A 70,814-nucleotide genomic window follows, 5' to 3' on the forward strand; every position below is an offset into this window, starting at 1 on the left:
ATCACATATTTATCACCACAGGTATGTATGCAATTTGACCAAATATTAACTTTCCTTTGGGCCAGTCAATACCCGCATGAATCACATACACACGAATATCTAACACCCTGAACAGACTAATCTACACGAAAGATGTCACTTTGGTGATTTTCCGCTTTAATTAACCTATTTAAAATGCTAGATCAATAACTTAAATATTAATATCATAAAATGCTATTAAATAATAATAATAATAATAATAATAATAGTAAAAAAAAAAACAAATTTATTTAATACAAAAAAAAATAAATTAAAACTTAATATATTATTATAAGAATATGATAAATACTGCAGCAGCAAGGGATAAAGGCCTTTTATACTCATATATACATATATATATATATATATATATATATATATATATATATTTGAAACTTTAACAGAATCATCACCTACTATTCCCAAAGAAATTTCTAAGATATATCATTGGAAATGTAATACTTTTGACTTCAAATACAAATTTTTTTTGCACCTCTTTTCTTAACCAATGAATGTATCTATGTATACTCTTATATTAATACAATCGATTTCTATTGACTTTATCAAAACGATCCACTGGTTTGTCAAACGATTTATGAAACGATTTATTGGTTTATCAAACGATTGTATTTATTCTGCCGATAAATCGCTTGATAAACCAATAGAAACCGATTGCGGAATAAAAAAATAAAAAATATCAACTCAATATTTCATAAATCTTAATCCATTGACATATATACATATATATATATATATATATATTAAAATAATAACTCAAAGAATTAATCAAGGAGTAGGCTCTGATACCACTTGTTATAATCAAACAAGATGAATACCCTAATTTCATATATACTGGAATCTCCTGATTAAAAAACAATGAGTAGAAAAATAATAGCGGAAGCATACCTGAATCTATTGAGGGAGAAACCTTATAGGAAGAAAACCCTTTGAGATGGTCTTCCAATTCTAGCCACTAGATTCTGTGTCAATTTCTCTCTGAGAGGATTTTTCAGAAATTAGAATGCGTAGTCGTAGAATGGGGACCATAACCCTATTTATAAACCGCTAGGGCAGTTTTAATTTTATCACAATTATATTTCTGCCCCTCATAGAAATAATAATTATCTAATGGTATCTACACAATAATCTCATGACAATTATACCCTTAAGCCAATTAATCAATTATTAATTAGATCACTATATTTAGGCTTAATTAAATGATAGCACACACATTTTAATTATTTACATGTGTGGTCCAAATTATAGATTAATTACAAAAATTAATCTAACATCTTCCTCAAAATGGGCCTCTTCAAAAGCCTCTCCATTTCCTCCTTGCTTCTCATCACCCTCTTCTTCACCTCCGCCCATGCAGCCATTTTCAATATCCAAAACCGTTGTTCCTACACAGTTTGGGCAGCAGCTGTGCCGGGTGGGGGTAGGCGCCTCGACCCGCGTCAGTCCTGGAGCTCGACTGTGAACCCTGGGACAACTGGAGCCCGTATTTGGGCCCGGACCGGCTGCAGCTTCGATGGGGCTGGGCGTGGGCGTTGTCAGACCGGGGACTGCGGTGGCGTCCTCGAATGCACAGCCTATGGTGCACCCCCCAACACCTTGGCTGAATTCGCACTTAACCAGTTCAACAACCTGGACTTCTTTGATATATCCTTGGTCGATGGGTTTAATGTGCCTATGGCTTTTAGCCCCACCTCCAATGGGTGCTCCCGTGGAATACGGTGCACGGCCAACATCGTGGGACAGTGCCCCAGTCAGCTTCGAGCTCAGGGTGGCTGCAATAACCCATGCACCGTTTTCAAGACCGATCAGTACTGTTGCAATTCCGGGAGCTGTGGCCCTACAGATTACTCAAGGTATTTCAAGACTAGGTGCCCTGATGCTTACAGCTACCCTAAGGATGATCAAACCAGCACCTTTACATGCCCTGGTGGTACCAACTATGATGTTATCTTCTGCCCATAAAGCCTCTATTAACTATAGTATGCATGTACTCGCTAGTCTAAACTACTAGGGTGCTTTTGAGTCCATGTTGAGATGCAAAAGCCTAGAGGAATAAATTTGAGCACATGTATGTGTACTACATGTGATCATGTAACAAAATTTCTAAGCTAGTTAAAGAAATGGATGTTTTTACGAGGGATTTTATCGATATTATTAAGAATGTGTTTTATAGTGATTTTATGAAATGTTTTTAATTTTTTTTTATATTTGAAAGATAAAAAGTTTTAAATGTTAAAAAAAACAAAAATATTTTCTAAAATTATTATTAAATACATTCTAAAAGTGGATTTAATAATGATTCTAAAAAAATTTTATAATTAAATATGAAAATTTTGAAGTATTAAAAAAAACTAAAAATATTTTCTAAAATTATTATCAAATATATTCTAAATAATGTAGGACCTAATAGAGAAACACTTTTGCATAAGAATTTTAAACAAATAAAAAAATAAAAATCATTCCATCAAAATAATTCTAACTTTCTTTTTGTCTAATTGGATTCCAAGTAAGCTCGGTTTTTGTCCGCAAGACCAATTGTTAATTTAGTCTTTAGACCACTAGAATGGAGGTTTCAAGGAAAAAAAAAAAAAAGGGTTTGACTGTGAGCAGTGCTTTGCTGACTGACCTCACTCCCAAATCAATTTTCCATGTGGTGGAAGACGCCTTCCTTAATGGGTAGGAGGCTGTTAATGGAGAGTTTGGACTTTGGGGAGAAATTGATTGTTTCCCCACTCACTTTCAATTATATCCATGTACATGTAAAAATATATAGGAAAAGAAAAAAATTTAAAATTTTTCGTCAAAAGCATCTCCTTCCAATTGTTATATTAAATATTTTATGATTTCAAATCTTTTCTGGTTTAAGTTTTGAATTTACCCTAATAAGTTTGCCCTTTTTTTTTCTGTCCCTATTTAATATATATAATTATGTAGATTTTCCATTTTGTCTTTCATAGTACATAATTTTGATAATATTTAATGTCTTTTGCTTGGTTCCCTGCATAGCATGTGCGTAGGATTATTTTTGGCTTTTAAATCTGCTTGCAGCCTTCATTGAACCGAAGTGGATAGGAAGGGCTTGACTTGTTCGTATACTCAGAGGGCACTCAACTCACTAGCAATGCCCCACCAAAGTCGCGTGCATTGAATTGTAAAATCGATTGACTTTTCACTTTTACCTCTTAAACAAAAGGACACCTTCTCACTCCTTCCAAATTTTTGAAAAAGATATATATATATATATATATATATATCTAAAAACTGAATTTAATTAGATTATTTATTAGAAAGGTTGGGTCATCATTCATAACACTTCTCAATACTCGTATATGTACTGTTTTTACTAAATGAATGAAAAGAAGTATGATGATTAATTAATTAATCATGAATATTAAGATTAAGAAGATAAATCAATATATAAAAAAAAATAATCAAATCAAAATAATGCACAAAATAAATGACAAGAAAATTTTACAAAATAATTTATTAAACAAATTTAAAATATATATATTTCAAAAAATTATTTTTTTAAGAATTTCAAAAAAAAATTATTAAAAACAATTTCGAATAAATAATTTCAATTTATTTTTTATTTTTAAAAAATTTCAATTTATTTCCAACAAGTGATTTGATTTAATTTTATTTATATTCAATTTTTATTTTTAAGAAAAATAATTACACTTATTTTATCAAATGATTTTTTTAAAAAAAAGGAAAATTCAATTCCACAATAAAAATGATTTTTACATGCTTTTATTAGAAAAAAAAAAAAGAATTTTTACAACTTTATTTTCAAAAATATTTTAATTTAATTTTATTTACAAAGAATTAATTTCTTTACAATAAAATATTTTCAATCCAATTTTATCAAGAAAATTATTTTTACAACTTCAATTTGCAAAAAAAACTTTCATTTTATTTTTATTAAAATATTATTCAAGACATTTATTTATGAAAATTAGTTTTAATGTCATTCTAATTAAGGAAAGATAACTTATTTAAATTTTTTGGATAATTTTATTAAAAAAACCTTTTGGACAATTTCATTTAAAAATCAATTTTTTTGAACAATTTTAATTAAACAAAATAAATTTTAGACAATTATTAAAAACAATTTTTAAAAATTTTAATTAAAAACAATTTTAGAATTCCTTTAAAAACATTTTTTGAATTTTTTTATTAAGCAAGCTTTCTTTTATTTAAAAGAATCATTTTAGAACTATTATTTTATTAAAAAATATTTATTAAATGGTTCCTCTTATTTAAACAAAAATTTTGGGTTTGAATCAATACAAATAAAATCAGATAAAAGTGAAAATAAAATGTATATCCAACAAGCCTACAACTCTTTTTTCTTCATGAAATTCAACCTTTCATGTGTCGCGAATCCATACTTAGACAGAATACCAATGCAAGTAGTGGAATGGGCCATGAAAAACGAAAATTAGTCCAAAAGTAAGTATTTGAAAATATGCAAAATCCAAAATAAATATTCAAACCCAAATTCTATAAGCCCAATAGGAAAATTCAAATTGGTCCAATGAATTTCACCAATGAAAATAAATCAAATTAACAAGTATAACCCAACAAAAATATCTCATTTGTTATAAGCATTAGTTCAAAATTTTCAAATTAATAACCAAAATCTAATATCCATCAACAAGCCACAAATCAAAATAATCTCAATTAAGCCTAAGCCCAATTTAATACGCAAACTCAAATTCATAACCAAAATCAAACCCAATTTAATATACATACCTAAATAATATCTAAAATATATCACAATATTATCTCATACCCGAATTAAATAATTCATGAGCAAAACCTATATCAAATGTCAATCAATCCAATAAATTTTACCAATAATAAAATAGCTTAAATTTCATATTAATTAATAAACTCAGAACATGATAAATCAAAATAAATTGAATCAAACATAAATTCAATATCTTATAATTCAAGCCTAATTGAATATTCAAATCCAAAATCCAATAATCACCAAATCCAAATACAACATAAACTAACAAACCCGAATTTATATGAATACAAATCAAAATATAAGGTCCAAAATGATCCAGATTATCTAAGCTTACAAATAATGTCTAAATGCACACATGAAAATAATAAAAATTAGCCCAAACCAATAATCTCAATAATCAAGAACAAATTATTGTAGTGATTAAACAGAAATAATAAAAATATAAGGATATAAACTTACCCATGAAGAACCCATTATAGTAATTAAACATAAATAACAAAAATAAAAGAAAATAAATTTGCCCAAATTTGAAGTATGTTGTTGAAGGGTTGATATAGGCTAATGAAAATAAAAATAAAAATAAAATGAAAGAAGATAGAGAGGGAAAGAAAGAGAAAATGGTGAGATGAAAGACAGGTGGAAAGGGAGAACGAAAGAGGAAAGGGGGTCGCCGGCCGGCAGCAGATCACCGATGGAGACGGACCAACTGTGTTGTCGATAGTGAGGGTTGAGTGAGTGTGGTGAGGGAAAAATGAAGAAGAAAAATGAAGAGAAGAAAAAAAAAAAAAGAAGAAAGGTGGGGCATGTTCTCTGGAAGTGGGCCAAGAGGGGAGAAAAAGCGGGGAAAAAAAGGGAAAAAAAGAAGATGAAAGAAAATGAAAGAAAAGAGAGGAAAATGGAAATGGAAGAGATGAGAGCGGGGGATATGGGGTCTCTGACGTGGGAATGGGCAGGAGAGAGAGAGTTGAGGGAGTGGGTGGAGTAGGTGAGAGAAAAAGAAAGAAAAGAAAATAAAAGAGGGAGGGAAGGAAGGAAATGAGAAAAAAAGAAGAAGTAAAATAAAATTAGACAAAATAATAAAAAATAAAAAAATAAAAATTAACATTTAAAATATATAAATAGGTTAAAAAAAATAAAACTAAGATTTAAAAAATATAAATGGACCAAAAAATTTAAATTTCGATTTAAAAGGTATATATGGATAAAAAAAAAATTCAAATGTAATCCATTTGAAATATAATAATAAAATTAAACATAAAATTAATGTAAAAAAAAAAATAGAACAAATTTTAAGATTACAAAAAGTATAGGGCATGGTACAAATTTATTTTTATTATTTAAATAAAAAAAGATTATCTAAAAACATTACTTTATTTTTTAAAATAAGAAATAATTTTTAAGAATTTATTCTTGAAATGAGGAGAGTGTTTAGAATATTTTTTTCACTTACTTTCTAAAAAAATATTATAAAAATTAAATTAATAAATATGCAGAATAATTAAAAGTAAAATGTTATATACAAAAGTTATTTTAAAAAATATATTAACAAAAATCAATTTTCTAAACGGACTTCTTCTATTAAAAAAATATTAAAAATGGTTTGAAGCATATATTCAAAAGTCATCTTTTGAGAGTAGATTTCAAAAATATTTCCAAATAGATTTTAACATATCATTTCAAAGTGATTCTAATTAAAATATTTTGATTTATACTTTTTTATTCAAAATATTTTGATCAACTTTTAAATATAAAACCAATTCAAAAATATCCTCAACACATTATTTAATCATAAAAATTCTCATAAATTTTTTATTCTTCAAATACTTTCCAACAAATAGTCAAAGTCACATGCAAACTCTTCCAACAAATTTCAAATGCAAGCCACATACATATGCAACACTCCTTAACATGATTCGTAAGAATAATTTCTCAATGACACAAATTTCAATTTCTACTAAATATCTATATCAAAATAAATAGAAAAAAAAATTCAAGATATCCAAAGATGATCACACCTATTTCAGTTAATTGTTCTTCCATTCAATTTATATCCACAAGTAATAAATGAAAACTAAAACTGGAAATAAATCAAAGAATATAATAAGAATAAATAAATAAATAATGATATCAGAATTTACATAAAAAACTTTCAAAAAGATTAAAAAAACACGGACTTACCATCAATAAAAAATTCCACTATAAAAAATAAATAATGTGTACAACGATTTACCTAACTCAAATCTTTTAATCTTTCATAGACTTAACCAACACTTTCTCACTTCAATAGCATATCCTCATCTTTCATAATATACTTGGCCTTTTCGTTATACTTGATCTTAACCTCTTCTTAAAGCTTGTTTAAGAAGAAAAATAGGTTTTTACCCAAACCCAAATAGATCAAAAATTGAGAGAATGAATGAATAAATAGATTAACCTTTTTTTTTTCTCAAGAAAATTTATTGAAAGCGACTTTAAAATCAATAAGAAAATGAGATTTTCTTGACCACCAAACACTGTAAATTTGGTAAGAAAAAAAAAGTACAAGGGCAAAATAACTATATATATATTTTATTTTGTTAGAAAAAAAATTTGATATAAAAAGTAGTTTTAGTGCTACAAATATATCTCTATATATATATATATACTCTTAATTGATATCTTCTTCAAAATGGTCCCCATACTGTGTTCTAGCCACGACAGATAATACGATTGAGATTAACGAGACGGCGCTTAGATAATTCTTGTGTACGTGGAATGAATGGATGGGAATTCTTGAATACTTAAATACTTGACTAGTTCAATGTTCACATTTATCCATCCAGAAACAGTGGGCTTCAAGGTGCTTTCCTTAGCCCATTGGGCCCTGCCATCTACCCTGTGCAGCCCCGTTAGCTGACTTGCTTGCGTCTATGGAATGAAGTCAAGCACGAGGGCACAAAGATATATGACGCCATTCTTTGGAATTTAATAAAAGCTGTTTCCCATTTCTCCGCCGCCCCCACCCTATATAAACCCCTACCCATTTACTCGTAAACCACCATCACCACTACAAAGCCTGTCTTCCTCAAAATGGGCCTTTTCAAAAGCCTCTCCATTTCCTCCTTCCTTCTCGCCACCCTCTTCTTCACCTCCGCCCATGCAGCCATTTTTAATATCCAAAACCATTGCTCCTACACAGTTTGGGCAGCAGCTGTGCCGGGTGGGGGTAGGCGCCTCGACCGGGGACAGTCCTGGAGCCTGACTGTGAACCCTGGCACAACTGGAGCCCGTATTTGGGCCCGGACCGGCTGCAGCTTCGATGGGGCTGGGCGTGGGAGGTGCCAGACCGGGGACTGCGGTGGCGTCCTCCAATGCACAGCCTATGGTGCACCCCCCAACACCTTGGCTGAATTCGCACTTAACCAGTTCAACAACCTGGACTTCTTTGATATATCCTTGGTCGATGGGTTTAATGTGCCTATGGCCTTTAACCCTACCTCCAATGGGTGCACCCGTGGGATACGGTGCACGGCCGACATCGTGGGACAGTGCCCCAGTCAGCTCCGAACTCAGGGTGGCTGCAATAACCCATGCACCGTTTTCAAGACCAATGAGTACTGTTGCAATTCCGGGAGCTGTGGCCCGACAGATTACTCAAGGTATTTCAAGACTAGGTGCCCTGATGCTTACAGCTACCCTAAGGATGATCAAACCAGCACCTTTACATGCCCTGGTGGTACCAACTATGATGTTATCTTCTGCCCATAAAGCCTCTATTAACTATAGTATGCATGTACTCGCCAGTCTAAACTACTAGGGTGCTTTTGAGTCCATGTTGAGATGCAAAAGTCTTTGTAAGGAATAAATTTGAGCACATGTATGTGTACTGAATGTGCTCATGCAACAACTTTTCTACGCTAGTAGAATAAATGGATGTTTTTATGAATCTTCGGGACTTTACACATATTATTAAATCATGTAGGACCTGGTATAGAAGCACTTTGCGTGCAAATATAAGAATTTTTAAAAAATAAAAAATAAAAACCATTCTATCAAAATAATTCTAAACTTTTTTTGTCTGGTGGGATTGCACATGAAACATCACTTTGAAAAAGATGGAAAATATTTATAAAAAAAAACTAACTCATTTTTCCAACGGTTGAATTCAATTTAAATAACAAATCCATCATTATAAAGTAAAAAATAAAATTGTTTTTTCAAAAATCAAGTTTAATATTAAAACAAAACAGATAAGAGATTAAAAACAAAAGTTATAAAACCGACAAGAGAGAAGAATGGAATGTGGTAAAAAAAAAACATATTTTGTATTTATTTTTAAATAACAGTTTTTAATGTTTTAGTAATGGTTTTAAGATGCGTTTTTAATATTTTTTAAAAAATTTAAATATAAAATAATTAAAAATACTTTTTAAAATCGATGTGAAACGCGTTATTAGACTTTTTAGACCATACAGGTTTTAGGGAAAAAAACAAAATAAAGAAGATTTGATTGTGAGCAAAGCTTTCAATTTTCCATGTAGTGGAAGAAGCCTTCTATATGGGTATTTTATTTTGTCCTCATAACATGATATTTATCATATTTGGTATCTGCATAGTATATATACAAAATTCTTTTTGATTTTTCTACTCTTTGCACTTCTTAGTGGTCTGTCTATTACTTTTATATATAATAAAAGTCAATAACTAAATGTAGAGAATTTTTTGCGGGTCCAAACATCACATGGTTAGTTCATGGAGTTGCTTTCGGAGAGGCCTGAACCACCCACCAGAGTTGAGCTTATCTCTTCGCTTTTACATCTTAAATGACACTAGAAAAAGGTATATGGCATAGTAGAAAACTATTTTTAAAAATATTTTTTATTATTTAAATAAATAAAAATTTACCTGAAAATTTTTATTATTATTTTAAATAAGAAAGTGTTTAGAATATTTTTTCACTTATTTTCTAAGAATCATTTAAAAAATTTAATTATATAAATATTGAGAAGAGTTGAAAATAAAACATTACATATAATTTTTAAAAATATAAAAATTTATTAAAAATATTTCAAGTTTCTAAACATGCTTCTAGTAAAAAAAAAAATTAAAAATTGTTTGAAACATATTTTCAAAAATTAATTTTGGACAACAGTTTTAAAAAATATTTCCAAATAGACCATGAAATATCATTTCAAAATGATTTTAATTAAAGTTGTGCAGAGTATTTTAACAATGATATGGACCTTATCTGGAAAATATTTTAAATAAAAAATATATTTTTATTTAAATTTGTGCCAGTGTATTTGCTTACAAGTTTATTTATTATCACGTTTCAGAAAAAACATCAGCTTCAGTTGATAAGTTTTGAAAGATACTTCGTAGTGGACCCACATGGATCACGAATCCATCTAAAACCCAACATTTATGGGCTTTCCATGACATTGGGCCCAGTCACGTCACGTGTCTTTTAAGTGGAAAATAAACTTTGAAGCGGTTGCTTCTCAGTATTTTAAATGATAAATGATGATATTATCGAAAATAGTCCCAGTCTCAGAATAATTGAAGCGGCCAATCATATTGGAATAATTCAACAGGCTGTCTCATTGAATTTTGAAATAAATTTTTCCAACGTCATCCACCGACGTTTTTCTCATTCAGCATTCGGTATTTATGAATTTACATAAAAGTTAAGGCAAATTTCTGAAATTATAAAAAATAAAAATAAAAATGATAATGACGTGGGGCCTCGTCTCTGCAAAATATTTTAAATAAAATTATTTATTTTCTAAAAACAAACCTTTTTCATTTAAAAAAAAAAAATTATTGGCTTTTGATGATAAGGTTTGAGGAAAAAAAAGGCCACCCCGCATTGACTCTTTCTTTCATGCCTACGAGCCACAACGAAGTGGACCACAAAGATGATGCCATCATTTGGAATTTTTACAAGCACGCGGTTTTTCCACATTCACACCAACCCAAGCCCTCCTTCACACTATACAAACCCCTACCCTTTTCCTGGATAGACCACCCTACTCCAACCATCAAGCCTATCTTCCTCAACAATGGGCCTCTGCAAAATCCTCTCCATTTCCTCATTCCTTCTCACCACCCTATTCTTCACCTCCAGCTATGCAGCAACCTTCAACATCCAAAACCGTTGCTCCTACACAGTTTGGGCGGCGGCAATCCCAGGCGGGGGCATGCGGCTTGGCTCAGGCCAATCCTGGAGCCTCGATGTGAAGGCCGCCACCACCGGAAGCCGTGTTTGGGGCCGTACCGACTGCAGCTTCGATGCGTCAGGGAATGGGAAGTGTGAGACCGGGGACTGTGGTGGCCGCCTCCAATGCAAGGCCTATGGTACACCCCCTAACACCTTAGCCGAATTCGCACTTAACCAATACAGCAACTTGGACTTCTTTGATATATCTTTGGTTGATGGATTTAATGTGCCTATAGCCTTTAATCCTACTTCCAATGGGTGCACCCGTGGCATCAGTTGCACCGCCGACATCGTGGGAGAGTGCCCCGCTGCGCTAAAGACTACCGGTGGTTGCAACAACCCATGCACCGTTTTCAAGACCGATGAATATTGTTGCAATTCTGGGAGCTGTAATGCTACAGATTTCTCAAGGTTTTTCAAGACTAGGTGCCCTGATGCTTATAGCTACCCTAAGGACGATCAGACAAGCACCTTCACATGCCCTGGCGGTACCAATTATGAAGTTATCTTCTGCCCATCAGCAGTGCCACAAACATGTGTTTTTATTATAAATTAATTTGTGGTAAAAAAAACATTTTGTGTTACAAGATTTTTTTTCCACAAAAAAATATTTCCGACCAGTTTGTTGCTACAAATTCGTAAACAATTATTTTTAATCACAAAATTTAATTTTATAATAAAATAAATAATTTTTTCATAAAATAAATTTTATAACAAAATATCAATATTCACCATTAAATAAAATTTATGATAAAATGTCATTTTTCACCGTAAAATAAAATTTGTGACAACACATCGTTTTTCATGAAAATAATTACGATAATATGCGACTTTTTTGTTATAAAAAAATTCATGATAAAAAATTACCCTTCTACCAAAAAACATTAATTGTAACGGTCCAAACCACTGGTCTTGACAAGGAAATATGACATACAGTCAAGGAGGGTTTGCTTAAAAGTCATTATCCTACTTGGAAACTACCTCCCTTATTGGGGTACATGGCATTTTTTTAATAATATTTGACTCACTTTTCCGGGAAACCTAGTTGTAGAAGTCCAAACAGGTTGCTTTTCAGGGGAATTCACGGCATAAATAGAAAAGAAAGTTGCCAGAAATGCCCTAACTGATTAAAATCATTACCTTTAATTGCAGAGAATTATGTCTATCAATTAAATAAATTATAAATATATGTTTGAATTGATTTTTAAGAAATTGAATGGTTTTTTAAGTTCAATAAGAATTTTAATATTGATTTAACTAATTTTATTTAAAAAGCTTATGATTTAAAAAATAGTTTTATATGATTTAGATAAGAAATTATTTAATATTTAATATAAGTTTTATAATACTAATATTATGTATTAAAAATTATGATTTTGGTTGGACTCTCAACATTTAGTTAAATCTAAAAGTAGAAAACTATTTCAAACAAAGTCATGTTTTCTATTTCATTATTAATTAATATATATTTTTTTTAATTCGGATGTGAAAAGGTGTTTCAAAGTTTAAGATTGTCTAATATTTTAAATCAAAATCTCAATACTTAAATTAAAGAAAAATTTAGATCGTATTTATTTGTTTAATTGAATAGAAAAAATTAAAATATTTAATTTTTTTAATTTTAATTAAAAGTAATCTATTTATATTAATCAATATAACGAAATCGAATATATTGATAATAAATTTACTTTAAATATCTTAATTGATATTAATATATTACTTGAACTGAAAAAACTAAAAAGCAAAAAATAAACTCCACACTTAAAAAGATTCTGGGCCATGGATACAGAAGCCCAAAAGATTTATTGATGGGGGCAGTGGGCCTGGCCTGCCGTGTGCAGCTGCATTTGTTTGACTTGTCCTCAAGCCTAGTCAACGTCTCCGTTCAATGAAGCTGATGTATCGAAAAATCCCAAAAAGCCTCATTTTTCCCGCCAAACGCGTAAACCCCAAAATGAGTTTCTTCTGCAACTGCAGCAATCTCTCTACTTCCTTCTTCCTCCTCATCTTCATCAATGCAACCATTTTCGAAATCCGAAACAGCTGCCCCTATACCGTCTGGGCAGCCGCCTTACCCGGCGGCGGAAGGTAACTCGACCAAGGCCAGACCCGGAACCTTTCAGTGAGCTCCAACACAACCCAAGGCCACATCTGGGGCAGAACCAAGTGCAGTTTCGATGAAGCCGGAAGGGGGAACTGCGAGTCCGGTGGATGTGGAGGCCTCCTTGAATGCCAAGAATATGGTTCACCGCCCAACACCATTGCCGAGTACGCCATAAACCAATTCAACAAAACTGATTTCTTCGATATTTCTCTGGTGGTTGGATTCAACCTTCCAATGGAGTTTAGCCCAACTTCTGATGGGTGCAAACGTGGGGTCAAGCGTACGTGCGACATTAACGGGCCGTGCCCAAACGAGTTGAGGGACCCGGGTGGGTGTAACAACCCATGTACCGTTTTCAACAATACTCAGTACTGTTGCAATACCGGGAGCTGTTAGCCTACACCTTCATGTTTTTCAAGGCTAGCTGCCCAGATGTATACAGTTACCCTTTGGGAGATGATTCAATCGGTACGTTTACCTGCGCCGCATGCACTAACTATCGTATAGTCTTCTCCGAGTTTTGGGGTAGCCCAAAGTTTAAACCTTTTTGCAAAACTTACAATCAAACTCGTCCTTTTTATTATCACCTAGAGTCATATTATGTTTTTTTTTTCAAAATTTAAGTTGAAAATTTTATTTTTGAATTGAAGCCATAATTAATAACCAAGACTTCATTTTGAACGGAAACCTCATTTGATAAGTGAGACTTAGTTTTTTAATTAAAACCTCATTTTGACAATTAAAACTTCATTTATTAAACTAAAACCTTAATTGTGACTTTAGTTATTTTTTTTACTTTAAAATTTAATTAAAAATATTAAATTTCAAATTATTATTGAAATTAAAAATATTTACTTTAATAATAAAAAATTATATATTTAAGTTTAAGGATTCAACATTATTCTAATAAAGATAAATTGATAAATAAAATAAATAAATGAATAATTTTATTTATCAATAAATTAATAATTTTAAAATAATAAAGTTATATAATATATAAATAAAATATAAAATTATATAATTTATTAATTTAAGTTATATTACAAATACTATATGTTACCGGGCAACTAAAAAGGAAGAAAGTTATGTATAGGTTCTCTCTTTGTAAAGACACGTAAGATTATATAATTTTCTTTTTTACTATATGAATATTTAGTAAACAATTTTTGTGACATAGATGAAACTACTAAAACTTATATTTTGTAGTAAACATTTTTTAATTAATTTTATTAGCTAATTTTAAAATGTATCTTCAAGGCATATATGTTGTGGGTATAAATAATAATTTTTTTTTAATGAAAAATTATAAACATATACTTTAAAATAATAATAAAATCTATATATAAAAGCTTAAGAATATACTATTATTTTAATAAAGATAAATTTGTGAAAATACAAATAAATTAATATCTTAAAAATAAAACAAATTAAATATCTTAAATTAATAAATTATATAATTTTATATCTTATTATATTTATCAATTTATCTTTAAACCTAAGTCCTAAGTCCAAGGTTTAAATATTTTATTATATTTATTAATTTATCTTTATTGAAGTAATACTAGATTTTTAAGTTTAAACATATAATTAATTTATTATTAAAGTATATATTTTTAATTTCAACAATAATTTATAATTTAATATTTTAATTAAATTTTAAAGTAAAAAAATAATTAATTGAAGCTTCAATTGAAAATTAAGACTTTAATAAAAAAATGAAGTCTCAATTATCAATTGTGAATTCAATTTAAAAATGAGGTATGATTTGACAATTAAGGTTTCAGTTTATAAATGAAACCTTAATTGTCAATTGTGGTTTTAGTTCAAAAATAAACCCTCAATTGATAATTGAGGTTTTACTTAAATTTTAAAATATATATATATTATGATACGACTCTTATGTGACAATAAAGGACTAGTTTGAACATAAATTTTATAAAAATGTTAAATCTTACATTTCTTTTTATACAAGCTTATTTATTTTTGTTTCTTAAAAAAAAAAAAATTATCAGCTTCCCTTGATAAGATTTGAGGAAAAACAAAGATGAGGTAGGATTGGCTCTTCCATGCCTCTAAGTCGAGCACCATCTTTTAGATTTTAACAAAGCTTATTGCTAAAATATTTTCATTTAGGGTCATTAACTTTAACTTAGGGTTCATCGAGGAACTTTTTCAGAAATAATTCTTAAAAAGTAATTCTCAAGAATAACTTTTAAAAATAATATTTTAATATTTTTAAAATAAAAAGTTTTGAAGAGCTTAGAATATTGTCAATTTTTTTTTATATTTTTAAATATTTCTTAAAAATAATTCCTATTTATAATACCTTATTTTAAGACATTCTTCGTGTTTATTCAATAATTCCTAAAAAGTAATTAAAATATAATATATGTAAAAAAAATCACTTTTCATAGTTTTAGTTTTAAATTTATAATTAACAATCGAATGTGTTTTTATACTTTTTTTATTCTAAAAACCAAAAAGATAAATCCTTAATAGAAATTTTCAAACATTGTTTTAGTGTCCCACCCCAAGTCCACCTTCGCTCTATATAAACTCCTAGCCATTTCCTCACGGACCACCCCAAACCATAAAGCCCATCTTCCTGAAAAAATGGGCCTCTTCAAAACCCCTTTAATTTCCTCATTCCTTCTCACCACCCTATTCTTCGCCTCCTGCCACGCAGCCACGCTGATCAACATCCAAAACCATTGCTCCTACACAGTTTGGGCGGCGGCGGTACCAGGTGGGGGCAGGCAGCTTGGTCCGGGCCAATCCTGGAGCCTCGATGCGAACCCTGGCACAGCCCGTGTGTGGGCACGTACCAACTGCACCTTTGATGGGTCAGGGAACGGGACGTGTGAGACCCGAGATTGTGGTGGCCGCCTCCAATGCCAAGCCTATGGTACACCCCCTAACACCTTGGCCGAATTCGCACTTAACCAATTCAACAACATGGACTTCTTCGATATATCTTTGGTTGATGGATTTAATGTGCCCATGGCTCTTAATTCTACTTCCAATGGGTGCACCCGTGGCATCCAATGCAGCGCCGACATAGTCGGACAGTGCCCTGATGAGCTCCGAGCTCCCGGTGGTTGCAACAATCCATGCACTGTTTTCAGGACCGATGAATATTGTTGTTATTCTGGGAACTGTGGCCCTACAACTTACTCCAAGTTTTTCAAGGATAGGTGTCCGGTGGCTTATAGCAACCCTAATGATGATCAAACAAGCACCTTTACATGCCCTGGTGGTACTAACTATGATGTTATCTTCTGCCCATGATGCCTCTACTAGTCCTGTTAGACGATTTGGTACCATCTTGGGATCCAAATGTCTAGAAGAATAAATTTGAGCACATGTCCATGTCCATAGTCATGTAATAAGATTTCTACCATCATAGAAATCGAATGATTTTCAGAGGGGTTAGAAGCTTTGAATAATGTTTAAATGTGCTTTACTTATAAAAGTTTAGAACTAATTCTTCATAAAAATAATTTTGTCCAAGTGTTATTGTTTAAGAGTTTATTTGATATTGAATTATGAAAGTATTTTGAATTATTTTAACATTTAAAAAATAATTTTTCTTTAAATATTAAAAAATTTAAAAATGCTTCTTATAATTATTATCAAATAAACTCTAAATACTATATATTAAAAACATAATTACTAGAATGACCTCTAAATGAATTCATATTTTAAGTACACCGAGAATGATAGAATTCAGTAATGGTGTTTTAAATTAAATTGGTAAATATTTTGGGATTTTCCATTTGAATAATTTTTAGAAGTGAATAAATTATTTTTCAGCTCTAACATAAACAAATCCTGTTATTGTGGTGTGGAAAAACCTTTGCTCAAGAGTCAAGAGCGGTGGTGGAGGCTTGAGTTACGTACCCAAGTTGAATTTTTGTAAAAGGATGTGGAGGAGTAGAGTACAAGGAAAATTGATTTGCGGACAAGACCAGTTAGTTAGTGAAGCTTGATTAAAGTCGAAGTTTTGGTGTTTTCTCCCAAGACTTCCTTTGTAGTGGTCCAAAAAATTGGTAAGGAAATATGACAGACATCGAAAGAGGATTTGGCTAAAAGTCAATAACTATTTGGAGCTATGTTCCCTTCTCGGGGCGATGGCGTTTGCTAGTAATCTTTGACTCGCTCTTCCCCGTAGCTTCCATAGCAGTCCAAACCGGTTGCTTGTTCAAGGAAAACACCGTATAAATAAGAGGGAAGTGGCTAAAAGTCTAACTAATTAAAATCGTAGTCATTTATTGTGTGGAATAGCGGGACACATACGTATTGAAGTTGAACTTGTCCATCAATTAAATCTAATACAATTTTCTTTTTCAATCCAACTATTACGTAATAAATTTTAAATTTCAAATATATTTGCTTTTAAAATTTACTCAAACCAATTTAATAACTTACAAATAACTAATTCAATAACTTGGACTTCTTTAATATAGTATTGTCCAAGCATATATTTGATATGTCTTTAATTTATTTTTAATTGTGCTTCTAAGCTACGTTTGGTTCTCGAAAAATTTGAGAGAAAATTTAAAAGAAAAAAATTACAGATGAAAAAAAATAAAAAATAGTTTAAATATAATAAATTATATTTGATTTGATTTTCTATTTTTTTTTATAGTGAAACAAAATATGAGAAAACCATTTTTATTAATATTTTTTTTCTTTAGAACACTTTCCAACATAACTTACCATTTATTTTTTTGGTCATGCAAAAGTTGATGTAAAAAATATAGTTAGTCTCTCTTATATCATTCATTTGAAATTGAGTAGATTAATGGTGTTTGTTTTTTTGGTTTTTTACTTAAAGCAATTTAGTTTTAGAATTTAGGTTGTTTGTTTTTCTACTTTTTCATGACTTATTATAAACTTTTTACTAAATAGAAAAAGTCAAAATATGTAGCTTTTTCTAAGTAGGAAAAATAACATATTGATTTTTTTTACTTTTTAATACTTAATAGAAATAAAATACTACAAAAACAAATAACCTAATATTTAACACTATTAAGCATTAAGGTTCTATTTAGAATTAAGTAAAAAAACAAACATCATCTTCACACTAAGTAATAACCCTATATTAGTCCTAATAAGTAATAAAATTCCTCTACTAATACATGGTATGGATAAAATATTTACTAAATTAACAACATGAATGTAAGTAATTTAGATATTAGTAGGATATATTTTTGTCTTAATTATTTAAAAATATAAACATATTTATATTAGGTTCTTGCTTTTTATAAATATTAATTCAACATTTTTAGTAATTTTTTTTTTAAATTTAATAATTACATAACCAAAAGTAAAAAAAAAAAAAAATCATTTTATGATGATTTTTTGTCAATTTTCAATGATTTCTTTCTAGTTCTTTGTTTTCAGTAGGTTATTGAGTTAATAAAGAAATAATGAAATATAATGTGATTGGGTTTTGGGTATTTTTTTTTTTTATAATTTGTTTAAAAAAAATTAGATAATAAAAATATCATATATATATATTTTGTTATAAAATTTTTAAAAGGAAAAAAATTGTTGCTAAATATGATTTTCAAAAACATTTATCACAATTTTAATTCAAAAAATTGAAAAATAAAAGTGTAATGGAAGATACTACTAATGTAGTACAAGCAATAAATATTTTTACCCTTAGTTGTGAAAAATATAGAGGAAAGAAATTTTATGATGTCTGTTTCTAGAAGGTTGTAGGAAACCTGTTTGCCACGCCAGCCTATTAATATTTTCTTCTTCGAAAATTAAGAAATTATGGCATTTTTTTAAAAAAAAATTATGCTTAAAAATAGTTTTTTATTTAGAATATAAAACTTAAATTTAAAGAAATTGAGAATATATTCTAAAACTGAATTATCTTTTAGAATAAATTTAAGGGTTTTTTTTTATTATGTTCTATTAAATAATAATTATTAAAAATATGAAAATTATTTTTTTTTAAAAATATATTATATATGTGTATGTCAACTTTAAGAAAAATAAATAAATAAATAAATATATATATATATATATATATATATATTTTATGTCTGAGATTTTAAACAAAATTTTATTTATAAAAATAATTAAAAATTATGTTTTGCCTAACATGCCTATGTTCTAGTCGTCTACGGAGTTGGTTCGGGATGGCAGTGGAAAATATACTTTAGATATTTTCTCTTCTCTATAGTCAGATGCTTCTGCGTATTTTAAATGGTAAAGACCAAAACTCAATTATGATATTATCGAAAATAGACCCAGTCCAAAGTGGTCATTCATACTGGCATAGTTCCAGGAAGGTGATCAACATCAGGGCTGTCTCATTCAAGAAAGGAAATTTGCACCCACGTTTTCTAGATACATTCCTACTGTTCTGATGATTCGGTATGCACGAATTTATGCAAAGGTTAGGCAGATTTCTGAAAATAATAAAAATGGTAATGAAGTGGACCCTTCTCTCTGTAAAATATTTTAAATAAAAAATACTTATTTTTCTAAAAATAAGTATTTTCAATATGTAATATATGTTTTAAAAAAAAAAATTAATTTACAAGCTTATTTATTTTTATTTCTTAAAAATATTATCGGCTTTTGTTGATAAGATTTGAGGAAAGAAAAAGGGCCACCTCACATCGACTCTTCCATGCCCGCAGGCCCCAACGAAGTCGACCACAAAGATGACGCTATCTTTTGGAATTTTTACAGGGAGGTTTTTTCACATACACACCAACCCAAGCCCACCTTCACCCTATAAAAACCCCCACCCGGTTCCTCACAGATCACCCCACTCCAACCATCAAGCCTATATATCTTCCGAAACTCAACAATGGGCCTCTGCAAAATCCTCTCCATTTCCTCATTCCTTCTCACCACCCTATTCTTCACCTCCAGCTATGCAGCTACGTTCAACATCCAAAACCATTGCTCCTACACGGTTTGGGCTGCGGCAGTCCCAGGCGGGGGCATGCAGCTTGGCTCAGGCCAATCCTGGAGCCTCAATGTGAATGCCGGCACCACTGGAGGCCGTGTTTGGGCCCGTACCAACTGCAACTTCGATGCGTCAGGGAATGGGAAGTGTGAGACCGGGGACTGTGGTGGCCTCCTCCAATGCACGGCCTATGGTACACCCCCTAACACCTTAGCCGAATTCGCACTTAACCAATACAGCAACTTGGACTTCTTTGATATATCTTTGGTTGATGGATTTAATGTTGCTATGGCCTTTAATCCTACTTCCAATGGGTGCACCCGTGGCATCAGTTGCACCGCCGACATCGTGGGAGAGTGCCCCGCTGCGCTAAAGACTACCGGTGGTTGCAACAACCCATGCACCGTTTTCAAGACCGATGAATATTGTTGCAATTCTGGGAGCTGTAATGCTACAACTTACTCCGAGTTTTTCAAGACTAGGTGCCCTGATGCTTATAGCTACCCTAAGGACGATCAGACAAGCACCTTCACATGCCCTTCCGGGACCAATTATGAAGTTATCTTCTGCCCATAAATCTATTATTTAAATCATATGCTAGTATGCCTCTACTGGTCTCAACTATTAGGAGGCAATGGTATCCACCTTGGGTTCCAAAAGCCTAGAGGAATAAAGTTGAGCCCATATTCGTGGTCATGTATTAAGATTTCTACACTAGTCGAAGCAATGGATGCCTTTTTTTATATAGATATATGCTATCTTCTTCTTCTAATCTCTGTGGTCCCTTCCAAGTAACATTTCATATAGATATATGAATTTTAATGATTATTCTTCTTCAGAATTCTTTTTTTTTTTTTTTTTGAAAATGAAATTAAGCTTAACATGAACAAAATTCTGCTATCATGGTACGGAGAAATCTTTGCTTGAGAGCGGTGGTTGAGGATTGAGTCACCTACCCAAGTCAAATTTTTGTAACAATTAGATGTTCATCTTTAGAGTACTACAAGGAAAATTGATGTGAGGATAAAGACCAGTTAACGAAGCTTGACTGACGTCAAAATTTTATTTTATTTCCTTTTCTCTAATCCTACCTTGTAGCGGTCCAAATTAATTGTCTTGACAAGGAAATATAACACATAGCCAAGGAGGATTTGCCTAAAAGCCATCATCCTGTTTGAAAACTACCTCCCTTATTGTGCACATGACACTTTTTCTAAGGGGAATAATCCAACCATACATTGGACCAATAAAATAAGTATTTTTGGGATTTTATTTTTACCTTCACAAATTGAGTGCGTAAAGTGCGGGGGAAAAAAACTCATTCATGCATTTCAATAACACTTGTGAATTTATTCCAAAATTACATTCAAAGTACACCTATCATTTTTTTTTACATCAACTCTCTCACACCTCCATTTCACCCGCCATGTTCATACGGTTTTTTTATCTCTCACCAACATATTCATAGTCTCATGTATTTTCTTATAAAACATCTTTAATTTCAATTTTTTTTTCACTCTCTAATCTCTCCATATTTATTGATTTTAATCATTTTTTAGACACATTAAACTTAAAATGATAATATATAATAAATAATTAATAATAAAAAATTAAATAAAAACATAATATTTAATGAACAAAAATTAAAATATTATCTCACAAATAATATACTTGATAATTTTAAATATTAATTATAATAATGTTTAAGATTTAAATTTAAAAATTATGTTTTTATTATTTAGAGGCTTATGATATAATTTTTTTTATATTAATACTAAATAAAAGATTTATTGATTTTGTAAATCTTATCATACGTAAAAGTAAAAAATATCTTTGTAATATTATTTTATTATTTTTATTTTGATATAAAATTTTTCATTTGTAATATTATTTTATTATTTTTATTTTGATATAAAATTTTTCATATCAAAATCACAATAAGTGATAGTAGTTTTTTTTTTGTTATGGTTTTAATTGTGGTTTTAACTTTTTACTTGGTTAAATTTTTTAATTTTTTATCAAGATAAAATATAAAAGAAAATATGTTTTTTCATAAAAAAAAAATACATTGTTTTAGGGAAATTGAGATACTTATCTCTTTTATCATGATGCATATACTCCTTTTGGAATTCTCGGGAAGTGTTTTTAAATTCTCTCCCACCTCGAAAAAGACTTTGAAACTTCAAGTAAGAAAAATAAATACATCCTTTAAGAAAAATGGATTTTCTTTGAATTGGTTGCCTCACAATATTTTAAATGATAAAGACTAAAATTCAATTATGATATTATCGAAAATAGTCCCAATCTAACGACTAGTCAAGATATTTGAAGTGGCCAATCGTATTGGAAGAATTCCAGGAAGGTGCTCAACAGGGTTGTCTCATTCAAATAAGGAAATTTGAAATAAATTTTCTCAATACCATGCACCCACGTTTTCTAGATACATTCCTACTGTTCTCAGAATTGAGTGCTCATGAATTTACATAGAAGTTAGGCAGATTTCTGGAAATAATAAAAATGATAATCACGTAGAACCTTGTCTCTGTAAATTATTTTAAATAAAAAATACTTATTTTTCTAAAAATAAGTATTTTCAAAATGTAATATATGTTTTTTTTTTTTTTAAATAATAATAATTTACAAGCTTTTTTATTTTTATTTCTTAAAAAAATTATGGGCTTTTGTTGATAAGATTTGAGGAAAAACAAAAAGGGCCACACTACATTGACTCTTCCATGCCTACAGGCCACAACGAAGTCGACCACAAAGATGACGCCATCTTTTGGAATTTTTACAGGACGGTTTTTCCACATACACACCAACCCAAGCCCACCTTCACCCTATATAAACCCCCACCCATTTCCTCACAGATCACCCCACTCCAACCATCAAGCCTATCTTCCGATCCTCAACAATGGGCCTCTGCAAAATCCTCTCCATTTCCTCATTCCTTCTCACCGCCCTATTCTTCACCCCCAGCTATGCAGCCACCTTCAACATCCAAAACCATTGCTCCTACACGGTTTGGGCTGCGGCAGTCCCAGGCGGGGGCATGCAGCTTGGCTCAGGCCAATCCTGGAGCCTCAATGTGAATGCCGGCACCACTGGAGGCCGTGTTTGGGCCCGTACCAACTGCAACTTCGATGCATCAGGGAATGGGAAGTGTGAGACCGGGGACTGTGGTGGCCTCCTCCAATGCACGGCCTATGGTACACCCCCTAACACCTTAGCCGAATTCGCACTTAACCAATTCAGCAACTTGGACTTCTTTGATATATCTTTGGTTGATGGATTTAATGTGCCTATGGCCTTTAATCCTACTTCCAATGGGTGCACCCGTGGCATCAGTTGCACCGCCGACATCGTGGGAGAGTGCCCCGCTGCGCTAAAGACTACCGGTGGTTGCAACAACCCATGCACCGTTTTCAAGACCGATGAATATTGTTGCAATTCTGGGAGCTGTAGTGCTACAGATTACTCAAGGTTTTTCAAGACTAGGTGCCCTGATGCTTATAGCTACCCTAAGGACGATCAGACAAGCACCTTCACATGCACTGCCGGTACCAATTATGAAGTTGTCTTCTGCCCATAAATCTATTATTTAAATCATATGCTAGTATGCCTCTACTAGTCTCAACTATTAGGAGGCAATGGTTTCCACCTTGGGTTCCAAAAGCCTAGAGGAATAAAGTTGGGCACATTTTCGTGGTCATGTAACAAGATTTCTACACTAGTAGAAGTAATGGATGTTTTTTTTTTTTATATATATATATATATATATAGATTTATGCGATCTTCTTTCTTTCTAACCTCTATGGTCCCGTCCAAGTAATATTTCATATATATTTTATTCTATATAATATCTGCGGATAAGATCGGTTAATGAAGCTTGACTAAAGTCAAAATTTTATTTTATTTCATTATCCTACTTGGAAACTACCTTCCTTACTGGGTACATGGCATTTTTTTTTTAATAATATTTGACTCAGGTTTCCGAGAAAACATTGTAGCAGTCCAAACACGGCGTAAATTGGGACTTTTCTCAATAGTAGAGTAATTTAAAAAAGTTATTCTTCAATTACTGTAGTGGAAGAAGTTATTACAAATATAGGGTAGTTTTTGCCAGATAGGAGAGAGGAGAGAGGAGAGAGGGTGAGAGAGAGGAGAGAGGAAAGAGGAGATAGGAGAGAGGAGAGAGGAGAGAGGGTGAACGGGTAAAATTTTTTAAAAAAGGGAACTCGTCTCTTGAAGAGACGAGTTCCATGAAAAAAAATATATATATAATTTTTAAAAAATTCTCAAATTAAAAAAAAAAAAATTGGAACTAAAGGCTTGACACGAGTTCCCATGGGAAAAATATATATTATTTATTTAAAATATATTTTTCATTTAAAAAAAATCCCAAAAAAAATAAAAAATAAAATTTCTAAAAGGAACTCGTCTCTTTTTTAAAAAAAATATATTTTTTATTTTAAAATCCCAAATTTAAAAAAAAAAAACGCAATTCCAAAAGGAACTCGTCTCTTTAAAAATATATATATTTAAAAAAAAAAATTCCTAAAGGGAACTCGTCTCTTGAAGAGACGAGTTCCCTTTAGGAAAAAAAATATTTTGTTTTTAAAATATATTTTTTATTTTAAAAAATCCCAAATAAAAAAAAATAAAAAATAAAAAACAATTCCAAAGGGAACTCGTCTCTTCAAGAGACGAGTTCCCATGTAAAAAAAAATATTTTTTTAAAAAATATATATATTTAAAAAAAAAAATTCAGAGTTACTTTAGGAAAAAAAATATTTTTTTTTTAAAATATATTTTTTATTTTAAAAAATCCCAAATTTAAAAAAAAAAAAACACAATTCCAAAGGGAACTCGTCTCTTCAAGAGACGAGTTCCCATGTAAAAAAAATATTTTTTTTAAATATATATATTAAAAAAAAAAAAACAATTCCTCAAAATTCCTAAAGGAACTCGTCTCTTGTAAAAAATTTTTTTTTTAAAAAATATATATATATATTTAAAAAAAAAAAATTAAGAGTTCCCTTTAGGAAAAAAAATAATTTTTAAAAAAAATATATTTTTATTTTAAAAAATCCCAAAAAAAAAAAAAAAAAAAAAAAACAATTCCAAAGGGAACTCGTCTCTTCAAGAGACGAGTTCCCTTGTAAAAAAAAAATTATTTTTTTTAAATATATATATTAAAAAAAAAAAAAAAAAACAATTCCTCAAAATTCCTAAAGGAACTCGTCTCTTGAAGAGACGAGTTCCCATGTAAAAAAATATATATATATATATATATATATTTAAAAAAATAAAAATTCAGAGTTCCCTTTAGGAAAAAAAAATAATTTTTTTAAAAAATATATATATATTTTTAAAAAATATATTTTTTATTAAAAAATATATTTTTTATTTTAAAAAATCCCAAATTAAAAAAAAAATTATTATTTTTAAATATAAAAAAAAAAAAAAAAAAAAACAATTCCTCAAAATTCCTAAAGGAACTCGTCTCTTGAAGAGACGAGTTCCCATGTAAAAAAAAAAAAAAATTTTAAAAAAATATATATTTAAAAAAATAAAAATTCAGAGTTCCCTTTAGGAAAAAAAATAATTTTTTTTAAAAAATATATTTTTTATTTTAAAAAATCCCAAATTAAAAAAAAAAAAAAAAAAAAAAAACACAATTCCAAAGGGAACTCGTCTCTTCAAGAGACGAGTTCCCTTGTAAAAAAAATTATTATTTTTAAATATATATATATTAAAAAAAAAAAAAAAAAAAAACAATTCCTCAAAATTCCTAAAGGAACTCGTCTCTTCAAGAGACGAGTTCCCATATAAAAAAAAAAATTAAAAAAAAATATATATTTAAAAAAATAAAAATTCAGAGTTCCCTTAGGAAAAATAATAATTTTTTAAAAAAATATATTTTTTATTTTAAAAAATCCCAAATTAAAAAAAAAAAAAAAAAAAAAAAACACAATTCCAAAGGGAACTCGTCTCTTATTTTTTTTTTTTCCATAGGAACTCGTCTCTTCAATAGACGAGTTCCCTTGATGAATTGTTTTTTTTTTTTTTTTTTTTAAATATATTTTTTTAAAAAAAATTTGTTTTTACGTGGGAACTCATCTTAAAGAGACGAGTTCCCTTGAGGAATTGTTTTTTTATTTTATTTTATATTTTATTTTAATATATATATTTTAAAATAAAAAATATTTTTAAGAGACGAGTTCCTTTGGAATTGTGTTTTTTTTTTTTTTTTTTAATTTGGGATTTTTTAAATTTTTTAAAAAAATAATTTTTTTTCCTAAAGGGAATTCTGAATTTTTAATTTTTTAAATATATATATTTAAAAATTTTTTTTTTTTTAAAAAACATATATTTTTTTTAATATATATATATATTTAAAAATATATATATATTTTTTTACATGGGAACTCGTCTCTTGAAGAGACGAGTTCCCTTTGGAATTGTGTGTGTGTTTTTTTTTTTTTTTTTTTTTTTAATTTGGGATTTTTTAAAATAAAAAATATATTTTTAAAAAAAATTCTTTTTTTTCCTAAAGGGAACTCTGAATTTTTTTTTTTAATATATATATTTAAAAAAAAATATTTTTTTTTTACATGGGAACTCGTCTCTTCAAGAGACGAGTTCCCTTTGGAATTGTGTTTTTTTTTTTTTTTTTTCTTTTTTTTAATTTGGGATTTTTTAAAATAAAAAATATTTTTTTTTTCCTAAAGGGAACTCTGAATTTTTTTTTTAAATATATATATATTTTTTAAAAAAATATTTTTAAAAAAAAAATATTTTTTTTTGTTTTTTTTTTTTTAATTTGGGATTTTTTAAAATAAAAAATATATTTTAAAAAAAAAATATTTTTTTTCCTAAAGGGAACTCGTCTCTTCAAGAGACGAGTTACCTTTAGGAATTTTTTTTTTAAATATATATATTTTAAAAAAAAAATATTTTTTTTACATGGGAACTCGTCTCTTCAAAAGACGAGTTCCTTTTGGAATTGTGTTTTTTTTTTTTTTTTTTTTAATTTAGGATTTTTTAAAATAAAAAATATATTTTTAAAAAAAATTATTTTTTTTCCCAAGGAACTCGTCTCTTGAAGAGACGAGTTCCCTTTAGAAATTTTTTTTTTTTTTTTTTGGATTTTTTTAAATAAAAAATATATTTTAAATAAATAATATATTTTTTTTCCCAGGGAACTCGTCTGAAGCCTTTAGTTCCAAATTTTTTTTTTTAATTTGAGAATTTTTTAAAAATTATATATATATATTTTTTCATGGAACTCGTCTCTTCAAGAGACGAGTTCCCTTTTTTAAAAAATTTTACCCGTTCATCCTCTCTCCTCTCTCCTATCTCCTCTTTCCTCTCTCCTCTCTCCTCTCTCTCACCCTCTCTCCTCTCTCCTCTCTCCTCTCTCCTATGTGGCAAAAACTACCCTATATTTGTAATAACTTCTTCCACTACAGTAATTGAAGAATAACTTTTTTAAATTACTCTACTATTGAGAAAAGTCCGCGTAAATTGTCATAGCCCTTTATTGCAGAGAATAGTGGAAAAGAAAGTTGTTAAAAGTGGCATAAGTAATTCAAACCATAACCCTATATTGAGGAGAGTTATGACTTATGACACATAAATATTGAAGTTCCACTTGTCTATCAATTAAATAAATATATGTTTTAATTTATTTTTGTAAAAAAAATCAATAAGATTTTTAATATTTATTTTACTAATTTTATTTAAAGAACTTATGATTTAAAAACGAGTTTAATATGATTTAGATAAGAAATATTTTAATATTTAATATAAATTTTATAATACTAATATTACCTATTAAAAATTAAGATTTTGGTTGCACCATCAACATTTAGTTAAATCTAAAAATAAAAAACTATTTCAAACAAAGCTTTATTTATTCATCTATCATGCTAATGGAGCCTCAGAAGTTAAAAAGATTAACTGGGCCATGGTTATAGAAGCCCAAAAGATTTATTGATGGGGCGGAGCAGGTGGGCCTGGCCTGCCATGTGCAGCTGTATTTTTTTGACTTGTCTTCAAGACAACAAGTCAACGCCTCCGTTCAATGAAGCGGATGTATCGGAAAAACCCAAAAGCTTCATTTTCCCCTCAAAACGCGTAAACCCCAAAATGAGCTTCTTCTGCAACTGCAGCAACCTCTCTACTTCCTTCTGCCTCCTCATCCTCCCGTTCTTCTTCACCTTCATCCATGCAACCACTTTCGAAATCCAAAACAGCTGCCCCTACACCATCTGGGCAGCCGCCGTACCCGGCGGCGGAAGGCAACTCGACCAAGGCCAGACCTGGAACCTTTCAGTGAGCTCCAACATAACGGGCCGCATCTGGGGCAGAACCAAGTGCAGCTTCGATGAAGCCGGAAGGGGGAGCTGCGAGTCCGGTGGATGTGGAGGCCTCCTTGAATGCCAAGAATATGGTTCACCGCCCAACACCATTGCCGAGTACACCCTAAACCAATCCAACAAAACTGATTTATTCGATGTTTCTCTGGTGGATGGATTCAACCTTCCAATGGAGTTTAGCCCAACTTCTGATGGGTGCAGAGGGGCCAATTGTACAGGCGACATTAACGGGCCGTGCCCAAATGAGTTGAGGGACCCGGGTGGGTGTAACAACCCATGTACCGTTTTCAAAAATTCTCAGTACTGTTGCGATTCCGGGAGCTGTGGCCCTACAACTTACTCCGAGTTTTTCAAGGATAGGTGCCCAAATGCATACAGTTACCCTGAGGATGATTCAACCAGTTTGTTTACGTGCTCCACTGGCTCTAACTATCGTGTAGTCTTCTGCCCTTGAATTATGGGTTGCTATTAATTGTTTGAAGTATTTTCTGAATTGCCGTGTAATTTTATGCTATGAGGGTATTTCTTCCTAAGTTTTGTTGGATGATCCGTTGAAATAAATACTCGATAACTTCTGTATTATTTTAAAAAGTAATGTATCAATATGCCCATTTTTAAAAGCTATAGTGTTATAAATTTCAAACTCTTTAAAATTTTGAGAGATGATACTAAGAACTAGCATACTTTTGTAAAAGAAGTCATAAAAGGAGAGTCATCTAAAAATTTTAAACTTTTAAAATTTTTCACTAAAACCAATGTCTCTCTCCGCTTGTTGACTCGTCTGGAAGTCAAGTCCAACGACCCCATAGCCGTCAACCGAAACCGTTCATGAAAAATCTGATCACCTTCCTCGCCAAAATGCCAAAATCCCAAGATGACTTTCTTCAGCAGCTGCAACAACCTCTCCACTTCCTTCTTCCTCCTCATCACCACTCTCTTCTTCACCTTCCTCCACGCTTCCGCGCTTCCACCTTCCACATCCAAAACAACTGCCACTTCACCCTGTGGGCCGCGCACGGCCGTTCCCCGCGGCGGAACGCAACTCTGATGGGTGGGCCAAAAAATTCCCAAATTATTGGGAGTGGGCCTTTATAAGTCCCAAATTGCTAGGGGTGGGCCAATGGGTAGTGATGATGTCATAGTGCTCTAGCCCAATTTTTTTTTAAAATAAACAAATAAAGGATTGTAATCAGTTTAAAATGTTGATATACGGACAAAAATTGAACATTCAGACTAATAAAAGTTAATAAATCCCATACCAATTGTTACTAAATTTAAAATCTATTTATCTAATGAAAAAATTTAGAGAAGTTAAAAAACTTTAACAAAAATAGGTATAATTCCAATAGAGATTATATTTGACAATTTTTCATACTAGTTCATGGACAGATAATGAAAGAAAAGTTGAATCATATTTTGTTTAATTTACTCTTCTTTTTTTTTAATATTTTTAAAATTATATATATTTTTCATTTCTCCGTATTTTCCCTTTTTTCTCTAAAAAAATATGTGAATATAACTTTGTTCATTTACAATTAATAATGTCTTTTTCCGCTAGTTTTCTCCAAGTGAACGATAAATGTACTTGCAACAAAGTGTGTTCAAATTATTTTTTCGGGTATTTTTTTTGAAGCTTAAGTTCATTTTTAGAAGAAATAGATAATAGTTTTATTATAATAGAGTTGTAATGTTTTATGTATTTTTTTAATACTTTAAACGTCTGTAATTGACCTTGAAAATAACAGTTTTTGAGCTTATAGTAAGACGTTTATACTTGTGGAGGCATCCGATCTAATGATTTGAAATATTTATTATTTGCGCAGTGAATAAAGACGTTGATAGGATATCCTTTTATCATTTTAATATTTCGACGGAGAGAGGCTTTTATCCAGATGGATGTAGGACCCACAGACTTCTCATTAATTTTTGATAATTATTTTATATTTTATTTTATTTTTAAAAAATTGTTTTCAAATGACATCGTCAAATAGGCTGTTCGTAATCATCACTTCCAATGCAACATCTTTCGTTGAATGGAAACTCAGAAAATCTAAAGTATCATCGTAAAATTCATGAGGAATATGCCAGAAGATGACCGTTTCAAACCTTTTATAATATTATTATATTTTCTGTATTTTCTTTCCGCAAATTTTCCTGAACTAAACACGAGTGATAAACTACACCTTGATTTGCGGGGAAAATCCATTGGCTAGAGATTGACTGAAAGCCAAAACTTAGGCTTCGTTGCAAGACATTTTGGCAGCCAACGACTCAGGCAAACACCGTAAAAGTCTAAAGAGACGCTGTCCGCCCAAACAATCCACAAATCTCTTATCTTTTTATCATCTAATACTCGGATTCTAGAAAAGTCTACTGTATCTCTTAGGTTATATTTAGTTTCGAAAAATACAAAAGAAAGAAAAAAAATATTAAAAAAAATAATTTTTTCATATTCGATTGTCTTATAAATTATTTTAAAAAAAATTAAATATGATTAAAATTAATTAAAAATTTATGGATTTTAAAATTATTTAATCTTTATATTGATGAGTTAAAATAAATAAAAATAATTTTTCATCTTTTAACTCTATTTTTTATTTTTCTTCATTTTTTTCTTTTATTTTTTTTCTTTTTTTTCTTTTTCTTTTTTATATATATTTTCCCTTAAATTTTATGAGAACCACATATAATCTTAAAATTTTAATAATTTTAATTTATCATTCTAATCATTCTAGAAAATTTCATCATTAAAAAATGTAAGAAAAAAAAATTAGGGTGAATAAATTATTTTTATATATTATTTTAAACTTATTTTATTTATTTTAAATTTTAATATAAAAATTGTATGAGCTTGTAATTAAATTTATTTTATTAATTTTTTTTTATAATATAGTCAAACATATATAAAAAAAAATCAATTTTATTAACAATTTTTTTCTTTTCTTCATTGATTTGCTCCTGACGCCATTTCATCTAGAATGGCATAGATAATTTAAAGCAACAGTCAAAGGTCATCCAAAAAATTGAACATGATAGGTTGTTCAAATGCAAGTTTACCGGTTCCCCGGATTCTTCTAAGTTCTGGCAGCTTGACTTCACTTCCGCATTCTGCATTGGAGATGTCACAGATGTATGGCCATGATTAATGCCGTTCTCTTCAGTCATTCCTATGTGTGTGGACGCGTGATGAATTGGAATCTAAGCAGGAAAGATGCACGCTCCATTCAAGTCACGTTTTCTCGTGGGAGGATTGTCTTGATTTTATTATGCGTGTATTCTCCTGACTCTACCATGGCCACTTGGCTTGCCAAGTCTAGAGTAAAGCCATGAGTGGACAATTCCATTTCTTTCTTCATCTTTTTCCACGGAATCAAGTCCAACAAAATGCTGAAATTTCTATTCGAATTAACCCACTTCTCACGTAATCTCCCAAACCATTGCCACCATTCATCTATAAAAACCCTACCATACATGCATCTCCAAAACATCAATTAACCCAAACCCATGTTAGTGCTCTGTCTTGGCTTGCCCTGTTTAAGAACATTCTCTTTTATATATATTGTTATACAACTTTCTACGTGATATGTTCTCATTGGTTTAATGTATTACTAAAAAATGTTCTTCAGGATTTTGGATGAGGTTGTGTTTGCATTAACATGATCACTTTCAAATTATTTTTTGTAGGCATGGTTCGTGCAGCTATCAAGTACAAATAGTTTGTGTAACTGGATGTTGATCGTCATCTTCATTGTGGTTACTTTTAATATCACTTTGTCTAAATTATTCTAAGACTAAACATGAAAGTTCAATATCATTTTGTTTAAAATAGTATAAGAAGGAACATTGAATATGCAAAACATTCATACGAAGGACAATCCGATAGATGCCTTAATAAAATCAATTAACACTGATAAATTCAATTAGTGCAAATCCTCTTTTGATTTCACAATAACATAAGCAACATATGATAGGGTAAAACTTAGAAATATGATTTCAAGTGAAATAATATTAACGTTAAAGTCATCTCACATAAGAAAAAAAAAGAAAAAAAAAAGAGCTTCTTTATGCTATCTGAGGGGCATCCATCCTTGATATTCTTCATCCTAAAAAAAACTTTTATTTTTTTGCAAGTTTTTATGTTATCTCCTCTAAATCGTAAAAAGAGAGGTTACAATTTTGTATTTATATGATGAATATTTTTTAGTTTTGTTCTTTGGGTTTCCTTCATAATTAAAAGGGTTTAATATGTAAGTATTTTTAATTATTTTATTTATTCTATTACATTATTATTTTATTATTCTATTTTTAAATTATGGGAGCATCATTTCAAAACACTACCTTTAAAAAAATAAATAAAAATATAGTTTTTTATATTTGAGATTTTAAACAAAATTTTATTTATAAAAATAATTAAAATTACGTTTTGCCTAACATGCGTACGTTGTAGTCATCCGCGGAGTTGGTTCGAGAGGACATTGGAAAATCACACAAAGTGATCATGTGCCTTTAATTGGAAAATAAACAGTGGATTTTCTCTTCTCTAGAATTGGTTGCTTCTCAGATAAAGGTCAAAATTCAATTATGATATTATGGAAAATAGTCCCAGTCGAACCAATTTTCAAGGCATTTGAAGTGGCCATTCATTCAAGAAAGGAAGTTTGAAATAAATTTTTCCAACGCAACGCGGCACGCACCCGGCCATGTTTTCAAGATGCCTTCCTACCTGTCCTCAGAATTCAGTATTCATGAATTTCCATAAAAGTTAGACAGGTTTCTGAAAATAATAAAAATGATAATGATGTGGACCCCTTGAAATAAATTCAGTATTCATGAATGGGCAATTCTGGTTCTTTCATCATCTTTTTATCTGTAATCAATCATCCAATCAAGTCCAACAAAATGCTGAAATTTCCATTCGAATTAACCCACTTCTCACGTAATCTCCCAAACCATAGCCACCCTTCATCTATAAAAACCCCACCATACATCCATCTCCAAGACACCGCATTAGCCCAAACCCATAAGAATTCTAAATACTTCGATTCTGATCATCTGATTCATTCAACATCAAAATGCGCTTCACCACCACCCTCCCAATTCTCTTCCCTCTCCTCCTCAGCCTCCTCTTTACCTCCACCCATGCAGCCACCTTCGACATCCTCAACAAATGCACCTACACCGTCTGGGCAGCCGCCTCCCCCGGTGGTGGACGGAGACTTGACTCCGGCCAGTCCTGGACAATCACCGTCAACCCCGGCACCACCAATGCTCGCATCTGGGGCCGAACCTCATGCACCTTCGACGCCAATGGGCGTGGCAAATGCGAAACTGGTGACTGCAATGGCCTCCTCGAATGCCAGGGCTACGGTTCTCCCCCAAACACCCTCGCTGAATTCGCTCTAAACCAGCCCAATAACCTCGACTACATCGACATCTCCCTTGTCGATGGCTTCAACATCCCCATGGACTTCAGCGGCTGCCGCGGCATCCAGTGCTCCGTTGACATCAATGGGCAATGCCCCAGTGAGTTGAAGGCCCCCGGTGGATGCAACAACCCGTGTACAGTGTTCAAGACCAATGAGTATTGTTGCACTGATGGACCTGGAAGCTGTGGTCCGACCACATACTCCAAATTCTTCAAGGACAGGTGCCCAGATGCTTATAGCTACCCTCAGGATGACAAAACCAGCTTGTTCACCTGTCCTTCTGGTACCAACTACAAGGTCACGTTTTGCCCTTGAAAGTTGGAACTCATTTTCCTTCACTTTCTTGGTGAATGAAAAGAGTACAAGACACCCAGGAAAGTTTTAGTTTTCAGCGTAGAGAAGAATAAATTTGTGCACGTAATGATAGTATTGTGCGCATGTGATGTGATAATCAGTCTGTAATGTGATTCCAGTGAAAAATAAATGAAGAAGCCTACTTACTCATTTTCACCTTGGATGAAACTTGTCAACCTATTTAACTTCTTTAACAAAAACATAGTTTTTGGGTTCAACCTCCATAATACAAAACCCTTCATTATTTTTTGGCCTCATTCATTTATTTATTTATTTATAAAAATAACTCTTTCTTTTAAAACACACATATAAATACTTGAAATAGTTAAGGACATTTATGTTAAAAATTGATTACTCTTCAAACAAAAACATGGAAGAGGTTAAATTCATAAATATGAAGACTATTTCATCCCTTTTAACTAATTAATTCTTAAATGAATTACATAATATATTACTTGTTTAATAATTTGATAATATTTGAATTTATATTTTTAATACGATTATTATTTGTATCAGATTTAGATTAACTTATATAATAGAAAGCTTAGGCTTTAACACTATACTAATATAACCATCTTACACAAATTGCCACCCCATTTGTTGTTGGGACTGGTTGGAGGAACACACCTAACCCAGCCCACCAAATTTGCAACTGGATGGCTTGAAATTTAGGCCCATGATGTCGGCCCAATTTATATTAATGAGCCCAAACCCATCAGCATACACTTTATGAAGGACATGAAATCCAAATAGGCTGATATGAAACGAACCCCTATAAAGAAAAAGCCAGCAAATCCCAAACTGAAATTCAGAATTGAATATGTGAGAATCTTTCAATTTCCAACAACACCCGACAGCGGCCCATACTGATATAGGCTGTCTTCAAGCAGAATATTTTTTTTTTTACTACTAGATCTGAAACAAGTAGTGGAAGCCCGAACAGGCCCAATAGATTCCTTCGACACCCGACAATAATCTACGAATCAAACAGGTTTCTAATTTGAGTACAGATCTAATAAACTAATTAATAATTCTTTTTTCTTTTCTGTAAAATAAAAAAGGACTTTTGAGCTTGAATTTTTTTTCAGATTAAATCTAAGCGGTCAATAATATTTCAAAGAAATGTTTTTTTTAATAATAAAGATTAATTTACTAGTTTAGGGATAGTAAATAAACTATATTTATTGAAGCCCGATCCAAGCTTCAGTGACAAGGGTGATAAAACAATACTTTTATAAATCTAGAGAGTAATCATGAATACCTCTAAAATCATAATAAAATCAATTTAAAATTATTATTTAGATTTTATATTTTAAAAAAGAGTTAAATTTCTTATAAATTAATAAAGCTTAGTTTCAAGGACAAGTGTTAGGAGACCATGTGTGATAAAAATAAAAATAAAAACCCCAAATGGGAATAAGATTTTTAATATTTTTTAAATGTTCTCATAAAATTATTATGAAAATCGTAATTATTGGATCTTTGATAGTCGTATTTGAGAGGCTAAATTAAATCTTTTATAATATTCAATTATTATTGTTTGAATGATTTATCCATTTTATTTAAAAGTAGTATATTGTTACACCCTAATAATAATTATAAAAATTATTTAATATTTTTAATAATTAAGAAATTATTTTCAATTTTATAATAATTTGTGAAGTTTTAATTGAAAAAAAACATTTTTAATTAGATTTATCCGATTTGAAAGTAAATTTTAAGAGAATTTCTAAATTTTGTATTTGAATCGGAAGTTATTAAACTTCTCACCAATTAACATAAATTTAAAAGTAATTTTTTAACTATCATGTTTTATAAATCTTTGTGTAAAAGTTTTCCAATCAAACTTTTTGACTTTAGACCTGCGTGGGATTGAAAGATGTCCCACACACACCACGCGGCATCAAACTCCTTGATATTAATCTTGATCTTATCCTCGCCAAATAGGAGGCCATGATTCCATATTTCCATTACACTCTGTCACGGACCACGGCCACCTTCCCAAATCCCCAGATCAACAAAAACCAGCACTCCATGCCTCGGTACCTGGGCACAAAAAGTCAAAGTAGCCGCCTCCATAAAATAAGTGGGACACTGATCGACACATGGCATCCTGGCCTGGACTGCAGAGCAGAGGATCATCCCCAAACTTTTATCCTCACGAGGAGCCGCCTGTACTTTAATGAGAAAAGTAGAGACGTGCCTTTATTTGCACCAAGCCAAAACGCAGCGTTTCCTCTATATAAACCCCCTGGTGTCATTGATGAGGCACAAGCCAAAATACACCACACCTGACATCTATACTCCGATTGTCAGCTCCAAGCTTCCCAGTATGAGCGACTTGCGCATCCTCTTTATCTTCTTCCTCTGCTTCATCTCCTCCATCCATGCAGCCACCTTCCAAATCACCAACCAGTGTTCTTACACCGTCTGGGCAGCTGCCTCTCCCGGTGGCGGCCGCCGCCTGGACCGCGGCCAAAGCTGGACCCTCAACGTGCCCGCTGGCACCAAAATGGCCCGAATCTGGGGTCGAACCAACTGCCACTTCGATGCCAGTGGTCGTGGCCGGTGCGATACCGGTGACTGTGGCGGCGTCCTGAACTGTCAAGGCTGGGGTTCTCCACCAAACACACTAGCAGAATACGCCTTGAACCAGTTTGGTAACAAGGATTTTTTCGATATATCTCTCGTTGATGGGTTCAACATCCCTATGGACTTCAGCCCCACCAGCCGCGGGTGCCGTGGAATCAAGTGCACGGCGAATATCAACGGGCAATGCCCGCAGGCGTTGAAAGCTCCGGGAGGGTGCAATAACCCGTGTACCGTGTTCAAGACTCCGCAGTACTGCTGCAACAATATTAAATGTGGACCGACAGATTATTCGAGATTTTTCAAGACCAGGTGCCCAGATGCGTACAGTTATCCTCAGGATGATCCCACAAGCACATTTACATGCCCTGGTGGAACCAACTATAGGGTTGTGTTCTGCCCTAGAGGCTCTTCCAACAATATTTTTCCTCTGGAGATGTATGGAAGTGATAGTGAGGAGTAAAGGGTCTTCAAAATCCGAGTGAAATAAGGCATGTATGTGAGCCCTCCTCAATTATCTATCAGTACTAGTAGGTTGTCCAGCATAATGTTACAGTTCTATGAACTTGTAGCTTTCTTTTCATCTGTAGCTTTCATGATCTCCATGAGATGGAAGGTGAAAAGACAATAACGGAAAATTAGTCGTACATCCTGTTTAGTGTCGTGTTTGTTTGTCTTGAATGAAAATAGGCGATGTGGGATAACGTTGTTTGACTTAATGATTGCCTGGTTCACCTATTTACAGGTGGACCATTCCAGTAAGACGAGTTTGGCTGAATATTGAGGGCCCACAGAAAGAAAATTTGGAAAAATTAAGCTATGTTTGGTTCTCAGAAAATTTGAGGAAAAATATAAGGGAAAGAAAATACAAAGAAAAAATAGAAGAAAAGAAAAAGTGAAAAAAAATAAAAAATGGATTAAAAGTTGATAAGTTATTTTTATTTTTTACTTCAAACTCATTTTATTTATTTTAACTCATTAATATAAAGATTAAATAATTTTAAACTATATAGGTTTTTAATTAGTTTTAATTATATTTGATTTTATTTTATATTTTTTATAAGATAATCAAACATGAAAAAAAAAAAATTTTATATTTTTTTTCTTTTCTTATTATTTTTCGGTAACCAAAGATAAACACGTTTACCAAACACATGGATTAATTAATGTTTTCTCAGTGCAACCTTTTGAATTGAAAAAGTCTTCTTATCCATATATCTTTCCTCCACTACTTTTTTCTCATCGGATTCTGACAGCTCCACTTAGTCGCACAAAAAATCGCAAAATCCCTATTATGAAGCCCCATACTAGGGAATACCGTATACCATTTATTGCACCTTGTGATGATCATGTAAAACCATGGAATCTAGAACCCTGAACCCTGAACCCTGCCATCTACACCAATATTTCACGAAATCTAATCATCCTATCAAGGAGTTTAGGACTGCAAATTTGTAACCATGGTGAGATGTGGCCCAGTCCAACTTAATTGAATGGGCCGCATTTGGGTCGCAGTCTCATGCTTGAAGTTAAGGCCTCCTAGGGCCCAACTTATACATGGTATCAACTAATCCTCCTATCTTTTATTTATTTATTATTTTTTTCTCCCATAAATTTAAAAAAAAAATAGAAAATCATGTATGGATACACTTCTTATTTTTCACTTTTAAAATTAGAAAATAATAAAAACTTTTATATAAAATATAATGGCCCTTACATAAAAATATAAACAAACCTTGTCACCTTGATTTTTTTTTTTAATATTTTTTAAAATCATTATCTTTATAGGATAAGTCAAGAGCTCTTACATTTTATGTAAGGATTAATATCATTTTTTATTTTAAAAATAAAAAATAAAAAGTGTATATGATATCAAGTATCACATTTCCTTAATTAAGATGTATTCTTTATAGAGACTTTCTTATTTTATTTATATTTCCTCCTTATATTTCTATATTATGATATGTTTTTTTTTAATTATCATTACTATGTATATGTATGTTTAATAATTAAACAATTGGCTTTTTATATGAAATATTGTTATATAATAAAAAAAAATTAATTCTTTCTCATTATTTTCTCTTATTAGAATATTGGATAGATTACGAAATCACTTAATTTTCTTACATTTTTTTGTCTTCTTTTTATTTGAATTTTTTTATAATTTTTATAAATAAGTGTTTTTCTTACTCCATAGGTTCTATTTACTAATATACAAAACTCCAAGTGTAATCTATGTCAACTTTATCCGTTGGCATGATGTGTTGACTTTGACTTTTGATTTCTTTTAATGTAATAAAAGTGTTCATAGACTAATCGTCCAATATTATTATTATGTGATTGAGGGGTGTCTTCATAATTTTATATTGCAAAGTGGATGAAGCTAAAAGGGAATTATGTAAATATGCATTATTTAAAAAATATAAATAAAAAGAGAATCGAATAAAAAAATATTTTTTATAAAAAGTACATTTTAAAAAAAATAATTCTTATTTTATGCATTGGGATGATACCTGCCTCACGTTACCTAAACATATTTTTACATGTATTTTGGTCCTACATAACATTATTTTAGATTTAAAATACATTTATTAATAAAATAATATATCATTGTGGACCCCGTATTTCGGCTCAATGCGTTTCCCACTCGATGGCGAGCTCGATTTTCATTTTGAAAAATGATTTAATTGGTTAAAAAAAATGACTTGGAGTCGCCACTTATTTTTGTTTTATTTTTAAAAGGGTAAACAAAATAAGAAAAAAAAAAAAAACCTAAGTGTGACTCCTTATTTAGGGTGGTCTGTGAAAAACCGGATCGAGTTCGGGGGTCAGGTTACTTATCGAGAAGGTACGGTAGAGACCGTAGTACCCCTCTAAGTCTCTAAAGTCGGGTCTCTACTAATAAAATGAAACAATCATGGCAATTGATTAATCGAGCATGGATACCAGATAAATATTACTCAAAACAAAATAATTGAATGAATAGAAGAGACAAAGAATGTACCTGAGTGATGAACCGGTTTACTTCAATGAAAGCGAATGTTAGCAATTAAACACAGAATAATCACATGCATGTCATAGAGTGGAATAAATCAATCACGCGTGACAAACAAATCAATAAATAAATCAATCAATCATAAAATCATGTATGTGAGGCCCCCACCAAAGCCCAATCGATCTTGCATGAATTAATCTCACAAATTCCATTATTCTGAAATTATGAAAATGACATTCACGCTTATATAAAATCGAGATAAATAGAAGATTATTCGAAACCCGAAAAACATTAAAACTGTTAAAGAGAAAACTGAATTTTTGAAATTTATTTAAAAATTGGAGTCTTGGGAATTAAATTTAAGGATTGGATTTTTATGGATTAAATTCGAAAGAAAACATAATTTTGAAAATTATTTGGGAAGTAGAAACCATGAAAGTTAATTTATAAAAAACAAATTATGAAAATTGGGACTTTGGAAATTAAATTTTGAAAGAAATTAGAATTAAAAATTATTTATCCTTAGGTCGCTGGTTCGCCATTTTGTGGACCCCGCATTTCGGCTCATGCATTTCCCACTCGATGGCGAGCTCGATTTTCATTTTGAAAAAAAATGATTTTTATTGATTAAGAAAAATGACTTGGAGTCGCCACTTATTTTTGTTTTATTTTTAAAAGGGTAAGCAAAATAAGAAAGAAAAACCCCATGATCACTCCTTATGCTTGTTCGGATTCTCATACGTGCATGATCATTTAAGGTATTCGTAGGTTCATTCATCAATTGCCACGTCGGCTTTTTTATTAGTAGAGACCCGACTTTAGGAACTTAGAGGGGTGCTACGGTCTTTACCATACCTTCCTGATAAGTAACCTGACCCCCGAACCCGATCCGGTTTTTCGCAAATCACCTTTTCCAAATTAAGGAGTCACACCTAGGGTTTTTCTTTCTTATTTTGTTTACCCTTTTAAAAATAAAACAAAAATAAGTGACGACTCTAAGTCATTTTTCTTAATCAATAAAAATCATTTTTTTCAAAATGAAAATCGAGCTCGCCATCGAGTGGGAAACGCATGAGCCGAAATACGGGGTCCACACTCATCCTTATGTGAATTATGTTGGTATGAGTGACCATCCTTATACTTATAATTGTTTCGGTAAAATGAAAATTATTATTTTTAAATTCACTTAAAAGATAACTTTTTTGGGTTGTACTTTGATCATATTTTGTAAAGAGAGCATGTTTACCTAAATCGCCTTTTGAAGTCGTTGGATTAAAATATTCCTTAGCTTTAGCTCTCAGTCATTATTTTATAATTAGTAGCTATCATTTTCTCATTTAATATTGATTAATCATGACCTCAGTTTTTCAAAACACGTGCCACGTAACCAAGAATTTATGGAAGCAACCGCGTATGATGGGTCGGCTCATTGAAGCAACCGCGTGACCGCGTCCAACGTTTTCGGATTCGGATCCGAACCATAGTCCGGTTCGGTTCAATTCACAGCGGGTTGACTTCCACTTTTTCATACGTGCTATAAATCTTATGTCATGATCATCTTTCCCACACTTCAAACTTTTTCCAGGAAAACAGATTCGGGGGAAGAAAAGGTTAGAATTTTGGTTTGCATTTGGAATCTGTTGCAATTCTCAATCAGAAAATGCCTCAAGGAACACTTGAAGTCCTTCTTGTCGGTGCCAAGGGTCTCGAGAACACTGATTTTCTCTGTAAGTTTCTGCTGAAGTTTCACAGATTTTCTCGTTTTCTTTCTTCTTCTACTGGTTCACGTTGAGATTAATGTCGATGTATGTGAATTTATGTTGGTTTTTGGTCTTATGGATGTGGTGCTTTTCATATTGTTGTATGATCTTCTGATCAGGATCTAGGTTTTGACTCTGAGAGAGAGTTTTTGGCACTAGGATTTGATCTGGGTCTCGTACACAGAGATTTTAGCTTTTTGAGAACTGTTACTCTTTTATCATTTTTTTGAGGCAGGACCACGTTTGGCTGCTGAGAAAGCAGAGGATGGAAGGGAAAACTTTTTTTCAATTAATGAAAAATCCTTTTTTTTTTTTTTAAAGCGTTTCATTCTTGTTCTCCATTTCCCCACCAACCAAATAGATGGTTTTAAGTTCTTTTTTGTTCTTGTAAGCAGTAAGTCGGATAGAGGTTCCAGAAATCCCATTAATTCTTAGGGTCTTTGCAATTTGATTTGACTTTAATGATCTATCTTCTATATCTTCATGGATGGTGGCTATAGTTTTAACAGATCTTGATTTGTGCAATATTTATTTCTCAGCTTAGTATCATTCTTATTGGGATCTAAGTTATAATTTTTTTTTTTTCAGTTTAAATTCTGCTTCACACACTTCTTGTTGAATTGGTGGTTTTTGATCTTCTTCACAGAGACGCTGGATTAATAGTTCACAGTTAAGGTTAATTTAGTAGGATCAATTTGGTTGGGTTTAGGTCATACAATTTTTGTTTTCAATCATATCTATCAAGAGAATTATTAATTAAGGAAAAAGAAGTTTATTATCTCCTCGGAAATTTATTATCATCTCTGTTTGTATTCTTGTCTTGCTTAGATTTCTTTAAGTTAAATAAGCTACATTCATACTTAAAATATGAGATTTCCTTTGGATAGTTGAGAATTGACAAAGGCAAGTGTGTTTTTCTGATATAGAAAGTGGATTTTGGTAATATTTGTTTCTGTTTTCATCCTGTCCATTCATTTGAATCAGTCTTATCTGTCGAGTATGAAATTTTGGACTTATACTGAAGCAAATTGTTTCAATTAATTGCTCATGTGTTCTTTAGGCCATGATCTCCATCGCTATTGTGTATCTCTGTGTTTCCTGATTGATGGTATTTAATTCTTTTGGGCAGGTAACATGGATCCTTATGTTGTTCTCACTTGCCGCACTCAGGAGCAGAAAAGCAGTGTTGCATCAGGTGTGCTCTCTAATCCATTTGATTTGTAAGCAGAAAATATGCATAACAAAACATAACAGATCTGTACCAGTTCTATATTCACATTGGAAACTGTGGATGCAGGAAAAGGATCTGACCCAGAATGGAATGAACATTTCGTATTCACCATATCTGAAGGCATCTCAGAACTCACCATTAAAATAATGGACAGTGATAGTGGTAGTGGTGATGATTTTGTGGGAGAAGCAACGTGAGTACTAGTTCCTACCTATGAATATTTCCAGCCAGCAAAGTTCAATGTCCTATTTTTCATTTTGATAATGCTAAACTAAGGATTTACACAGTCAGTTTCTGCCTTGTCTAGTACCACCAATTCTAATTCAGTGCTACTTCTGTTAACCAAACATGGTTAGTGAAAATATGTATTTTGAAGATTCAGTTCTAGCTTCTAGGCATTGACCAAAAACTTGTACAAATACTGCTAAGAGAAATCAGGATGGCTTATTTTAATTCTCATGTAAAACACAATGGGACTGGTGAACCTGGTAAGTATTTATTTGTAGGTAGTGCCAAGGAAGGTTAATTTGATGCTTGCTTTGTTACCCTTGCAGCATTCCACTAGAGGCACTCTTCACGGAAGGAAGCCTGGAGCCAGCACCGTACAATGTTGTTAAAGACCAGGAATATTGTGGAGAGATTAGAGTTGGCCTCACTTTCACTCAGAAGGTGATTTTCTATCTTTGTTAATTTGCATGAATTCATATGCATTAGCAGAGAAAAAGAAATGTGAAACCCTCCTAAAAACTTGCCCTTCATGACAAGGTAGCAGCAGCTCAATGAGTTGCCCTTGATTTGACAAAGCAGGCATCATTTCTAAATCTCACTGTGACATTCATAATCTCCACTATGATATATGGGATGAGGCTTCTTCCTTTTTTCCCCCTTTGATAGAGTTGAGAAGGCACTACAAAAGTGCTGCTGAACTGACAATTTTTTACTTTCCTTGCCATAGGGAGAATGTGATGGGGAGTCCTGTGCGCAGGAGGAAAACTATGGCGGATGGAAAGAGTCTTCTTATTGAGTATGAGGCAGTGCTTCTGAACTTGTGGTATTATGTGGTCTGAGGATGGAAATAATTAGACCATTTGGTTCAATATATTTCTGATGTTGAGACATGTGGTTGAGGAATTTCAGTTTGATGTTAGTGTGTTGACTCATGAAATGTTCATCTAGTTTCATCTGTTACAATCAAGTGTTCTCCCATACTAGAAATTTTGAATTAAATGGTAGTGTTAACAACAACATAGTTTTGATGGATAATCAAATGGTGGTGATCAGCTGTTTGCTGACAAGTGTGCCTAGCAGTAAAGAACTTGGTTATATTACTGATTGGAATAATGGAAAGTACTGGCTTTGCTCAAAATCAAAGCCTGAGTGGAGAAGTGGAAGATTGAGGCTGAAACCAGCTTATTTAGTCAAGTCTGTGGTAGTGGTAGGTTGTACACAGCTTGGGTCTTTGGGGCATGAGTGCTGAGCAACAGCTCCTAACCCAACACTTCCACCAAATAAAACATAAGTTCATACCTACGGCTTTGTTTGGAATGGGGGAAAAAATAGGAATTTTTTTTTAAAAAAAAATAGATTTCTTTAATTTTAAAATATATGACTTTCCAATTGATTTTAATTATATTAATTTTTAAAGATTAATTGGTTGATGGGAGTCTCAATTGGTAGAGGTACCAATCAACAACCAAAGACCTACTCCTTACCATGGTCACTTCTAGTGGTCGATTGTGTGGTTTGCCTAACGCTTACTTTAACTTGGAATAAGCTTTTGGAATTCTTTATAATGTGGTTAATCATTCAAATCTTTTGAAAAGGAACTTTTATTCAATTGACTGAGTGCATTCACACCTAAATTTGCATAATCTATTTTAGTGCCCATTCAAATCAGCTATTCTGTGAATTATACTCTGGTTTAAGTTAGAGGTTGTATTCTTGAGAGACTACATTCTTATACTTTGAGAGAAAGGGGATTGATTTAGTGTGAAAGGATGCTTAGATGCTTGTAAAGATTTTTTGAAACTTTGAATTCAAGTATACAAAGATTGAATGGATTTAGTTGAAAAACCTTTGTGAAATAAACATAGGCAATTCTTGAACCATAAAAAAATCGGCCAATACCCCATGCACCTCTAGAATTGTATTAGCCTAGACTTTCATATTAGATTTAGGCCTCTTATTTAAGACTTTCTCCTTTCTGGTAAGTGTAATTAGAAAAACAAAAGGAAAAGGCAAGTAATTTGTTAACTTTCAACCCTTGGAGAGAGGACCACTGGAGGCTCAATATCAGCATCAATGACTGTTTCCAAAATTATCTCTCTTTCCCTTCTCTCTATTCTTCAAATGTCTCTCTGTTATTTGATACAACAGTACATAATATGCTGAAAGGTTATACAGACTGTAAAATCTAAGCAGCAAATGCAGTACATGAATTAGGCACAAACTTGTGGCCATTTTCTAACTTTAGGAATGAGAAGTAGAGGATGTTCCTTCTGTATATTGGCACCAAACTTTTCCCTCATGTCTATCTCTTTAGGATCACCCCAATTCGGAAGAGACCAATCAAAGAAATGAATCCAGGAAACCAGAACCGGGGGAATCAGCTTTACAGCCATGGGAAGTCCAGGGCAGATTCTCCTTCCTGCGCCGAAGGGTATGAATTCAAAATTAGTCCCTTGAAAATCCACAATTGAGTTCAGGAAGCGCTCTGGTTTGAATACTAAAGGGTCTTCCCAACTCATGGGGTCTCTTCCAATGGCCCAGGCGTTTACCAGTACTTGAGCATCTTTTGGAATCGTATAGTTCATCACTTTGCATGATTCAAGTGCACGGTGAGGAAGGAGAAATGGTCCAGGTGGATGCAGCCTCAGGGTTTCCTTGAGGCAAGCTTGAAGGTACGGTAGCTTCCGTAGATCGGAATCTTTCAGTGTGCTTTTGTTGATCTCTGTGGTGAGTTCTTCACGGATTTTCTTCATGGAGTCTGGACTTCTTATCAACTCTGCCATTGCCCACTCAGTGGTTACACTAGTAGATTCTGTACCAGCAATAAGTAGCTCCTGCCAAACATCATCTGATCTGAGCTTGAATAGAAAATCGGAACCAATTGGGCGACAATTCCTTTTCAAGTTAAGCAACGATTAAGTACAAAATGAAATGATGTTATAATGATTCAATTAATTTAATTTCTTTGCCAAAATCAAATAACCACGATCATAGTCTCTTTACTTATGAAGTGTTCCCACCACATGAATAACATAATTAACCTCTTACAGAAGATTTATTATGGCAGTTCAATTATATCTATAAGTGCAAGAGTGGAGAGAGTCAGAGAGAGAGAGAGAGATCAAACCCCAAGTAAAAAGTTAATCCGATCATCTGTAAAACCATCGTTGATTAGAGCATCGAGAAAATCATGTTGCCTAGTAGCATGGCTCCCTTTTCTTTCTCTTCTTTCTTTAACGATAGGCTGCCACAGACTAAACAACTCCACAAAGGAATCCCTGGATTTCTTCTGTAACCTCTGAAGATCCAACCCACGTAGAATTGGATAATAATCAGCTAAATTTGGAGTAGACATCACGTCCACGGTTTTCTTGACACATCCTAGCATCCTCGCAACTGCAGTCTCATCCTCCAAACTGACTAGATCTTTTGATAATAGAGCATTACTTATCATATTCAGTGCAGTAACAAAGGCTAGTTCTTTAAGTTTCACCACCCTACCCTCCATTGAGCTCAAGAATCCAACCACCTCCATCAGTTTTTTCTCTCGTAAACATGCTTGTGACTCGATGGCTTTGCCCGAGAAAAGTTGAGTTCGGCACATTGTACGCAAGTACTTCCATCTGTCATCACACTCAAGCGACCATACTATTGAGTTATTATAGAATTCTGAGCTCTTTTCTGGCATCACTCCCGGAACATATCGGGCACAGAAAATACGGTCATAAGAGCTGAGAATTTCTTTGGCGGCGGCCGCCGATGATCCCACGATCAGAGTTTGAGTTCCGAGTCGTAGTGAGAAGAGCGGACCATAGGATCGTGCAAAGTCGGCCATAGCTATATGACGCTGTTTCCCTATCTGGTGAACGTTGCCTATGATTGGCCATGGATATGGACCCGGTGGAAGTGATATTGGAGACTTTGATTTGAGATGCTTGAGGATGAGAAAGATGAGAGGCAGGAGAAGAAGGATCAAAGGAAAGAGATTGGTTCCTTCAGTTAAAGCTGCTTCATCCATTAATTTGATGAAACAAAGCTGGTTTTTGCCGTGCAAAAATTGTTTGTGCAGGAGCCTTCTTATAATGGAAGATGGAGTTAAAGGAGAATTCAGCCATTTACAATCCTATAATAGATTATAGATCTGTCGAATTCAACTGGTCCACCCACTTTGAATTGTAGTTGCGGATATTGCTGATAAAAATCCTTGTAATGAAAGAGGGGCTAATAAAGAATCAATCATCCAGATCTCCTGTCAATGACGGTGTCATTTGAAAAGGCCCCTCTTTGATTTTTAGTGCTTGAATGGATTGAAAATCAATGCCATTCGTTAACGTTTTGAAATTATTGCATTTCTATTATACCTCAAAATGATAGTAAGAAGATTTTTATGCAATGATAGGGATGACAACTATAATAAAAACCTCTCCTTCCTTCACTCAAGTAGTCTCTTCAATCCTATTGACTCTTAAGACTCACCAATTACTTTAAAATTTGGAGTAGGTTTTTTCAAAATAAATTTACGAAAATGTCCACTAAAAATATAAAAATCGAGTTCTACACTGATCAGCATTCAGATATCCTATAATTTCGAGATAGGTCGACATTTAAATTTCACTTATAATTTTTGGTTTTTAATTTTCTGATATTTCTATATATCATAGCCATAACTGAAGTGTTGGATTCAATGCAATGATAGAACAGAAGAACCAACCTAATCTAATACATAAACAAATGGATTTAAAGGCGAGGAACCATTTTATCTACTTTGAAACTGATAATTCTTTAGTGCATTGTATAATAGGATTGTCTGTATTTGATTGTATATGAAATTGCAACTGGTTAATAGAGTATTGCTACTGTTGGTCCTGCTTTCCTGCTATAAGGCCTTGATAGTATTTTATCCCTCGTTTTCTCCCTGGGATATTTGGCTGCTTCATAAGGAGACCAATCACACACCAGGAAAAAAAAAAGGTCATATATTGGTGGGTAATGTGGGATGAATTATACTTAGGGGAATGTCTTGATTTCCATTTCTCCAAAGAGCGATCTCTTAGCTAGGTAGTAAAAACCGATTAATCGATAATATGGGATTGTTGTTTGTTGCCTTGTCTGCTATGAAGACTGCATATTGAACAATTAATCATGGACAGGAACTGTTGGAAGAAGTAAGTTGGTTAAGCTTGGATTTATTAGTCTTACATCAGTGGGTGTCTAGGAAATTTGAGTACGGCCGGGAAATAGTACTGGAAAGCCTCCTTTACTGTAGTTTTACCGTACAACAATGGAGTGTATTCATTCTTATACAACAATTTTATATTCCTTCATTGCTATAGATATCTATAACTCTCCAATATCAATAGGTGTGGAGAATGCAGAAATCAGTTTCCATCTGTCCCTTTCTTGACTCCATGCTGTAGGTTTGGGCAGAGAATGTTGTGTTTTAGAAATGATTCTCCCAATTCTTTTCCAACAGATTTCTGGGAAAAACATATCAATGATGTTGCTTGAAAAACATAGGCATGGTGTGCAATTTGCTCTCTCTCCTGAAAAAGCAAATCAATAGTGTAGTATAAGAAAATATAGTATCACCAAGTTGGCCTTTGCTTTTGATGATTATTTTTTGTCGAAGAAAAAGCAAAGGAAAACCAAGCCCTTCTATATTCCCTTGACATGCATAAACTGAATCATCCTGCACTTGATTCATGGAAAGAACAAAAGATCACATGGTATGCGCAACTGTAACAATCTCTTGGGCATTTGCAAACTTATTGGAAGATTGAAAAACAAAATAAAGAGGTTAGTAAGCATAATGTCACAGAGTTAGTTGTTTACTAAGCTCATGCGGCACTTAGACAAGGCAAAACGCTTGATCTTGCTAAGTCAGCCTTACTTCCAATGCTTAGTTTGCTAGGCTAAGATGTTTGCTACTCAAAAGTTGTAGAAGACGTAGTAGGCAACTCTTAAAGAATGAAAGCTTTATTGCTTTCAAAGGAAGCTATACAATACTTAGTAGCTCACTTGCTTGGTCATGAAGTGATTTGGGTGGTGCTTTGGCCAAATGAAACCCTCACCTATTTATAGGCACCAATAAAACTCTCTGAAACCTTGAAGGGTTCTTTACATATCAAGAAAATTCTAGAATACCCTACACAATTCTATGTGCAACCCTATGTACAAGAAATCTCTAGAATTCTCTAGAAAGCCTTGGACTCCTCTCATGCCTTCCACCATAGTGTAGAGATGTGTGGACATTTCCAGGTATCTCTAGAACTTTCCACACTCTTCCCTTCAATGACTTAGTGTAGATGGCTCCAGGAGTCTCCAAAAGCTTTCTAGGCTCTATATAAACCCATGAGGAGGCTCATTTGAAGCATCCTGTGACAATAAGCTATTTCTCTTGATTCTCTCATTAAATGCCTTATGCTTCATGAAAATTGAGCAACTTAGTATCTGGATAGAAATCAATAATATTCCACTCGCTGCAAACATGAGTAAGTGAAGGCCATGTAGCTACAAACCATAATAGACTGAAATGTGATGCGAAACATTACATCTTTGCAACAGATCACAAGTTACATAGCCACACGCAGTACAAGAAGTTGGAAGAAACGTCTCTTGGTCATTTTCTGCCTTTAGGAATGAGAAGTAGAGGCTGTTCCTTCCGTATATTGGCACTATACTTTTCACTCATGTCTATATCTTTAGGATCACCCCCATTCGGAAGAGACCAATCGAAGAAATGAATCCAGGAAGCCAGAACCAAGGGAATCAGTTTTACCGCCATGGGAAGTCCAGGGCAGATTCTCCTTCGTGAACTAAAGGGTATAAATTCAAAATTATTCCCTTGAAAATCCACAGTTGAGTTCAAGAAACGCTCTGGTTTGAATACTAAAGGGTCTTCCCAACTCATGGGGTCTCTTCCAATGGCCCAGGCGTTTACTAGTACTTGAGCATCTTTTGGAATGGTATAGTTCATTACTTTGCATGATTCGACAGCGCGGTGAGGAAGGAGAAAAGGTCCAGGCGGGTGCAGCCTCAGGGTTTCCTTGAGGCAAGCTTGAAGGTATGGTAGCTTCCGTAGATCGGAATCTTTCAGCATGTTTTGGTTGATCTCTGTGGTGAGTTCTTCACGGATTTTCTTCAAGGATTCTGGACTTCTTATCAACTCTGCCATTGCCCACTCAACGGTTACACTACTAGAGTCTGTACCAGCAACGAGTAGCTCCTGCCAAACATCATCAAACATCTGGGTGAAGTCAATATGATCTCAGCTTAAATCGAAAATGAATTTATATGAATAACACTGGAAACAAGTGGGGAGATGATTCTTTTCATGTTGAAGAAATAATTAGTACAAAATGAAATGACGTCTACCATAATGATATAGCATTGTTTACCAAAATCAAATGATCATCTTAACTATAAAGTGTTAATACCACATGAAAAACATAACTAACCTCTTCCACAAGTAATTTAGTATTGAATAGTTCAATCATATCTGTGTGTGCACAAGTGTGGAGAGAGAGAGAGGCAGAGAATTCAAACCACAAGTAAAATGTTGATCTGATCATCTGTAAAACCATCGCTTATCAGAGTATCAAGAAAATCTTGTTGGCTAGTAGCATGGCCGCCTTTTCTTTCTCTTCTTTCTTTAATGATAGGCTTCAGTATACTACAAAACTTCACAAAGGAAATGATGGACCTCTTCTGCAGTCTTTGAAGATCCAACCCTCTAAGAATTGGATAGTAGTCAGATAAATTTGGAGTAGACGTCACCTCCAAGATCGTTTTGAAAATTTCTCCCATCATTGCTAACGCTTTCTCATCCTCGAAAGTAACAAGATCTTTTGATAATAAAGCATTACTTATTATATCAATGCAGCAACAAAGCCTACATTTTTAAGTTTCACCACCTTACCCTCCATTGAACTCAAAAACATAACCACCTCCATCAGCTTTTTCTCTCGCAAGCATGCTTGTGACTCTATTGCTTTGCCTGAGAAAAGTTGAGTTCGACACATTGTGCGCAAATACTTCCACCTGTCATCACACTCGGGAGACCACCCTACTGCGAACCCGTTCAAACCAGTTATTCTGCATGGTATCACTCGAGGAACACATCGGGCACATAAAATGTGGTCATAGGAGTTGAGAATTTCTCTGGCAGCGGCAGCTGATGATCCCACGACCAAAGTTTGAGTTCCTAGTCTTAGCGAGAAGAGTGGAACATACGATCGTGCAAAGTCGATCATAGCAATATGGCGTTGTTTCCCTATCTGGTGAACGTTGCCTATGAGTGGCCATGGATATGGACCCGGTGGAAGTGATGGAGACTTTGCTTTGAGATGCTTGAGGATGAGAAAGATGAGAGGCGGGAGAGGAAGGATCGAAGGAAGGACACTGACTCCTTCGGTTAAAGCGGTTTGAGCCATTGATTTGATCATGAAACAAAGCTGGTTTTCGCCGTGCAAAATTGGTCAGTGAAGAGGCCTTTTTATGAGTGAAGATGGGCCAGTGGAGAATTCAGCCATTTACATCTCCTTTAATAGGTACCGTATTCAACCGGTCCACACTTTTTGGATTCTAGTGCCGGGTATTAGTGTATTACTGATAATGAACCTTGTAATATAGAAGGGAGGCTAATAAAGATTATTAGATTAAAGACTACAATAATTTGGGTTTCCCCATCAGTGATGCTATCATTCAATAGTGTCCTACTGTTTGTTTATCCTACTTTTGTTGATGGAAAATCAATTCATCCACCGACTCTAACAATGAGCGGAGAGGAGTGATTCCAAAAGAATGAATGTGATGCATGTCAAAACCTTATCATGTCATTGAGGTTTTGGTAATAAGATTTGATTTCAAAATTTTATCATGTCGTTAAGGTTTTGATAATGAGATTTGATTTTATTTGGGTGATAATTTATGTCGGTGGATCATGATAGATGATTATAATGAAGCTTATGGAAACCTTAAAAAGCTTGAAGACGATAAAAATTTAGATAGGAGAAAATGAATTTACTCTCTAAAACCAAATTATACACTAACCAATGGTGTATTAAAGAGCCCCTTTAATTAATAGTGAAACCAATAATTTAATGGATAATGCATCAACTGAGGGATCACCATAAGATATTCTCATTCTTTCTAATTTGCATTTACATCATGATACTACTAAAATGACAAGAAAGGTTAAATAATTAAAGTTTGGGAGAATGTTGACTTTATTTAAACAAAAGAATTTTTTTATGAACTCTAGCCTTTAGCCTTTATGTCAATAACACCATAGGTAAAATAGTCCGAAAATAACGATTTCATGCATAAAAAATAATCAAAAAAAATGAGACTCTCAATCCCTATTTACGGAAAGCTTATAAAATTTTAATTCTTTTTAAATAAATATATTAAAATTAAATTTTTTAAATTTGGATTTTATTTTTTGATTTTTTTAAAAATTTGTATATAAAAAATAAATTTTTTTCCAAAAATTATTCTTTCAATAGATAAATAGTAATTAAACAAGAATTCTATAATTATCCTTATCTGGATGATTGATTTTTTAATTTTTTTCATGGGACAAGTTATTTACGAAAGTGCACATCTTTTTAGTAAAAAATAATCTCCTTTAACATCCTTTTCTTTTTTTCATTTTTTCTTTTTTTCATTTTTCTCCCCCGGTTTAGATATTTTTGCATCACTACAATTTTTCTTCTAAAACCTCTCTAATTTCTTTTTTTTTTTTAATGTTCATTGTATATATTATTAATTTATTAACTTAAATATTTTTTTTTATTCATTTAATTTCCTTCTATTTTATTTCTCAAATTTTCCTTTAAAAGAAAATACTCTCAAACCTTTATTTTGATCAACCGTTGTCTTAAGTTCGTTATTGTCATGATAGAAATCAACAATGTTTCATTCTCTGCGAACGTCGAGTACGAGAAAGCCATATGCCTACGAACCAAAACAGGCTGAAATGTGATGCAAAACATTACATCTATGCAACAGATCACAAGTTACATAGCCGCACCCGGTACAAGAAGTTGGAAGAAACGTCTCTTGGTCATTTTCTGACTTTAGGAATGAGAAGTCGAGGCTATTCCTTCTGTGTATTGGTACCATACTTATCACTCGTGTCTATCGTAGGATCACCTCCATTCGGAAGAGACCATTCAAAGAAATGAATCCAGGAAGCCAGAACCAAGGGAATCAGTTTTACAGCCATGGGAAGTCCAGGGCAGATTCTCCTTCCTGAACTATAGGGTATGAATTCAAAATTATGAAGAGGTCCAGGTGGGTGCAGCCTCAGGGTTTCCTTGAGGCAAGCTTGAAGGTATGGTAACTTCTGAAGGTCGGAATCTTTCAGCGTGTTTTGGTTGATCTCAGTGGTGAGTTCTTCAGGGATTTTCTTCATGGACTCTCCCATTGCCCACTCAGCGGTTACTCTACTAGTGTCCGTATCAGCAACGACTAGCTCCTGCCAAACATCATCAAGCATCTGGGCGAAGATATGATCGAAACAATTAGTACAAAATGCTCATCTTAACCATTAAGTGTTAATACCACATGAAAAAACATAATTAACCTCTTCCACAAATAATTTTGTATTGGATGGTTCAATCATATATATGTACGTGTGTGCACAAGTGAGGAGAGAGGCAAAGAGATCAAACCCAATATGGTTTGTGAAGGAGCCTTCTTATAAATTATAATGGACGATGGGGTTTAGATTATAAATCTGCGGAGTTCAACTGGTCCACATGCTTTGGATTGTAGTAGCGGATATTGTAATGAAAGAAAGGCTGATAGAGAGTCAATCATCCAGATTTCCTATCAATGATGCTGCCTTTGCAAAAGGTACTCTTTTTTTTTAGTGCTTTAATGGATTGAAAATCAATACCTTCCATTGAAGTTCTGAAATTATTGTATTTCTATTATCCCTCAAAATGATGGTAAGAAGTATTTTCTTGATCAATGATAGGGATGACAAGTATAATTGAAGCTTCCTCTTCCTCCACTCAAGTAGGCGGTATTTAATTTGACAAAGCTATCGGTTCGATCCTATTGACTCTTAAGACTCACCAATTACTTCAAAATTTGGAGTAGGTTTTTACAAAATAATCATGGACAAGAACTCTTGGAAGAAGTACTAGATCCCAAGTTCTCACGATTACGATTCTTTGTACATCAAAGCCAAGCACTATTATTTTTCTCTTGCTTGGTGCAACATTGTCGTGAGATGCTCGTCGAAAAGTTTTCAAATTCTTAATTAGTATGAACTTCTTCTTCTAAATAATATTGTATAGAATATTTATTAAGTTGATATATACTTTTAATCTTAGGTTTTCTTATAAAATAAGAAAAGTTTTTAAGAATATTTTTATATATTTTAAATTATAAAGGGAAAAAGTCGTGAAATGGAGATGGAGTTTTAAAAACTATACAAAATGGATACAGATACAAAAAAAAAAATAGGAGACATCCAGTGGAGTGAAAAGCTTGTGGTTTAGGGTATTGGGGCATAAATATAAGTGCAAATATATAAAATATTTCGAGAACCCAATGATTTTATATGGTTTATATCTTATTCATGGATGTGGACATGAGGTTGAACCATGTTAAAACATCTTTACGTGAATTTTTTTATCTTTGTATTCTTAAATTAATATTATTTGCATTAAATTTTCCACGATAGTTCTAAAACTAATTTAAAACCTAAAAGCTGTCTGAGAGCCTCTCAAAGATGCCAATCTTTGTAGACACTGCTGTGAATACTTCCATGATGAAAGAAAGCTGGATTTACAGTACTGCAAGTCAATAGCATGTTAAATAGGCTTTTAATGGTGGTACCAGTAATGAAAATATCCCCCACTCTCATCTTGTTGGGCCTCATTGTAGATCAACTACCAGATTGTGAAAAGAAAATTATTACAAATAACCAATTGTAAGGCGCACCAACTGTGAAATCAATACTAAAGATTCTCTTAACCCTAATCTCATGTGCATCTTGTTGGGCCTAATAGGGTAATATTGACCCTAATTTCATGTGCGTCTTGTTGGGCCTTGTAATAGGATAATATTGACCCTTATCTCATGTGCATCTTGCTGGGCCTCATAATAGGGAAATATTGACCCTAATCTCATGTGCGTCTTGGGCCTTGTAATAGGTTCATGTTGACCCTAATCCCATGTGCCTTGGGCCTTGTAATAGGATCATGTTGACGCTAATCTCATGTGCGCCTTGGGCCTCGTAATAGGAGAATATTGACCCTAATCTCATGTGCATCTTGTTGGGCGTTCGTAATAAGAAAATATTGACGAAGGACAAACGAATGAAAATGATAAAATAGGATCGGTTCTACTGATATACTGCCATGAAACTTGCCAAGGTAATCGCCTACATTAGAAGAACAATACACACAAAGATCTGCCAGGGGGAAATGGAGTTGGTGGGTATTTGAATATGGGATGAATCTCGTACACTACAGGAAATGCATGTCTTGATTTTCAGTTTACCATGCATGCAGTACATTAATTTTTGAAATGCTTTGAATTGAATCATTCAGTGGAAAATGAAATCTTGTCGGCTTGAAGCCTGTTTTAATTCTTTCTTTCCTTTCTTTGATGATAAGATACAACAGACTGTCAGACTACACAGCTTCCCATACAACTCCATGGACTTCTTCTGTATCCCTTCAACATCCAGTCCACCAAAAACATTTGGATAAAAGTCAGATACATTTGGAGTATAAACCAAATCCACTACTTCTCTTCAATCCTTCCAGCTACCCCCTCTTCCTCCAGACTGATAAGATCACTTAATAATAAAACATTACCCATCACATTTAACCCAGAACCAAATACTACCTCCTCAATTTTCACCACCTTTCCCTCCATTTTACCCAAAAGTCTCACCATGTCCGTCACTTTTTTCCGTCGTAAAAATGCTTGTGACTCTATTGCTTTACCTGAGAAAGGTTGTATGCCTAGGGCTTGGAAGCCTGTTGTCGAGGAATTAACATATCTGCCAGATAGGCTGCGATCCAAAGCACATTAGGTTTGGGGCATAAATTTGGCCCAACCCTCCCAAGAATTTCGAGCCAAAGCCCATCAGGTCCTGTATCTAGGGTTGGGCTTATAATGATTTTATAAACCCATTCCCGGGCCAAGCACTCACGAGCTTATAAGATTTCCCTAAAAAATGTCGTTCAAAATGTGGATAATGTCAACAGTACATAAATCAAAACTTGTCACGTTATTACAAATTAAATAATAAAATTTTGTTGATGTCTTGGGCCTGAGATAGGGCCTAAGCTAAGAACTAAATTTCTAGTCCAATCCAAAAATCTGTCTGGACCAGAATATGGGGAGCCCAAACCCACGCCAAGAGGTCCAGGCCATTGGCTGCTTTAATACTATTTATAATAACATTATTTTCCCTCGAGCTTAGTATAACTTCAAAGACAATAATTGAGTTTAGTATAACTTCAAAGGTAATAATTGGTTATATTATTCACACGATAAAAAGAATGAAGCCCACTAAATATTGGTTGTTTCTTATGTCATAAGATTACGAGATTAAACAAAATCACTCGTATAATTAGATGAAAATTAACTTTAAAAACATTTGTAATAACCCATTTGATTTCATGTAATTATTGTATGAATAAGTTTTTTAAGCTGTGAAATCTCAATCTTAAAGCAAGAATATGCACACATCAAAAGTTCTACCCTCGACATGTTACAATTAAGCTCATCATCTGATTTCATGGGCTTCAATCCTTCGTACAAGGTCTTCAAGGACACGTCACACTCCTTTAATTAACTAGGCCCTATTCGATATGCATTGTTAGGCCATTGAGGAAGAGTTAAATATCAGAGTAATGGTTTAGAGGCGTCCACGTCCAACGTTGCACTCCGTCAATTTCCGAACAACGCAAGTATTGAGAAAGTAACACAATGTCATAGGTACATCATACATGTGACAGCGCAGCTTGTCACCACGCCCAAACAAGGAACCAAGGACAACCAGCTTCGCATGCCCTGTCTGCCTCTTAATTGCTAATCCCATCATCAAAAAACTAACAACAAGATTAGGTCCGGAAGTGCTTGTTTTTTCAAAGCCCTTTGAAAAAAAATAAAAAGCAAAAAGGCAGGGATGTCTGGTAAATTCAGACCCATAGAAATGAAGATTAGTGGAGAGTGGTCATGTCATCTTTTTGTAATTTTGATTTTGACAATGACTTAGCCTGCCCCAATGCAAGAGAGAGGGCCGGTTTATTCCAAAAGAATTCTTTGGATTTCACTTAGGTTTCAAACAAGAAGATTTAACACTATTAGGCTGGCAACCTATAATTGACCTTTTGGAATCCTGAATGCTGTTTCCTATTGAAGAAAAATGGGATCTGATGTTTTAATTTTTTCCTTCTTTTTTTTTCTTTTTTTTTTCTTTTTTTTTGTGGGTCTTTTTGAAAGGAGAATGATTCGATATTTCTGGCCCCGGAAGGGAAAAATATCTTCTATAATGTGTGAAAGATGTATGGACACCATCTCTGAAAGGATGGGCCACTCTCCCATGGCTGAGGTTCAACCTCTCATCAAAAGTTTTTGGTTTTATTTATGCGGTAAGGATTTTTTTCAGAGAAATGAAATAAAAGAGAAGAAAAGGTTAGGGTATATTTGGTAACTATTTTTTAAAATAGTTTTTAAAAATAATTTTTTTTAGAATAATATTTTAAAATTATTGTATAATGTTTTATAAAAATAAAAATCTTTTTAGAAATCTAAAATATTTTTAAAATTTTTTAATATTTTTAAAAATAAAATTTACATTTAATGTTTTATTTTTAATTATTTTATATATTGATATAATTATTTTTTAAAATAATTCTAAAAAAATAAGTGAAAACAACTTATAACTAAAAGATATTTTTTGAAAATACTATATTTTATGTTCTTAAAAATAGAAAGCAGAAAACAGTTTTTTGTTTATCAAACCTCTGGTTTTTTTATTTTATTAAATAGAAAATTATTCTAAAAAATAGTACGTCTAAAAGTTTCAAATGTATAAATTTTTACTTTATTTTTTTTCTTGTTTTTATACCAAATAAAAATACAAAATTTGAGTATTTTTTTTCTATTTTAAAAAATTCAATCAAAATGAAAAAAAAATTTAGTGTTGATCTGGATAAAGTTCTTACTTTCTATTTTAAAATTAAAAAATAATTGTAATCTTTAGATTATTAAAAAATAATGACTTAAAAATTTATCTAAAAAAATTGAAATATTAAAAAAAAAAATTACAACCTCAAATTTTAACATTTTTTAAATTAATTTTTAAAGATATAAATTAAATTTAAACGTCATTTTTTTTCTTTTTTGCATGAAATGATCTTCTTTTTATATAGAATTTTCTAATATTAAAAATCAAAAGCAAAAAATGTATCTAAAACTTTAAATTTGACTCATAATTGAGTTTTTATTTTCAAAAGTAAAAAAAAAATAGCAATAATGTTTATTTAAAATAATAACATGTTTAGATAAAATTATTTTATTCAAAAATATTTATATTAAATTAAAAATAAACTAAAATAAAACAACATGATAGCCAGTCCAAAAAAACAACTAGAAAACATTATCTTTTGTGTTCAACAATCAACCAAAAAAAATTAATTAATAAAAAAAAAAATAGGTAAACATGTTTAGTCCAAAGATGCATGTGAGATATTTCAATAAAAATCCAGATGTGAAATAATTGGGAGTGGGAGGCTTGTCTTGCTCAGCCTAGCTTTTCTTTTCGATAATAACGCATCGATACAACCCTGGCCCATGCATTGATTCTATGACAAATGTACACCACGACCGAAAGCGCTTCTATAGAAAGCACAAGATTAATATTTTTAATTAATTAATTAATTAACAATATCCAACACCTATACGCACCCCCCTTTTCACTTTTTGTAGCATTATCACACGACGATTATTTATTGATACTGAATGATAATAAAGCTAAATACCATAAATTATTTGGCTAATATTTTTATCTCTCAATGGTCCACGTGTGGATGAAATCGGAGATGGCTTATTCCAAAGAATTGTTTCCTATAAATCTCGATTCCCACGTGGATATTAGAAATATTAAATATTTCTTTAATAGGTATGTTGGTTTGTAAATGAATAAAAAAAAAAACAAAGATTCGAGTTCTATTGATTTAAATACAAAAATATCTCTTTTGAGTATAATTAGATTTTAATTAAATTCATTTAATAAATAGATAACCTTTTTTTGTCAATCTACATAACACAAATTTGACTCAAATTAATCAATTCAATAATTTTATTGATTAATTTAATTACAACTTTGAGTTATTTGATTTATTTTAAATTTGCTTTTAAATAATAAAAAAATTGATTAACTCATAAATATATTTAATTAAAACATTAATCATATAGATTTATATAAGACCTATCCAACTTAATTATTAAAATGAGATACTTGATTATTAAATATATTAAATGAGTTATACGATTTGGTTTATGTTATTTGACATTATTATTATTGGGTTTTGATTGAACTATCCAGTGGACTAACTAGGTTTTGACACGATACGAACTTGATTCACCGAGATGTCATTGTTATTTTTAAAGAATAATTTAGATATAAATACTAGAAAATAAGAATTTGAATTTTGTAAAACATATAAATATCTCTTTTAAAAAGTAAGTCGATTCATGTATGAGTGCTAAAAAAATTTGGAGTGTGGGTTTTACTAATTTAAACACGTAAATATCTCTAATTTTTACCTATAAATATTAATGTATTGAAAGATACCCTTAACAGATATATTTATGCTTTTCAATTGGGATTTGAATTTTGTAAAACATATAAATATCTCTTTTAAAGAGTAAGTCAGATTCATGTATGAGTGCTAAAAAATTCGTAGTGCGAGTTTTATTAATTTAAACACATAAATATCTCTAATTTTTACCCATAAATATTCATGTATTGAAAGAAACCCTTAAAAGAGATATTTATGCTTTCCAATTGGCTTAGAGATATTTATGTATTGAAAGAAACCTTTAAAAGAGATATTTGTACATACAAACAAAGAAAAATTGGATACTTATTTTTTAATATTTATATACAAATCAATCGTATTTTAGAAACTATTTTTTTAAAGAAGTCATCCAATTACATCATTACTTTTCTAATGTATCTTACCATTTTATTATCATAATAAAATGTTAAAGTTATATTATTAAAAAGAAATTATAAAATTTATTTTTTTAATAATTAAATTTTTTAACCATTTTGAAATCTAAATAATTTCCTCATTCCACTTATTAAACTTTGTGATGATACAATATTTACCATATATACATAGTTTGACAAAAGGAAAAGTAGCAAAATTGTATTATAGAAAAATATTTCCAAAAATGGCAAAAGAAATAAAATAAAATAATACAAAAAATATATTTCACCTAAAATATTATAAAATTGGAAAAAATTAATTTACATACCATCTTAGTTTTTTTCTATCAATAATCTATCCAATAATTATGAGTCTATGCATGGAAATCCACCCTTTCCTATTAATTATGATTTTTTTTTTTCTCTACTTGATAGCACTCATTAGAAAAGTAATGATTACAAATATGGGTCCAAATCTTGTCTTGAAAATAAGTGACTGAAAACCTTAGCCAATGATGGTGGGCACATGCACACATAAAATGAGACACTTTCTTTATTTGTCCACATCATATAAAAATTAAAATACATAAATATATTTTTATAAATGAAAGTATGTACATAAATGTATTTGATTATAATTAATAACCATTAACCACCAAACTATAAACCCCATTTAAATAATTATTATGAGCCAATCATTTGTACAAATTCTGCCCCAATCATAACGCTAGGGCAATGCCTAGTCATCTTGAGTTTCTTGAATATTACATATTGTACCACTTAGATGTATTAATATACAACTCATCATGAAGGGTATCCATTTCTAATCTCAATCTAGGCGTACACGTCAATCCTTGTTATTTAATTAATCTTATATTTCAAACAAAAAAAATTGTAAAATTAATATGTGGAAATTCTTAACCTTAGAATTATGTCAAAAATTTCAAATGAAATGTGATGAAAAATACCATTTTACAGCTAATCAGTTAGAATAGAATCGACTACTGATTAAAACATGTGGACCTTGAACTCCATTATAACGAGTCATTGCTTTTAATAGTAAAAATAAAATTCAAAAACCGACAAGATATAAAATGACAAGGAGAAAGTTTTTACATTAATAAGTAATTCAGATATTAATTTGTTATATAGGATAAGAGTAAACTTGAAATAAAGATAAACGAATTAAGTTCGAATATTACTTGTGTTATCCTATTTTACCTTATTTATATGAGTAATTAAATAAAAGTTATTTTAATTTATTTTTTTCTTAATTCATAAAAATAAAGTATAAAATTTTATAATATTTATTTATTTTACTTATTTCTAATGTAATTAAATTTTAAATTTTTTTAAAAATTAAATAATACAACTAGATACCTAATGCGAAAATCCCGTACCCATCACATTCTACTTATTTATTTATTTTTATAAAATAAAAAAATTATTAAGTAAAACCATAGAAAACATCTACTACGATGTTCACAAACCACATTCAACTGGCCATTAAATTAATCCAAAAGTTTTTAATGTTCCAAGTTTTTTTCCCTTGCTTTCCGAATACGTAGCCCTAAATCCAAGACAGTCGCAATCAGACAAATAAAAAACCGGGGCGGCTAAGATGATAAACTTCATCAGTCAACTTAGTAAATAATTAATCTTAATTAAGGTTCAGTCACAATTATTAAGGAAAAAAAAAGTAAATAGTTTGAAAGGCAACAGCCGCCCACGTGGCAGACGTCCAGGCCACGGTGTACAGTGACATGTCATGCTAACTAGGGTCACCACGAGGAGATGGCTGGAGTGTTGGAGACAGTTCAGAACCCTGACCACTCATTTTTCTCCCTTGGAGGTGAGAATCGAGGAATAGACTTGGGAAGCTTCCTCTTCTATTATTATGGATATGGGTGTCTTAATTAAATTGGTCTTAGTATTTGCTTAGTGGAGTCTGGTGAAACCGAGGAAAATGAGGAGAAAACTATGGGAGAAAGCGAGGGGAAAAAGTGAAGTGTGGGTGGGAAGTCAAGGATGGAATCTGATAAAATAAATAAATAAATTATTTTTATTATCACTTTATTGCAAAAAAATTGACTTGCTTGGAGGCATCTTTGCATGGGATTGGGGCCTCCTTTATTAATGTCATTGTCTTGGTAAACCCAATACATAAAATGCATTAATTAAAGTTGAAGCATCTGCATGATGCTAAGAGGCTCTGTTTGGAACACATTAAAGGGTGGAAAAGTATTTGAAAAAAAGAAAATAAATAAATACATAGAAAATAATCCAAAATCTCATATTTGATTTTTTTTTCCTTTTTTCGAAGGAAAAAAAAAAAGTAACAGAAAATGAAAAAAAAATGATAGGAATTGAAATTTAGGGATGTTAAGATTTTTAGGAATAAAATTTTATTTGAGAATTCAAATTGAAAAATAGTTTTATTTTTTGACTTATTAAATTTATGAAATTATTGTATATTTGTATATAATATACAAGTTTTTTTTAAGTATTTTCTATATTTTTAATTTCTACTTCGAATGTAGAAAATAAATTAAACACTTCAAAAATTGTTTTAAAAAATAGTATATTTTGAACAATTTCTTTTATATTTTCAAGAATATTTATCAAATAAAATAGTATATGTTTCTAAATTTATTTTTTTATTTTTTATTTATCTTGTATCCACTTATTTCTTTCAAAAATTTCAAAATCCAAATTGGAGTTAAAAGGAGTGGAAAATGAAAAATAACAAGGTGGGATAAAAGATTTTTGTTATTATTGTTTATATCTTATTTCTATAAAGAGAAAAAAATATATATATTTGTATTGTTGCAAGAAATTGAAATTGAAATTGACATTATTTCTTATTGATAATTTTAGACCTTAATTATATTTAAACAAAGTCAACAAAGATTCATTCAAAGTCCAAAGTGTCAGTTGAAATTATAAAAGGAAGATAAGATTTCAATAAAAAATTGTAAATTCTATGTATAAATAAACATTCATGTGGGTGTGCACCCATAGGATCCAAATAAACAAATTGTGAAAAGAAATAATGAATTTAAATTAAAAATATAAATATATTAATGTTTGGATTCCATATCCATCAAACAAAATGTTTTTACTCAAAAGTGTTCTTAACCAAAGTATTTTTTTAAAAAGTTTTTTAGGAGAATTACATGTTAAGTCTATTTCATAGTAATTATAAGAAGGGTTTTTAGTCTTAAAAGTTTTTATTTTTTATTTTTTTTTAAAATAGGTGTTTCAGTGAAATTTAGAAAACATTTTTAAAAATCTTAAAAATCATCCGTAATATTAAAAAATCACTTGTAGTATTTTATAGATAAATACTTTATAAGTGATTCTCTTAAAAACACTTTGAGATAAAATACTGGAATAAAATTACTGTCAAATGCTCCCTAAAGTTTGTTTGACAATGATCATAAGAAATGCTTTTAGTTTAATAAGTGTTTTTTTAAAAAAATTTAGATGTTAGACAAAATTTAATAAATACTTTTAAAAATCTAAACAACCAGTTATATCATTTTCTAAAAACACTTTAAGAGAAAATATTTATATAAAATACTTCAAGTGAAAGATACTATCAAAACAACCTGAGTTTCTTTAGGAAACACTATAAGTAATTTTGTAATAAAATTTTCAAAATTTTAAAAGTTTTTTTCTTTTTTTAGTTATCCATTTGGTTTTTTAAATAAAACCTTAGAAATCTGATAAAATATTTGTACATAGAATGAAATGGAATGATATGTTTAACAATAATTTTAAAAATGTATTTCTATCATTTATAATACTTTAAAATTTTTATTTTGAAGTATTATAAATATTAAAAACAATTCCCAGAATCAATGTCAAAAGTTTAAGAAAGTAAAGCAGGTGGGGTGTTTTAGGGTTTATGTAAAATTTCTAAAATTTAGGTTGAGGTATGAAGAATGAAGAGGGGCAAGCTTTATATAAAGAAATAAACCTCCAAATCCAAGCCAAACCCACAGGTTTGTATTGATGAGACTATTCCGCACTCCCAAATTCCAAAACAAGGAACACATTGCACAGTGTCGACCACAATTATTTTAATGTACTCCACCTTCGTAGCCCATCAAAATCAATACCTCCCCCACTTTCTCTCTCATATTTTCCCAGGAAACAAACAAACTTTGCACCCTTTTCCCACATAAATCAAATGCAACCCACCTTCCCCCTCTCCCTTCCTCTTCATCTTCGTCTTCCAATTGCTCAAAAGCTTGATTCTAGGCTCTAGAGATTTTTGGGTTTTCGACATCTTCATGGGTACTGGTGTCTCCCTTCTTGCTTGTGAAAATGAAGGGTGTCCTTCTCGACCCAGGCTTGGAGATTTGCCTGAGGACTGTGTGGCTTTGGTACTGTCGTACTTGGATCCACCAGAAATTTGCAAATTGGCCAAGCTGAATCGGGCGTTTCGCGGGGCTTCTCGGGCTGATCTCGTTTGGGAGCCCAAGTTGCCCTCCAATTATTGTTTGGTTATCGAGAAAGTGTTTAAGGATTTTCCCGAAAATTTGTGTAAGAAAGAGATTTATGCCAGATTGTGTCAGCCTAACCCCTTTGATGGAGGCACAAAGGTACAAGTTCTTTTTCCTTTTATTTTCTCTTGTTGGGCTCTCAGAAAATATAAGGAAAAAAAAAAAGGAATATCATTATCCTTGGATTTTTAAGTATTTGGGATTTCCTTTTATTTTCCTGGGTTTTCCCGGCAACCGAAGTGGGATGTGTTGTTTCCTATTTGATGATGACGAATTTTAGAATTTGGGTTTTCTTTTGCAGAAGGCTTGGCTGGATAAGAGAACAGGCGGTGTCTGTTTGTCAATCTCTTCAAAGGGATTAGCAATCACCGGAATCGATGATCGGAGATACTGGACCTACATTCCAACTGAAGAATCCAGGTGAGATTGATGGATTTCATTACGAATTCCTTGGAATAGAAATTTTTTATTGATTCGTTGAATTCCATTTCGTAAACGATTTTATCTGCTTGGATGCTAGTTTCTTTGATCTGCATAATAGTTGTTCTTCAACGTTGTTTGAACTTGTTATAAACCATTGCCAGATTCTATATCTTAGTTTTGGGTTCATTGACATGTTTAATATATCATTGATCCTGTTGAAGTGATTTCAAGAAATCAAAGAACATCTGCAATTGGGAAGGTTAAAAAATTTGGAATCTTGATGTTCATTTGTTTGTACTTGGATATCGAAAAAAATATCTTTCAGGTTTCTCACTTAAGAAAATAGACTTTTAGTTAGTTCCCATTGTGTACAGCCTGTAATCAACAAAAATAAATGAATTCAAGCAGTATCATTGATGTATGAAAACAAATAATAGATAAGAAAATAAAATGATGAGCAATTATTAAAAGAAGTAAATAATCTTTGGCACTTTAATCAAGATGGAGCTTTTGAGTGGCTTGCATGTCTATGTTTGATTTTGTCGATTGGTTAGGCTGCCAGTAAGGGGAGGGAGTACTTTTTCCTATCTCTTCTTGATGTTTATCTTTTTTTGCTTTGAAGCGCACTTGAATACTTCCCGTGTACTTTGTGTGGCCTTTTTTGGCGCTTATTAATTTATTGCTCTTTCGCCTATTCAAGAAAAACAAAGAGTGGCTTGCATTTGTTGATGATCATGCCATATGAACAACTTTAGCTTATGTCAAGTGTTGTGGAGAAGATTAGGGTTCATAATCAGTGTTGCTGCCTAATGCATTTAAGAAAGACTTGCAATAATTGATTGAAGATTGAAAAGAACAAAGCAGAAAAAGTGTATGGAAGAAAAGTTGTTGGTGTTTTAGCGTATGGTGATGGGAGTCCTAGATTCTGTTAATTGTTAAATAGAGATTAGAGGGCGACATAGCATTATTGGAAAGTTCGATTTGAAATGCAAATGTTTTTGGTTGAGAACATGTAAAAGCATATTAATAAATAAGAGGACAATTTTATTCTTATGGCAATAGAAAGAGAACGGAAATTTTGAATCTTGAGAACCTTCTAATTTTCTTAATTTGTATTTAGTTTGCAAGACCTAAGTGTTCTAACTGCATGTTGGAATCAACCTACTAGGTGGATTTGAATTGTGATTTAGAAAGTTCTTGTTGATATCTGCCCATAATGACATGTAAAGGAGCTTTAAATATGCAGTGTTTTGATGTTTGTTGAAATTATGCTTTCTGTTGCACATGTTCTTTTTCTCTATCAGTGGACTTGCTGTTGCAAGCATAGATCTTTCTTACTACTGCATTACAAGATAAAATTTACTTCTGTTCACCTAGTGAAATGGGAGTACTTGAATTGATTTCTTCTCTCTGGGCATGTAGGTTCAACACTGTTGCATATGTTCAGCAAATCTGGTGGCTTGAGGTTGATGGGGAGGTCGATTTCCCATTTCCAGCAGGAACTTATAGCATATTCTTCAGGCTGCAGTTGGGGCGGGCTTCCAAGAGGCTTGGCCGTAGGATCTGTAACCCCGAGCACGTACATGGTTGGGACATAAAGCCAGTGCGTTTCCAGCTATGGACTTCAGATGGTCAACATGCCACATCTCAGTGTTTCTTGGATGAACCTGGAAGGTGGATTCAGTACCATGCAGCAGACTTTGTTGTTGATAACTCTAATGCACCAACAAAGATTAAATTCTCAATGACCCAGATCGATTGCACACACACCAAAGGTGGTCTTTGTGTAGACTCTGTTCTGATATACCCAAGAGAATTTAGGGAAAGGTTAAAGCATTTTTGAATCACACTTAACCTCTGTAGGTAGGAAGTTTTATGTTATAGAGGTAGGGCATTTCTAAAAGAAAACAGAATCAAATACTAGTTGGTTCTTTCTGGCCTTGAAATCATTTGTATGCACCAAAGGCTATTTGTAAATCTATATTTCTCTTAAGTAGCACCATCCTAGTTGTGTGTATTCCTTTTTCTCTCCATTGTCAATAGTTTCTTGTGAGGGACTTTGGGGAAGGGAGGCCAGTTGATATAAATAGAAGGAATCTGATTCTTTTCTTTTTAGGTTTTTTCTCCATGGTGCGAAGCAACAAAGTGCACCATCGGTTTTTTTTTTTTTTTCCACAAATGTTGGCTTTCCTCTCCCTAAAACTTGGTGCTTACCAAGTACGGCTCTAGGTGGACTATACATGTGAACCCACAATGCTACCCGGCTTTGGAGAGAAGTCTAGGGAAATTGGTTGGTGGATTCTTTTTTTTAGGACTGTTTCGTGATTAGGAGCTCAAAGGAGATCTTTCTCTAGAAATTTCAAGCGTGCACAATTGAGAGAAAGGAGGATGATAGTTTGGTGTGGAATGCCGCCAAAGGTGGCAAATTCTCCATCAAATCCTTCTACCTTCCCCTACTCCAGGAAGAATTCATGGGTTACTTAGGAGGTGAGATTTTTTGTTTGGGAAGCTTCTTGGAAGAATTTTCACGACCAATCAGCTTAAAAGGAGGGAAGGAATTATGCCCAATAAATGTTATTTGTGTAAAAGAAATGGAGAATCTGGCATATTATTTGCTCCTTCGTTATCCTAAGCAAACGTATGCTATGACAGCTAATTTCTCTTTGTTTGATGTGACTTTAGGTTATGCATTCAATTAAGTCGGCATAGAAATCTTTTGGGGTAAGAAACGAAAAGGGTTTGGAGGGTCATTCCATTGTATGTGGTCGACTGTGTGAAAGGAGAGAAATTATAAATGTTAGTTCAAAGGAGAGTTTATTTTTTGTTTCTTTATCTTGCCTATTTCTTTGGGAATACACATTGGGTGTATTTTATTGAACCTTCTTGTAGGTGCAGGAAAAAAAAATACACACAATAATAGGCATCATTAGTATTATAAACGAATGCCGAATTGCTATTGGAATAGTGTTCGAGATGGAAATAGCGAGTTGTAATACTGGCTTCAAAAGATGATTCCGACAAACAAATGCATCGAAGTAGTAACTTGTAACTTGGTGGTCATGGTCGTACAATTTCTTCAGCAGCCCATCGCCTTGTTGAAATCACAAGCATCATGAAATGTCCGTCCTTGCCCTGGTTCTGCAGCGTTTTGTTGCATCTACAAACAAAACCGATTCATGCTTCTGGGAAATACTATGATTTTTTTATACACCTACAATAAATTCCTGGGCCTAAAATAAAATCAAAATTACAAGTGAAACTTGAAAGGTTGTATTGCTCATCAATATACCATTTATATTCCTGACATTGTTACATTTGCTTCTACAAGCCTACCAACAACTATTAGTCTATTACAACTAGAGCAGTATACCACCCTGAGACCCCATCAAAACTTCTTTAAGAAGGTCCTGTACAAACTGTGTTGAGCCACCAGCCCAATATCGTAGACCACCCAAAAAACTAAAACCTCCAAAATGAACTACTTATGCCTTCCAGCCATATTCCATGCTCTCCTGGTCAGCATTGAAGACATCATTCTCATAGAGCCCGTGGGCCACATCCTGGACCGCTTCAGGCACTGGCAAATCTGGTTCCCTCTTTACGAGGCCATTGTTCTCACTAGTCCCAGAAGACTTGCTGCTTGACGCAGCTTTAAAGCTTTTGTCCCTCCCGACAAAACTGCCCAACACATTTGCTGGGGAGGCCACAGCTGCAGTGCTGTCTCTACAACCTAGCTCATTCCGAACGACACTAGTTCCCCTGGCCTTTTTAGGTAAGCCACCAATTGTACTTGTATTAATGCCGCATAAGACTTCTTCCTCACCCCCATTTGAATTGTGTAACCCTTTTGCTCTGTTGTTGTTCATCATCTCCTGAAGTAACTTCTGGATCATGCAATGCTGCGTATTTTGACTGCCTTGAGAAGAATGGATACTCGAGGAGGAATTAACTGGTGGGGGGATCTGGATGAGTCCAGGACTTGAGGATTTAGGGCGCTGAACAGGTAAAGAAGATGCACCTGGGATAGAACTGTTGAACAAACAAGGTTCCTGTTTCACTGTGCTTGAATTTGAGTTCAAGGAGCTTTGTCGCATCATTTTCTGGTACCGAGTGGTCAGTGCAAGTGCTCCCTCTTCTGAGCCTGTCATAAGCCCACTGGAGATATCCCTCAAATTAGAAGCCCTGTTGCTCGGGGAATCTTGACCACTCTCTGGCTGCTCCCCGTGATGCAGTTGTTTTTTCTTAATCTTGACTGTGGTTGCTTCCCGAGGATAATTTTTCAAGCTCTCTGAAAATGAGCATTGGCAACAGATATAACTTGTAAGAATCAATAACGCAATAACTTCACTGAATAACAAGGTCAATAGGCAAATTTTAATTAATTAATGAATTTAATTTTGTTCCTTGCTGTTGTACAATGTCATGCTCCGTTTATATGTGGTAACACAAAGGGTAATAAATGAGAACACGCATGGTTGCCAAGCTGCTCTAGGATTTAAATATTTTCCCCATTTTTTGTCTTCTTGAACACAAAAATGGTGCACTGAGTTTCAAGTGATAGGAAGATCCAAGTGGATGTTATTGTCACCAACTTCATGTCCACAGCAATAAAACAGAGATAGGATTATTTCTTTTATGTGATTTTAGGAAGAAAAAACACAAAACAAAATACAGAAACCACATGTTTCAAGATGGCATCAGGAGACAGGGAAGCGATGAACCACATTCACAAAGCTATATAAACTAAAAAGCTATAATTTTCCTCTGATGCCAGCCAAATCACATCTGGAAAGTAAACTCGCAAAAAGTTGCATTACAAGAAGCCTGAAGTTGTATTTAACAAAAAGGCCCTTGAAGATGGGAAATTTAAGGGCAACCCTGAAGGCTAGATGAAATCAAAAGATATTTCCTAGTATTAACAAGCAGTATGAGTTACCGATTGGCCCAATGTTGCTATCCCTCACAAAAATCATCAAGTCTTTCATACTATCAACGACCTCAGCTATCTGTTAAGATTTACAATTGAAAAGTATAAAAACATAAAAGAGATATATATGAGAAAATGCTCCAGATTCAAACAAAAGGAACTGCTCAGGTTTACCTGCAAGCATCGAACATATCTTTTTGAAAATCCCAACTCATCTACCAACTGCAACTCCAAATTTCTTGCAAGCTGATGCCCAGCTCTCAGAAACCTACAACAAAATACTTGGTAAAAGTCCAGATCAAGTTTTAACTGTATTAATATGGTCTTGCCTTTTTCTCCTTAAGAAGATAAAGTATGATATTAGCAAACTCTGACCCAATGTCACCAGCCCAGCCATACATTTTAGACAAGTCTTCCACTAAAAACTTGTATAATCCAAATTCAAACTAATTATAAATTCTGACTTTAAGAAGATTTCCTGCTATGATCTGTTGGCATAACCTTGTCTTTTCATGAGAACCAGGTGATCCAGTGATCACATAGAGACCCATAGACAAGGGAATCAAAGCAAAAAATTCAAGCAGATTGCATAGAGGGTTTATTCGTACATGTGGGAACATTTCAGACTACCTATGAAAATGAAATTATTCTATGGTATTTCACATGGCATTTTAAACGAGTTCCTTCTGTTTTTTATACAGCATTTGTAATGAGGATTTTGCAATATGCGTAAGATCATCGTAAGATTTCTTGA

The 70,814-nt window shown here is 32.3% G+C and overlaps 11 protein-coding genes and 1 pseudogene across 15 annotated transcripts in view; 9 read left to right on the top strand and 3 right to left on the bottom strand.

The window, feature by feature from the left end:
* The first annotated feature begins 1,307 nt into the window (after positions 1–1,307).
* Positions 1,308–8,720, top strand: LOC100259841 (thaumatin-like protein). The gene is made up of 2 exons (XM_002282994.4): positions 1,308–1,990; positions 7,938–8,720. The coding sequence occupies exons 1-2, from the start codon at positions 1,321–1,323 to the stop codon at positions 8,540–8,542; spliced, it is 1,275 nt and encodes a 424-aa protein (XP_002283030.2). The 5' UTR covers positions 1,308–1,320; the 3' UTR covers positions 8,543–8,720.
* Positions 8,721–10,783: 2,063 nt separating this feature from the next.
* LOC100246096 (protein P21) lies at positions 10,784–11,581 on the top strand. The gene has a single exon (XM_002276395.5). It carries the CDS (start codon positions 10,837–10,839, stop codon positions 11,548–11,550), a length of 714 nt encoding a protein of 237 aa, XP_002276431.1. The 5' UTR covers positions 10,784–10,836; the 3' UTR covers positions 11,551–11,581.
* A 1,180-nt stretch (positions 11,582–12,761) lies between these two features.
* Positions 12,762–13,879, top strand: LOC132254802 (protein P21-like; annotated as a pseudogene).
* A 1,663-nt stretch (positions 13,880–15,542) lies between these two features.
* On the top strand, positions 15,543–20,614 carry LOC100265026 (thaumatin-like protein). The gene is made up of 2 exons (XM_002282957.4): positions 15,543–16,378; positions 20,007–20,614. The coding sequence occupies exons 1-2, from the start codon at positions 15,712–15,714 to the stop codon at positions 20,612–20,614; spliced, it is 1,275 nt and encodes a 424-aa protein (XP_002282993.2). The 5' UTR covers positions 15,543–15,711.
* A 2,338-nt stretch (positions 20,615–22,952) lies between these two features.
* On the top strand, positions 22,953–23,630 carry TL3 (thaumatin-like protein). The gene is given in 1 exon segment (NM_001281202.1): positions 22,953–23,630. A coding segment is annotated over 1 exon segment (678 nt).
* A 9,790-nt stretch (positions 23,631–33,420) lies between these two features.
* On the top strand, positions 33,421–34,447 carry TL1 (VVTL1). The gene has a single exon (NM_001281132.2). It carries the CDS (start codon positions 33,495–33,497, stop codon positions 34,161–34,163), a length of 669 nt encoding a protein of 222 aa, NP_001268061.2. The 5' UTR covers positions 33,421–33,494; the 3' UTR covers positions 34,164–34,447.
* Positions 34,448–36,420: 1,973 nt separating this feature from the next.
* LOC100263272 (protein P21) lies at positions 36,421–37,590 on the top strand. Of its 2 annotated transcripts, none has more exons than NM_001405802.1 (1): positions 36,421–37,590. In NM_001405802.1, exon 1 carries the CDS (start codon positions 36,466–36,468, stop codon positions 37,252–37,254), a length of 789 nt encoding a protein of 262 aa, NP_001392731.1. In that variant the 5' UTR covers positions 36,421–36,465; the 3' UTR covers positions 37,255–37,590. The 2 variants fall into 2 exon arrangements, with proteins under 2 accessions (NP_001392731.1, NP_001392732.1); NM_001405803.1 differs by having other exon boundaries at positions 36,493–37,492.
* Positions 37,591–41,298: 3,708 nt separating this feature from the next.
* LOC100258133 (elicitor-responsive protein 3) lies at positions 41,299–44,022 on the top strand. The gene is made up of 5 exons (XM_002282890.5): positions 41,299–41,513; positions 42,676–42,741; positions 42,844–42,970; positions 43,332–43,446; positions 43,733–44,022. Exons 1-5 carry the CDS (start codon positions 41,447–41,449, stop codon positions 43,799–43,801), a joined length of 444 nt encoding a protein of 147 aa, XP_002282926.1. The 5' UTR covers positions 41,299–41,446; the 3' UTR covers positions 43,802–44,022.
* A 1,047-nt stretch (positions 44,023–45,069) lies between these two features.
* LOC100244525 (probable (S)-N-methylcoclaurine 3'-hydroxylase isozyme 2) lies at positions 45,070–47,100 on the bottom strand. The gene is made up of 2 exons (XM_010662958.3): positions 46,133–47,100; positions 45,070–45,839 (listed from the first exon to the last, which is right to left on the bottom strand). Exons 1-2 carry the CDS (start codon positions 47,021–47,023, stop codon positions 45,216–45,218), a joined length of 1,515 nt encoding a protein of 504 aa, XP_010661260.1. The 5' UTR covers positions 47,024–47,100; the 3' UTR covers positions 45,070–45,215.
* Positions 47,101–49,624: 2,524 nt separating this feature from the next.
* LOC100249676 (probable (S)-N-methylcoclaurine 3'-hydroxylase isozyme 2) lies at positions 49,625–51,437 on the bottom strand. Its single transcript, XM_010663747.1, has 3 exons — positions 50,924–51,437; positions 50,551–50,849; positions 49,625–50,230 (listed from the first exon to the last, which is right to left on the bottom strand). Exons 1-3 carry the CDS (start codon positions 51,435–51,437, stop codon positions 49,625–49,627), a joined length of 1,419 nt encoding a protein of 472 aa, XP_010662049.1.
* A 12,677-nt stretch (positions 51,438–64,114) lies between these two features.
* Positions 64,115–67,248, top strand: LOC100241013 (F-box protein PP2-A12). Its single transcript, XM_002282808.4, has 3 exons — positions 64,115–64,809; positions 65,012–65,130; positions 66,556–67,248. Exons 1-3 carry the CDS (start codon positions 64,498–64,500, stop codon positions 66,974–66,976), a joined length of 852 nt encoding a protein of 283 aa, XP_002282844.1. The 5' UTR covers positions 64,115–64,497; the 3' UTR covers positions 66,977–67,248.
* Positions 67,249–68,380: 1,132 nt separating this feature from the next.
* LOC100254797 (probable transcriptional regulator SLK2) overlaps positions 68,381–70,814 on the bottom strand; it is a 12,439-nt gene continuing 10,005 nt past the window's right edge. For all 4 annotated transcript variants that reach the window (XM_010662975.3, XM_010662980.3, XM_019217287.2 and 1 more), the window contains 3 exons: positions 70,235–70,328; positions 70,070–70,139; positions 68,381–69,421 (listed from right to left, as the gene is read on the bottom strand). In XM_010662975.3, the coding sequence (XP_010661277.1) occupies positions 68,616–69,421; positions 70,070–70,139; positions 70,235–70,328 (970 nt within the window). In that variant the 3' untranslated portion in view covers positions 68,381–68,615. The remainder of the gene's footprint in view (positions 69,422–70,069; positions 70,140–70,234; positions 70,329–70,814) is intronic.

The sequence above is a fragment of the Vitis vinifera genome, chromosome 2 (genome assembly GCF_030704535.1).
Source record: "Vitis vinifera cultivar Pinot Noir 40024 chromosome 2, ASM3070453v1".
Lineage (NCBI taxonomy): Eukaryota > Viridiplantae > Streptophyta > Magnoliopsida > Vitales > Vitaceae > Vitis > Vitis vinifera.

Coding starts and splice junctions, on each gene's coding strand:
- LOC100241013 (XM_002282808.4), top strand. CDS start 64,498: ATGGGTACTGGTGTCTCCCTTCTTGCTTGTGAAAATGAAGGGTGTCCT. Junction 64,810..65,011: donor CCTTTGATGGAGGCACAAAG/GTACAAGTTCTT, acceptor TTTCTTTTGCAG/AAGGCTTGGCTGGATAAGAG. Junction 65,131..66,555: donor ATTCCAACTGAAGAATCCAG/GTGAGATTGATG, acceptor CTGGGCATGTAG/GTTCAACACTGTTGCATATG.
- LOC100265026 (XM_002282957.4), top strand. CDS start 15,712: ATGGGCCTCTTCAAAACCCCTTTAATTTCCTCATTCCTTCTCACCACC. Junction 16,379..20,006: donor TAACTATGATGTTATCTTCT/GCCCATGATGCC, acceptor CCTCCAGCTATG/CAGCTACGTTCAACATCCAA.
- LOC100263272 (NM_001405802.1), top strand. CDS start 36,466: ATGAGGCACAAGCCAAAATACACCACACCTGACATCTATACTCCGATT.
- LOC100259841 (XM_002282994.4), top strand. CDS start 1,321: ATGGGCCTCTTCAAAAGCCTCTCCATTTCCTCCTTGCTTCTCATCACC. Junction 1,991..7,937: donor CAACTATGATGTTATCTTCT/GCCCATAAAGCC, acceptor CCGCCCATGCAG/CCATTTTTAATATCCAAAAC.
- LOC100246096 (XM_002276395.5), top strand. CDS start 10,837: ATGGGCCTCTGCAAAATCCTCTCCATTTCCTCATTCCTTCTCACCACC.
- LOC100249676 (XM_010663747.1), bottom strand. CDS start 51,437: ATGGCTCAAACCGCTTTAACCGAAGGAGTCAGTGTCCTTCCTTCGATC. Junction 50,850..50,923: donor GTTTTTGAGTTCAATGGAGG/GTAAGGTGGTGA, acceptor TATTATCAAAAG/ATCTTGTTACTTTCGAGGAT. Junction 50,231..50,550: donor AGATCAACATTTTACTTGTG/GTTTGAATTCTC, acceptor GATGTTTGGCAG/GAGCTACTCGTTGCTGGTAC.
- LOC100244525 (XM_010662958.3), bottom strand. CDS start 47,023: ATGGATGAAGCAGCTTTAACTGAAGGAACCAATCTCTTTCCTTTGATC. Junction 45,840..46,132: donor GGATTAACTTTTTACTTGGG/GTTTGATCTCTC, acceptor GATGTTTGGCAG/GAGCTACTTATTGCTGGTAC.
- TL1 (NM_001281132.2), top strand. CDS start 33,495: ATGCGCTTCACCACCACCCTCCCAATTCTCTTCCCTCTCCTCCTCAGC.
- LOC100258133 (XM_002282890.5), top strand. CDS start 41,447: ATGCCTCAAGGAACACTTGAAGTCCTTCTTGTCGGTGCCAAGGGTCTC. Junction 42,742..42,843: donor GAAAAGCAGTGTTGCATCAG/GTGTGCTCTCTA, acceptor CTGTGGATGCAG/GAAAAGGATCTGACCCAGAA. Junction 43,447..43,732: donor GCCTCACTTTCACTCAGAAG/GTGATTTTCTAT, acceptor TCCTTGCCATAG/GGAGAATGTGATGGGGAGTC.